This window comes from Cyrtonyx montezumae, unplaced genomic scaffold (genome assembly GCF_038088225.1).
Source record: "Cyrtonyx montezumae isolate F1298 unplaced genomic scaffold, pur_monq_1.0 scaffold_18, whole genome shotgun sequence".
Lineage (NCBI taxonomy): Eukaryota > Metazoa > Chordata > Aves > Galliformes > Odontophoridae > Cyrtonyx > Cyrtonyx montezumae.
The window spans coordinates 13,038,701-13,108,693 of record NW_027071914.1 but is presented as its reverse complement, the minus strand read 5'-3'; the positions used below and the strand labels follow the sequence as shown (position 1 = coordinate 13,108,693).

Sequence of the window (69,993 nt, the reverse complement as noted above, 5' to 3'; positions counted from 1 at the left end):
ATGCGTCTTTACTGAGTGGGATGTTGGGACCGCTGCTGGAATTCTGCAGTGGTGAATGTTAGGTTCCAGTGCATGGAAAGATGCATACTACAGACAGACCTTATGAAACAGAATTTGCTCATTCATATAAAACTCTCTGCATCCCTATTATCCTGCCACTGCTGTGTAAGGATGTGGTTTCATAATCAATTGGAGCCCATCTAAAATTGCATTGTCACTGAAAAGGGCTGTCCCACCTTCAGCCCTGGGCTGGCTGAAGGGTAAGTCAGATCAGTGGCAATCCATCTTTGGTCACCTCAACCTCAATGTGGGAACACATCTTCAGTAAAATGTTGGGGTTTATATGACCCTGCTAATTTTTATGGGTTTTATGTCACATTTGGTCATAAAATATGTGTTTGCATGGATGTGCATAAGTTTCTGAACCAGCTACAAACAGTGCGATCCATTTACAGCCACCAACTCACCGTGTAACCTGCCTTTCTCTATGGATCAGCAGCCTTGGTTTCTGCTGCTATCAGTCTGATACTGTCACAGGCAATGCTTAATAACACTAAGTAGCTTTAAATTCTTGGCTACAGAGGTGGTTTAGGAAAATGCTGCTGCTCTCTCTCTTTGAGGAAAGAAATAAGAAGAGCACCACAGAACAGCCATAAATATGCATAGACTACAGTAAGAACATCTTTTCTCTGGTTAAGTCTGCCCGACTGTATGGTTGAGATGTTCCCAAGCTGCCAGATACTGTCTGAATTTGCCCACAGTGAGTTTTGAAGAGTAATTTGCATATTGAAACCAAAAATAAAGAGTGGTTTGGGGATACAATACCTCTTATTTCTGTCAAACACGCTGCCCAGGGGTTTAGATGTAAAATTTTCAGCTGTAGTTGGATATTATAATACTTAGTTCCTTAGCCTGTATTTATTACAGCAGGAATCAGCATATAAAAGGAAGTGCTATTCTTTACCCTTTTTACTCATTTTCCTGTACAGCCTGTTTTAAAGTACAGCTGTCTACCAGATGCAAGAAAATTAAGTCATTTAATTTCCTCTCCCTGTGCATAACTCCCCTTAATGTTAATGGCATTTAGGTATGAAAGTAGGAAGAGTGCTACCACAAACAGATTGAGTATAACAGCTTACCCATACCAAGTGAATCTGATTGCCTCAAAGAAAAAGGCAAAGGAAGAGTCACATCCCATCCCATCTTTCAGAATAAAACCTACAAATTCATACTTGACTTCAGAGCCACAATAAACATTACATGCTGAATTGTTAACCATTCAGTACATACCTCCACATTCAATATGACTTCAATGTTAAGGCGTATAAAAATGGAATTGACTGTATATATTCTAAACTGCAGCTCCTAGGGTGGCATGCTGTTCCTTCCATTCCTAGATCTTATTCACCAACTATGGGCATTGTCCCATGAATGCAGCCAGTCAAGACAATCCAGAATCTTCTGGGACCAAAGTTCTGCTATGTGCAGAGTGCCATTATATTTGTACTTAAGCTGCCTTATCTGAACAACACAGCTTCATTTCAGAAATGCACAGAGAGACTTTGGAACATCTTTGTTAGCTGCTTACTTCATGCAGAATCACATTAATGCCTCTACTTCAGCGTTATCCTTTGTGTTTTACACTCAGCTTCATCCCACGTTGCATCTAGGTGTCGCTAATGAAAGCTTTGTTCTGTGCACATTCATATCAAACAAACTTTTCAGTTATGGAATAGGAACAAATGTCCCCAGTCATCATCCCAGAATTTATGTTACTATGGGGAGCAAAATAGTTACTCCCTCCTTTGGGAATCACTATTAATTTCCTGAGAAATGGCTGAAGTGGGGACAGTGCAGTATGCATAACTACTCCATAGATGGCAAATCAAGTTCCTTCTCCAGCAACAACTGAGATTCTGAAGCATGCTCTGATGGGTAAAAAATCTGGATTGCAGTGCTTTTGACAAACGTTTGTTAGCGGCTCTGTAATAACCCATTATTAGCATATTGCTTTTTGTTCCTTGTACTGAAGTGTTTCTAAATGATTTATGCTTGTAAACAAAACATTTCTGTCCAATTTATTTGATGCAAATTTTGAACGGATTAAAAATATCTTGGAGATCATTTACTGTGACCTGCAGATTCAAACTTGTGTCACATACTGGAATTACAGGATTAAAACTGCTGTTACAAATATGCTGAGAATCCAACTCGTGGCTGTGTTGAAATCTTCCACTCTGGTTCAGTGCACTGTGCTGTTCACTCCTGTTTGACTGAGACACAAAACAGATTAACTTGCAGTTCTGCAGAGGCAGATTTTAAGGGCAATTGCAGAATTTCATTGTATCCAGATCACTTAAACCTCCAGTGGCTGGTGTCCTAAATTTGAACTCGGTTTCCTTTCACAGAAAAAAGTGTATGTGGTCCTCAGAAGCTGCGGTTCAAGGTATAAACCACACAAAGGTTTTAGCACAGATTAATTTTCTGTCTTTTAAGTGGTGCATTATAGAAGACTTTCAAATTCAGAAATGTAAAAGCCGAACTCATACTGCCTAAATAATCCTGTGTCACTGCTTGGTGTCTTCAGGTGTTGTATAACTCAATGGCTACAAATACACTTTTCAAGTCGCCTTTCTTAGTGAGTTTTAAAGCTTTAGAAGGTACCTTCTGTGAAAATTCAAGTCCTGCGTTATAAAGCCTTTACAGGAGACCATCATCTATCACAAAATCAAGGACACCTGTTGGAGTTCTTCTAGTATTAACAGAACTAATGCAGACTTGGTTTCCTCTGCTACGTTTCTTTACAGCAAAGTTTTTTAAAAAACAAGGCTCGCCAGGGCTCTGATTTCCACAAAAGACAAACTTAAAAGCTTCGTTCAAAGGATTCTTCTGGAAATACTGGTCTCAAAATCCTGGCACAGAACGTGGAAAAAGCAGCTGGATCATACGTGGCTCAGTGAGCGTTGTAAGAAGGAAAGCAATTTTCAGTCACACTGAAATAAACACAGGATCCCACAAGGAACAGCTGTGTGTACGGAGGTCTGTCCAGCAAGCAGAGTGAAGGGGAGATGCAGCGGGCACCTATGGGCCAAACCATCCTACAAGGCTATTTGGAAGAGCAGCCTTGACACAACCTGAGAAGAAATTGTATACTGTTTTGTACAGCTCATTATGTAGCAGTTCCTTATCTGTCACTACTGCTTAAGATTATATAATCTGAAGAGGAACCAGAGTAGGGTCCCCAGAAGGGAATGGAAGAAGCCCATGGGTACTTTACAAATCTTCAATTCATTATGAAGTTGAAAACACACTAGCAACCTCTTATTTCAGATTGTTCATTCATTGCTGTTTCATAACAAAGGTGAAATATATTATTGTTTATTATTATGTTTCAATAGAATGCAATAATTTCTAATTTGCAGAGATGTGAGTACACAAATCTGTAATATATGCTTGCGACATCTGAAAAAAAAAATACCAAAACTTTACACTGTTTATTAAACTCAGAATTATTCTCAATATCTCCCTGTGTGTAGACCAGGAGTCGGGGAATATTAAATACAAAATGACCAAAAAAATCACGGAAGAAATACACATAATATTTTCAAATATAATTATTCCCCCTTCTACATTTTACATATATCTAATACATAAATATACTTTACTGAAAGATGGAAAGCTGCAGGCAAAAAACATCCAGCAGGAAATTACTAGGAACTGTATTGTAACAGCTGAGCAATAGCAAATATTTCTGCCTTCATTTACTGTTTGTATAAGAGCACTCAATGTAATTGCTCACATTAAAGCAGAAACTCCACTTCACTGTCTGACAACCAAACACTGACATTTTTTTACATTTTTTATAAACCAGTAATTGGATTTGTTAATGTTTGGGATCTGACACAAAGTGTTTATTTGTTAAAATTTAAATTAAGCCCTCCAGTAACTTTCAGGAAGAAAACGGATGTGTGAGACTTAATTATTATATCCAACAACTTTAGTTCTATCCCAAATTGATCCACTTAACGTAGATCAGGAGCCTCAGAGATGATCACTCTCATTTGATATGCTTGCACCAAGACAAATGAAGATGCTACAACCCTCCTTGTGGTTCCTTAACTCAGCTTAGTTTATAATGGTATCCTGATGTGGGATGAAGTGTGACTGCAGTGATGACAAAAAGAAATCCTCCAGTTATCAGTTACAAAAAATTCCTCCTGTAATCTCTATCCATCCCTATGATTTTGTTCATCTCTTGTGGTCTGCTGCCCAATGCTCAGTACAGTTCAAATCTATTCTGTAATACCATAATATCTTCAAATATTTTACCTTTTGCCTTCACAAAGAAGTGTATTTCAGAACCAATAAATCAATTATGAATCAATTATTTAAGGATAGACTTGAGATTTTAGGATTGACTTTGGAAAATCTCACGATATTAAATGTCAGCAATTGGTTGCAATTGCATTCCCTGTATTAAATACAAGCAAAACAAATGTTAATACTATGAAAACACAATTACAATAATAAAGTAATACCTAAGTGTGAAAAAAGCTAATTCCTGAATGCCCACTTGCCTTCAGAATCTCTGTCCCATGTCTATGGAATACTTAAAACCTGCACCAGTTGTAAGAATAATCAAGATGTGAATTGTAGCAAATTATAATAAAAAAGAAGAAATTCCTGAAAGACACTGCATGTTTCAGAGAAGAAACTAAAGAGCAGTACTGTTTAGGCTGTTCTGGGAAATTTCCTGGTGAAACAGTTTCCTTCTCAGATAAAAGTGAAAAATGGTGTTGCTCAGAAAGCTAAGGATACACTGGGGAAGTAATGTACTAGTTTACTTTGATCTGATTTCACCTTATCACGTTATGTTTCTGCTCTTGACCTGACGACGATGCCCCAGCAAGCCCAAATCAGACACTGCACTAGCACTGGCACCACTGAATACTCCACAGCAGATTGCAATTGGTGCTGAAAAATGCACACATAGTATCTCTGCACGTGATCTGCCTTAACAACATCACCTCCTTTCACATAGCAATAGATATCTTGTTTAGTATTACCCTGTACTATGAAGACTACAGGGAAATACTACATAGAAAGTTCCAAGCTGTCTCTGTGCATAAGATTCAGAGCTGAATTTGTGTAAACAAAGGTATTTACCTAGAAGATGGTGAACACATTGCTCTTATGGCTTCAGTGTCCATAATACTTGCTGCCCTCCCCACGGGCAGCAGCACGAGCAGGCTTGGCAGTGCCCTGTAGGGGCCCCTCACTGTCCTGCTCTCTGAGGGGACGACTGCTCAGCCCATGCCTAGTGTGGGCCCTGAAGAAAGGTACTGCAAATGCAGCTTTGTTACAGTTGTAATGAGAAAAGTCACGGCAATTCATCATGTGAGTTGCTTGTTTACCATTAGAGGTCACTGTCCTGCTTATGACATAACCATTAGTTACATTCCACTTTATGAAGATGTATGTAATTAAGGTAGGCACTGTAAAGGCTAACAAACAGTAAGGACAGAGGCCATTATGTAAAGTAACCTTAATTTTTTTTTTATGTATGTCCTGTAGAAAATGAAATAATAATTAAGAAAAATAAAGAAAACATCTTTTAGGAAAATATATTAGAATTGTCTGTTTTTCAGGGTTCAATAAGGTATTGAGTAAACAGCCTTACAATTAATGAAACTACTTAACCAAGCCAAAGAAATACCATTTTAAAAGTGCTTCCCTGTTTTAAAAACACTGCATTTTTTTTTCTTGACTTATGATCATTTTTCTTCAATGCATTCATGCTTCTCCAAATGACTTCATCATCCCACAACATGGTTCTCCTGAAACAGGAAGGTAAGCTTGTATGCACTGCCTGGTGGAGAACTAAAGACAGTTAAGAAGCCCATCAGTCCGATAGCAATGCCTTAAACAAACAAATAAAGGGGAGGTAATGACAATGACTTTTGGTATTTTACGTTTTGACTCCACCCAATTAAATTCAATGGGAAAATGGAAATGTGGAAGAATTTTGAACCAAACAGAAGAGCATTTGTTACTGAGTTTGGTCATCTGCACCAGAGACGGGGGATAAAGAAATTACATTTCTGGTAAGGCCTCGCTATGGAATTTCCTGTAACTCATTCTTCCAAGTCAAACTGAGCTGGTTTGCTCAGTTCCACCACACTTCACTCCAAAAGATGCCATTTCCTGAGAAATGTTGGGTGAGCATCCTTTTTCTAGACTCAGAGTCAAATGATGTAGCCCCTCAATCAGTCTCTGTCCTTTTACATCTGTTTGGAAAACCATGCCACCATGCTGCTCCTGCAGTTAGAACTAAATCTAAGTGACGTTTCTTTGAGGTCATAAGAAGCTGGAAAGACACCAGAGTTGAAACTTTTGGATCTCTGAATTGATTTCTCTTACGAACAAAGAGCAGTCAGGTCAGGAAAAACAAATGGATGAAGACGTGTGAACACTAACTCCTTCTGTTCACTAAAGCCCTGATAAAAGGATTCTGTAGTTACTGTGGCTTGTATGCAATTTCTCACAAGTAAAACAATATGGAAGAGACTCAGTATTTGTTAACATGAAGAACCATTTAATGTTTTAAAATACACTTTGGATTAAAGCCAATGTTACTGAAAGGAATTGTCTGCAATTCATCATAACTACAGTGAAACAGTGTCATGGGTTTATAATCCAAGGAGCACCATTTCTGCCATTCAACTTTAAGTTATATATTCCTTAATGAACTTTACTGAAGCAGAAATGCACATCATATAGGTTAAGAGAATGAGAACACGAAGACAGCAAAGACGGCGTTCACTGTGATTCCCACTTTTAATTAGGCCAACTGGGAGTATTTTAGCATAACATATTTCAGCTGTAAAAAATACCACCTTTACAGATGCACCTCCCCTGCCAGGCATTTGCAATACTTTATCATCATGCTCAGGACTGTTAATCAGTGCTGAATACTTCATCACTGGAAGAAACTCAAAGCATTTCTTAAAGCACAGGTCATGGGCCCTGCACACTAAGTCCTTATTACAGACTGATGATCTTTGTAAAACAATAGTCACTCACTCTAGCAGGGATTAAAATCTAGGGAGGAAGAGCCATTTCCCAGCCATAGAGCAGCACGCTCTTCTGCTCATATTCTGATGCCTTACCTGATTCACTATCTGCAGTACACTTTCATCACAGATGCTGGTGTGGTTATGATAAAGGAAATTCATGTTACACAGTAACATTCCTTTGCCCATAATTTTCAGAAAGAGACACCAACTAGGGGGTCTTTCTTTGGGAAAAGAGAATCACAGACTGCCACAATGGCCCTAAGTGCTTTTGGAATATAGAAAAGGCAGTTCTATGAAGATGATAATGTTAATGCTTTCATTATTCTTCAAGCCCTACTGATGAATTCATCCCTGCATACGTATTAAATAACACTCTTACAATAATCATAATAAGTAGTTGTAACTCCTACCACTTAATCTACTACTCTAACCCCATAATGGAGACCGAGCTATAAAAAGGTTGGCAAACTTGCTGTAGAACTTAGTTACAGATGATAGATTTTTTTTCCAGGACTTTTTGGGTGGACCTGTGTATTAACCACACATTTCCATTGAACACCGCCATTGTGACCATCTGTTCAAAAGACTATCACAAATGAACACTAAGGTGATTCTGCAGAGAATTCAAGAAGCCAAGGAATAAATATTACCATCACATTACCAAGTCCCTAAGAGTGAGGAGAGAGAATAGATTCAATTTTCTTATCCTTTGATGTTATACTTTGTGTTGAATTACAGAATCTTGCAGGAGGAGAAAAAGAAAAAAAGAAAACTTTTGGAAATTGAGCCCTTTATTTATCTTTTTTGCAGTGTAACAGACAAACACTTGCCAGACTCTACCCTTATTACTCATACTAGGAGGAATTCAAAATGTCATTCCAGTTTAAAACAACTTTGAAAAATGAGAGCCTTGCGAGGATAGGCCAAAGCATTTAGATAAGTCAACTATGTAAAGATCATACATTTTTGTAAATCACTACTGGATTTGTATGATGTTTTTCAGATGAATTTAAGAATAATAAATGACTTGGAAATCTTAGGTCCAATTCTCCTGAGGGAATTTTGCCACTGAGCTAGTGGGCAAAAGGTCATATCCTTCATATATTTCCATAATCTGTGTGTTAAAGATCATGTAAGTCTCTGTGTTAGGAACTACATCTCCCAGCTACCCCAGCAAAACCAAAGAATATGCAGCAACCAAACACACTGATTTATTCTTTGGATATCCCTCTGACTTTTGGGGAGAAGCATTAACTGCTGCATTCCTGAGGACTCCTGTCCCATATAGCTACGAGCAGTGGGTGCTGGCATGAAAGTCCGACCAGCCAGTGCTAAGCTGCTGTGAGCTGCCTCACTTAAACAACTTGCAGTACGAAGGAGTGCTGTCGCACAGGTCTACTGCTGAAGAGTTACTGACAGATGCAGACAAACACGCACACAGCCCCATGGGGTGATGGAATGGTGATGTTGCTGAGGAAGTACCACAACCAACAGATTTCAACCTGCCTCTCTGTGATCTGCTGCCATTTTTAATTAGATAAATGTCCCAAACATTCCACATTAAGACAAAACCAATGCAAGCAGTAGTTCCATATTTTGAAGCTTTTGTTATTGTTTCCTGTGCTCCCTTTTAAGTGCTATTAAACATACACTTTTATGTGTTCAAGCTGTACCTACATCTGAAGAAGGGGAGCAGGTAAAGAGTTGAAGGCAGTTGTAGCAGAGTGCTAAAGCAAATGCAGAAGAGGAGACAGAAGTGGAGGCAGAACACATTTGTCCTAACAGCTCCCCTTGTCTACAAGAGCTGTTCATCTTGTTTTAAAAAATTCCATTTTCAGTGTTAGCAGAAAGAAACTCTGCACGTGCTTCATTACTATGGGAAGAAATGTAGAAAAAAGATCTGAGTTTAATGAGATTTCAGAAAATAAATATACATCTCGAGTTGTCTGTGTGGTGGTGCCTTTTAATGACTAACTTTTGGTGTATAAATATATATTGTGTTAGATACCATCTGAATAATGCACAAATTAAAAGAGGCAGAGGGTAAGTGCTTCACTGCAAAATTTCATTCTTCCTACAGTATAATATTTGTTGTTTGTTATCTTCTGTAGGCAGCAACTGATCATTATTTCCAGGATGTGCTCTGGGAAATCACGAAGTGTTTGTTTTAGATAATGATGTTTTGCATTCATAGCTACTTGTGACTTTCAGAAACTGAAATTAAAGATTCTGAAATATCTGGTATATCATTTTACAAAAATCTTTCATCACTAAGGCTTTTGCTAGCTTCAGTTTCATGTAATTGAACAAAATGTTCTGTTGAATACCTTGCAATATGGTTTAAGTTAAGCAGAGGATCACTTAGCTGAGTGGATGCAATCTTGTTTCATAACAGTCGAAGTACACTAACGACCTGCTCTCCTGACCTACTGAAGGTTGTATACTCACATAACTGAAGCTCCAAATCCCCTTAATAACTGAGAACAACAGCCTCATTTATCAAAAAACACTTGTGCAATTCCCAGTTCACTCTTCCAGTTAATAAATTGCTAATGAACTGACCACAGTCTTCCTTTAAGACTCTGTAGGATGACATTGTCCAAATGTAAACCATGAAAAATGGCAGCTTCTGGAAGGAGTTCATGGAGATTTTGGCCACATACAAGAGGCTCAATGCTTTCAAAAGAACAATACTGAATACAGGTTGGCTTCTAAAAACCCTTCTAGAACTTAGAGATCATTGCATCCTAAGAAGATGGCCAATCTCACTTTGTAGGTCCACTGCAAGGATTTATGCTCCTATTTTTTGTAATTTCACCTTGCCCTGATTTAGAAAAGCGTGCAACTTTTATCTTTAATAGCTTACATAGAGATAAACTTAATTCATTAGGTTTTGTTTTTTTCTCCAGTCATAAATAATGTGTTTTTTTCATTTTATGTCTCCATCTGGGGTCTTCATAGTTCACATTTTAGTCTATTTCTCCTCCATAGGTGGCTATTCAGCTTAGTGGAATTAGTGTCACTCAGTTCAAAAAGTTTGGTCAGTGAGGGTCAGGAGTCCAAAGCAGATAAACTCAGCCCAGAAGTGGCAGCAGAAACTCACTGTAATGGGCACAGGTCTGAGATCATAAGGCTCCAAAATGTGACAAAGTTTAGTGGTATTCAAATGACATTATCTTTGTTATGCCACTAAGAATATGTGTGTATATATATACACACACACACACAGTACACGTAGCAGCCCAGAATCAAAAAGTGGTCTCTGCCCAGGGAGGTTACCTTCCATACAAATAGATGAGGAGACAGGTAAATGCAAGAAGACCACAGGCAGACAAAGGTGCTACCTGCTGTATCATAAACTGTGATGTATTTACACTAGTGTAACTGCAGCCAAGTTATTTTGCAAGCATCACTGGAAATTAGAATTTTAAATATAAAAGCGTATTGTGAAGGCAGCCTTCTGAGACCTGATTAATGAAAAGTGCTCTCCCAAATATACCGGAATCACAAAATTTTAATACAATGTTTTTTCCCCTTGGGGGAGTTTTCAAAGTGCTATTCAAAAGTAGGCTCATTTTCCATAAATTCATAAAGGAACACGTGGACTTAATTCTTTCATCCTTTGCGCATTATCTTAGTACTTTCCCCTGATACACTTTTTGACTTGCTGCTTGGATTTATTAGCTCCTAATTAATTACATCTTGTTTCTCTGAGGTGTAATCATTGCTTGGGTCAACATTTTCAAGGGGATCTCACAGCTTTATAAGAGCAGTAGCCAACATGTTCTGATCATTACTTGCTTTGCTCTCCCCTTCCTTGCCAAGACATTTCTAGCTTTCTGCATTTTGCAAGTTAATTCAGGCACAGTGTGTTTCACCTTTTTTTTCCCCATCATCTGGGGATTGCTATATTCTCTCCTTTTAATTTAAAGCCAATCTCTAATCTTTATATTGACTTGAGCACACAAGAAGAGAGTCAATAAGGAAGTGGTGATGAAGAATAGGTGAGATTTTTCCACTTATGCGTTCAGCTAGTGGCTACACAGTTGGTCTATACAAAGATATCTCCCCAGAACTCCCCCTTCTTTCACCATACAAGCAATGAAAAAGGCCTGTAAACCTGCCGAAGTTCACACACCAGGTTCCTGCAGCATCTTCCTTTGCAAAGCAGATATTTACAAGCGTTGCAGAAAAGCACAGAAGGCAACTGTAAAACCCTCCAGCTATCCTAGGAGATCTGTGGCCATGGTTACACAGCTGCTTTAATCCAGCATAAATCTAGTCTGCCAATGAAATGGGGTACTTCTAAATTCACCTTTCGATTAAACAACTCCTCCTCATTGCCTCTCCAATGCTGGCTGTAGCTGTCCCAGGGTTGCACAGTGAGTATGACAAGGGAACCAGTACAGCTGCAAAGTAACAGCAAATGAAGAATATTCACTTTTGGTCAAATTATATCCCTGATCTAAATCACTGCATAGCTCCAGAAGCACTACTGCTGGAGAATATTGGGTATATGCAGCTGACATTGAAGAGCAGGGGCTGAAGATACCACTGGATTTAGCAACAACAAGCTGAAAATGATCTGAAAACAGGTATGAAGCTGCCTGGTCTTCTGCTTCCAGGGAGAGACTTGATAGCTTTGACATTTGCATTAACTTCTCATGTTTTATTTGCTATTTTCCCAACAAAATGAAGACACTACTAAGTACATGACCTGAGCAAGTGCCTAACACTGATCCATAAGAAAGTTATTCAGTTCCAATGACATTATATTACTTTTGTTGCCTTTGTGGCCTAGAAAAGGAACAGAAACCACTGGCTTTAGTTGCAACAAATATACCTCTTTCCCAAATGAGAAACTGCAAGTGGTCAACTAGCAGTAACCAGTCATCAGCAAACTCATCTACTGCAAACAATAGTGGACAACAGAAATCTCTAATAGCCACAATGAACCCCTGTTGGTTTCCACAAAAATCAATAGAATCCCACTTTCAAAGGATCAGAGCACAGGATTTGACACCAAAGGATAACCCATAATCTCATATTGACTAGAAGTTACTTTAAAAATGGCATCAATCATTCACTCTACCAAAATTAGCAAGTAATACCATTAAGGTGTCTTTGACCTTGCTCCCATTACTGACAATGAAAACATTTGCTCTAAGTCTCTGTCTGCCACCGTGGTGCAACATCGAGCACACAATAACAAATACTGCAAAAATCTTAGATCCAGTTAAAAAGAGCTTAATTTGTTGCTTTCGCATATGCATCACTATCAAAAAACTCAAGTCCAAAAATGTTAAAGGTACCTCCACCATGTGAGCTCAGAACCTCAAAGCTCCAATACACCTTTACTGATTCAAGGGGCAGTAAAGTCTACTGGTGTTATGTGAGAGTCTTACACAAACTATTTAACACCTTGCTGGAATATGACCACATTATTCACAAAATTGATTTATTCAAAGAAAATATTACAAGCGAAAGCTTTTGCTGTTGTCATTAAAAATTGACACTGAAAATAAAACATTTGGGACTTACAAGGTCCCATGATCTAGGCTTAAAATTGTAACCCATGCTGAAATAATTAACTCTTAGCCCACAGGAAAATAATTCCTATATTCTCAATTTAAATATCAGGGAGAAATATTTTGTCAGCTTTCATGATCTCTAGACAGTTAGGGTACACAGTGTTAAGGAGCAGGGTGAATCTTTTTCAAGCTCCAGGATAAAGAATCAGCACTCAAACAGAATTCAGAAGGAAGCAGTGTATATGCTTCCAGTAGAAAAAATCTAATATAATTTTCTTCCATAGGCGTATGTTTTAATTTTGTTCTCTTCTTGTGCCTATGTACAAGGAGTTAATGTTACACAAGTACAGTTACATAATTAAAAATATTAACAAAGCAGAATTTTATAAAATGATATGAAAATGCCTTAAAGTGTATAGCCACAAATGTATAGCCACAAAGGCACAAACACAAGAAATAATAAATAATTTGAATTAAAACTGCATATATTTTAAAGCATTGAGATGTTACTGCTTCCCTACTGCACCAACTCACAAAGCTGGCTAAAGAAACCTGGATAATTTTAAAGAGCAAATCTGGTGTTGCCCAGCAACAGCACACCCTGTTAGAAAGGATGCAGGATGTTGGAAGATTTAATATTAGGGAATTGTGCTTGCAAGGGGAAGAAGAAGAACAAATACAATTTATTCATACAACATCCATAAAATTGGAACAGCTTAAAAAATAATAATCAGATGGAGTGATCATCCTAATATTAATCTTTGTATAGTAGAGCTAAGTAAAAAGTTATTGCCTGGAACCAATGAGTTAGCATTACAGTTCATTAAATGACACTGATGTTTGCACTGCCCCAACATGATATGATGAGAAAAGAAGGCAGTGCATTTTATGAGAATTTGAGAGCAATCTCACAGCTGAAGACTTCACTTCTGGAACTGACCTGGATCTTGCTAACGTGACAACTGCATAAGAACGAAGGCCTTCATGCTTCCCCCTGAGCTGGAGAAAACCTGACATCCTCTGAGAAAGTTCCTTAGGCAATACACGCTTCACCTCTGCTTTGGTTGCAAAGAAGCACCTCTCCTATTTCATTTATTCTCAGAGTAGCAAGTTCTTTTTTGGGTTAAAGGATAAGTCGTGTGATTTCTTTCCACTCTGGATAAGTCTTCCATAACATTCTTTTCGGGACAATACAGGACAAATTGTGCAAAGATACTTCTACTCACAACCCCCAAAAAAGAGCTGAGGACACGAGGCTGACCACAAGGCCTTTCTTCCTTCAACTGCTCTGAAATGTGCTGTCTTTAGTCACTGCCTTCTACGTAGAAACTCTTCTTGCTCCCCCTAGACATAGGATTAAGTAGATATTTGAAATGGGCTATAAAGTCATAACTGTGTGGCATTTTATCAGCTCAGTTAGAAAACAGAGGAGAGATTTTCTTAGAAATAAACTATCAGACTGTAAAAAGTACTCCTGAGGAGATGGACATGAACTTCTGCTTGTCAACGCGCTGTTGAAACTGAATCATTAGGACTTATAGAATGGTTTGGGTTGGAAGGACCTTTAAGGTCATCTAGTTCCAACTTCCATGCTATGGGCAGGGACACCTCCCTCAGTAACAGGTTACTCAAAGCTCAATGCAAAAACTGTTGCTATAATGTTTGATTCTTGGATTCCTACTCCCAAAGATAGAAAAATTTGGCAACTGCTTTGATCTTCTCTATGTTCTAAAGGAGAATGTAAAAATACTCTGTTGCTTTTGCAATATAAAACTCAACGTATTAAACAGGAGTGATATCTTCTTGCCTATTAAGCAATTGGTTGCATGAGAAACCCGTCTGACAGCACTTCTCAGAGAAGCTGTTCTCTGGGTGACTACCTTCGGTATGACCCAGCTAAACCCTCAGGTTGTCAGAAGCTATTTACATCAAAAGACATCAAACTTCAGTTGAAAATACAAAACAAAAACCCTTCAAGAGCCTGCTATCCCAAAATGACAAGGGAAAAAAATGTAGACTAGAATAAAAAAGTATAAATATTTCATAAAAATAAACATTTCATTAAAAATTCATACTCATAATTCCTCTTCCATCCTGGGAAAGGGGTTTTAATTAAAATCTATAAAGCACAAGTGTAAGGTGAAAGCCAGAACTGGTATTCCTGGGAGCAAAAATAAAACAAGGGCTATAAGGAAAAAATTCCCAGGGAAAACATACGATCAAAGTAATGCCATGGTGAGGATTTGACCTCTCTGATTCCCCCCTTTAAAAATTAAGAGAACCTACATTTTCACTCTCAAAAGTCACAAGAATTCAGCACATTCCTCTAGGTGGTGTTAGGATTTCACTGAATCCTTATTTTCCAAGTGCTGGGATGGCTGCTGGAAGGAAGGCTTCCTTACACCAGAGTAGTACCAGGCACTTGACTGCGTGCTCAGCTACATAGATCAAGGGGAAATTGTGCTTCATAGAATGCTGATCAGTGCTGATATTTACAAAAGGGATCGTGAGGACACAGAGCTATGTCATAATCCAGACTAAATCTTTTGAGAGAAAGCAGGAGAAACTAAAATACAACAATACTGGAAAATATTAGTCTTCACTGTAAGTAGAGATGTTTACTATCCATTTCTTGGCCCCAGCTTCAAAAAGTGTATTTACTTCGTAGAAATGTATTAAAAACATTTATTCTACAAGTTCTTGCAATGGTTCTCAGCTACATAGTTCTGGAAAGAAAACTGCATGGTGTCTTTATGACCATGTCTTCCTGACCTGTGTCAGAGATGGTAAGAACTGAGATGAAGGCACTGCAGAAGATGTGAGGTTTTCCACAGATGATACCATGCTAATTTCCAGCTGTTCAGAGTCTGATTCTGGCTCTTATGAAAAACAAACAATTTCTTTTTGGATGAGAAAAACTTCTCTGGAAATGTAGAATAGAGTTGCTGCAAATTATATAAACCACAAAATAAACAACTGGCTTAAGACTATTCCAAAACTACAATCTTTGCTAGAAAGCTTTTGAGCAATCATAATCTCTTTGAATATGTCACTAAACCAAAGACTTGGAAGTCTACCCATGGCAGAGTATTTTAAATAGTGCACATGGATTACAGTTTAGAAATTCATAATAATACATTAAAAGTATTTTCCAAATTTATTTTAGTTGCAAATGTGGAACATATCTCCAAAATGAAATACGTAAACGATGGGGAAAGGTTAGATGTGTTCTACAACAGGCTCCTCAGAAAAGCAGAAATAGGAAACCTAGCATCACTTCCTTCAACAGGAGTGGACTTTCGAAAGTATCTGCACATGGGAACTTCTGAGTCACTGCCTGAACACCTGGAGTAAAGACCAGGTGAGCCCTGGAAGCACAGATGAGGGTGATTTACCCATGCAACAAGGCAGGTAGTCTGAGCCCACCCCTCTTAGACCTCATTTTAAGGGCCAACTACCACAGGAGGATCTCTTACTGGAGATCCCTGCTTTGTGAAATCTTTCTACAAGCCTAGATCTTTACCCATGCAACAAGGCAGGTAGTCTGAGCCCACCCCTCTTAGACCTCATTTTAAGGGCCAACTACCACAGGAGGATCTCTTACTGGAGATCCCTGCTTTGTGAAATCTTTCTACAAGCCTAGATCTTCAGATACTGGTGAGTTGCGTTGGTTTTTTTTGTAAGACCTTCTCATTTGCACATGTCCAAGACTGGTCCTGCTGCCTTTACAATTAAATTGATGCAGAAGATACCCATAGAAAGAAACTAAAAAGAGCTGTTTCAAAGTAACTATTACATGATGTATCAAAGATATTCTATTCCTCAGCCATATAGCAGGCTGGCAAACCAGAACATGCAACTTTTGTCAGATACCTTAACTTGTGCTACCACAGGGAGTGACTGATGTCAGCTATCTGCTTCATGAGTCCACCATTATCATTAAACCAATCCAGCAAAATCTTACCAGATACTCTGAGAAACACCCTAACCCTAATCCAATTTACCTAACAGGCCAGCTCACATTCTCCTGATCATTCAGCAGAGACTAAAGGATGTTTTAGCTACAATTCTGAACACATTCTAAATTTTAATCTCCTTCAGAGAGATCTGTGTGCGATGAAAAAGGAGCTTGTTGCCCTTTTCAGTTTATAATGTCACCAGAAATTAGGTCTATTTAACAGATGTGGAATTCATCATTTCAGCCTTTAACTTGCATTAGAAAGTCACCTTTCTGATGACTGATCCCACTGCGTGTTGTATTCGCTGCAAGTACCAAGGGAAAACATAAAAACAATTTTTCTCTGAAGAAAGTCTCACCTTCTTTATAACTAGAGAAAGAAGTCTCTGAAATTATGAAGAATATATAATATTATATATAATAATCATATTAAATAGGTATAAATAAAATGTTTATAAGCAGTTTAGCAGAACTTTTCTAAGCAATATAAAGTTAAAGTGCAACTGTTTTCTAATTCAAAACCCAGACCATCAGCTGAACTGCTTTATCTGACTGATCCCTGCTCACTGGAGCCAGCAGCAACCAGCCACCTCTCATCACTGCCAGAGCCCATCTAACCATTTTAAGAGAGATGCCTCATTTGTCTGTTCCACACTATCCAAGTTCCTTTTATGCTGAGAAACATCATGCTCGATGACTGAACAGAGGACAGTTAAATCATCACTTCCTGATAAGCAGGTAAACTACAAACCAACTCCCATCACTTCTCTACCTAAGTTTCCCCATCTATGAATTAGGAAAAATAGGAAGGAAACAAATTATGCACAGTATTCTCAATTAGCCAAGAACTTGATCCACACGCATTTTTTTGTGAAAATGATATTTAATGCCCTTACTTAAACCTGTTACCAGCACCACTGAATTTGATATGATCCCAGGAAGTTTTTCCTCTCTTAGACTGCTAAGTTGAAGTGCTGCCCCATGAATTCTTGCTGTTCAGTTTCTTGCTACTTGCCCCAACACAATGGGAAAACTGTAGAAGATTCTTTAAGAAGGACATGTACTCCTCTGTAGACAAAGGCAGGTCTAGACTAGGCAATAATCCAATTTTTTGTTTCAGAGGGGAGTCTGAAAATATGCAGTCATTACTCACTGACAGCAAGAACTATTGTTTCCCTAGATTCCTCAAAAGTAAGGCAAACTCAAGCTAAACTTCTTGTAGCTGAGAGTATTTCAGTAACATGTAAGGTGACCATAATTAAACCAATTTTGATTTCCTCATATTCCCTTACACAAATGTAAAGCACAAAAATTCATTAGACATGAGGGAAACAAGTCTGATATATGAAATATTTACATGAAAGCTTTGGCCAAAATAATATATCCCCAATTTCCAAAAGCAAATTAGTTCTTCTCCATTATTGCACTGCATTTCATTTACATATATACCAGGTCTTTGCAAAATAATCACAACAATCCCCTCAGCTTTGTGAAATAAACATTAACTAAACAGAAATAACATCAACCTGCAACCTCAAACTGAACAGGAGAAAGAACAAAATTTAGTGAAAGTCAATTCTGATACACTTACAAACTTCCAGGTACCTAACAAGTTTCTACATTCATGAAGTTGTGATTAGTCATGCAAAAAACTAAAATTAAACAATTTCAAGTTTTGCAGCAAATCAGGAAGCAACTGAAATCAGTGGGCTAGATCTCTGGGTGACATGAATCAACTTGGGACTAACTTCTAACTGAAGTTAAAAAAGAGACCACCAGCTGAAATAAATTCACATACTACTATTAACAAAAACCAGTGGTGTTACTCTGATTTACACGCACTGAATAACTGTTCCCATGTTATATACCAAATAAAATAAGAACAATATTCGGATATATTTCTAGGAAACCACTAGTGATGAGCCAAAGAGCTTTATTTTTCAACACAGTCTAAAACTGCTCTAGCTGTTTGAAATGCAGCAGGGCCTTGATTTTGACATTGCCTTTTTCCCAAGCTCAAGTATCATTGACTTGATGAGGCTTTTTGCCTAGATCTGTCTCCAAAGTCAGTGTCTGCATAACATGAAGATACCAGTTGCATTCATATCACATTTGTATCAGCTCTGTACTAAGCTAGGAGGTCAGTCTCTGCTGAACACATGTAATTATTTAAGAGGGAGAGGAAGCAAAGTCCTGAGGGTAGATCAGACCAGGAGTGTGGTGCTAACTCACCATTAACCCTCTGGAGGAGGAGATGGCTCTTTCTTTCCCAGCTCCTTTTTCATTTGTAAGATTGTAAAAGCACATGAAAGCTACCCCTGAGCTTCAGGGTGCACACCTCTATGACCTTCCTAGTTGTCCAGCCTTCATGAAAGTAAAATAACTTATGTTGAATAAGAGACTTTAACTTGCAAGCCTAAAGAACATGTTAGAGAGTTCATAATGATTTTTCATAGTCCAGTAGCTTAATGGAGAAAGGAAACTGCATGATGCAGCTGTATTCATTAGAAATGAATTTGGGGTCTCCTCAGACTCTCACATTGCTTCATCCAGGCCCTTTCAGCTCAGTAAAAAAAAAAAAACAAACAACAACCATCCTTCCATCTCATTGCCCACCTGTCACATCCCTTCACTTCTGCCAAAAGGGCAAAGGGAGAAAAGCTGCTTTTAGCAGTGAAACTGCCCCCTTTTTTCATTCCAGCTAGGCCTTTTTATACCTGCTGCCAGGACTGTTACTCTGACTTTTTTTGTGCCTAGTATAGACAAAAATAAATTTATAGTCCTGTAAGATATCTTTCCTCAAGGGTTTCCTTTTTCTGATTCATAGGAGTATTTTCAGACTCCCAGAAATTGCTACAATGATTGGGACCCCAGGCAAAAACTCAGTATTTCCTTGACAATTTACCTTTCATATCTTTTGATCTTCGCTTTTTTGGAAAAAGAAGAAAGTATGATTGTGTTCATGTTACCAGTTAAAAAAAGGCACTTATTTTCCCTCTTATCCTGTCTGAGAAGATATCTCTTCTTATAAAAATCAAGCTCTACTTGAATCTCTCTTCCAGAATAGCAGTGAGGTTTGTATATACACATTACTGTAATAATGTCAAAGTTCAATCATACGCAGAGTTTATTAGATTTTCTTTTATTCATTCCCTTGAATTATTCATTGACTAGCTATAATTTCCCAAAGAATAATTTCATAAAGTGCTGCAGCAATAAAACTCTCCATATATAGCACACCAATGTGGATGGTATTTATGATGTACTCAAAGAAAGATCAGCTTGTTACATTAATCATGTAAAAGTATTGAAAAATTATATTTAATTATTTCTATTTGAAAATAAAACCTGCACAGAGCATTAAAGCTTGCATGAAATCTAGAATTAAACTTCATACAACATTTCCTGCAACAATATACATAATTATTCAGTACTTCCAGAGCTTTGTCTGGTGTACTGTAATCTCTCATCTCATTTTCTCTGAATTGTGTTTTAATCTTTTTCATTTTGTACATTTTGCATAGTACATTCCAGATTTAAGGAGGAGGAACTGGAAGACATAAAAGCCCTACTTTTTGATCAGTATGATTCAAATAGCAAGATAGCTCCTTCCTGAATCCCATTTCTGATTCTGGAAACCCTCAGAACCCCTGGAATATCAACACAGTTTCAAGTACTTCTTGTACTTATCATAGCCTCTGCAATGATAAGTTACGCATGCTGAACACTGATGTTGGCAAAACAGGGTGCAAACACAGCAAGTTCTTCAAGAGTTCCACAGATATCCTTCAGGGCTACCTGCAATGCTTCCTGTCCATTCAGGAACTGCACGAAGGCAGCAAAGATGGGATCTACTGCAGTTTGCCACTAGAACTCTATTGGCATAGAATGTAAGCAGCAGTAGAAAGATTGGTAAATCCTTTTGAGAGATACTCACTTAGAGAATGAGTGTTCTCCTATATTCGACACTGCAGAGCACCAAATTACAAATGCATTTCAATTTGACCTTCCCAACAATTACACTTTCCAGGCTATACTATCCTCTGCCTGAAAAGAAAAGGGATGATCAAGTCTGAACTTACTCTACAATCAGCCAAAATGCAGAAGCTCTGCTTAGTACTTCTGGAGGGCTCACATATACTGTGAGCCAAATCATGCTTTCGGGGGCTTGAAAAGCTAAATACAGGGTACAAACGTAACCAGCATTTCATTAATGTGAAATGGAAAATGAATGACTGTGATCCTTGATGAATCAGAGCATAGTGCCATAAAGCTTTACCTGTGCCAGGGCTGCAGGATCATTTCGTATAGTCAGTTCTTGAAAAGCTGGAACCTGCAAATAAATAAATGTTTTCAACTTAAAAATAAATCTATGAAGAGATAATGTCATTATCAACTCTAACAATCCAAGTACATGCATTTATAGAATATATAAGCCCACAGATACATAAATGAAGTTTTTTTATCATTAGTTTAGGGTCACTATGAAGGATTCAAAGAAAAAATAGTTGGTATAATACCACCATGCTCACATTTCAGCTTTGAGATTAATAACTTACTTGAAAATGCTCAGCCTACTGTATATGATCCACCCTGTAGTGTTTCAGATGATTTTGATTCTCTTCATGCAGAAACCTTTTAGCTAATCATTTTCATCTCTGTGTGTCAATAAATCTTGCATCTCTAGGGCAATGACTTTTACTCAGCAAATGTTAAGCAGAAATAAAACTGCCCAGAACACTCTAAGCATGAGAATTTCAATAAGAATTTAGCAATATATTGATCTACTTCTCCCCCTTCTGACTTTTCATTACTATGCCACTTTCACCTCCTGAATTCAATAAGATAAAAAAGCTAAAACAACATGTGACTTATAGGCTTTGGCTACTCAAATGATTTTTGAATGGCTTCTTCTCCAACAGCAAGCTAAAAAAAACCCTTCCATAACACTAGAAGTACTAGAAATGGTCAGTCTACTCTCTCATAGAAAAGTTGGCAGTCACAGTGAGCAACCTTAGATAGAGACAAAAAAAGGAAAAATTAGACTGAATAAATGAACAAAAAAAGTCATGAAAAGACATGTTCCTATGGTTTAAGTGTAACACTTTAGTGCCCTGCACTTCCTCATAGAAGAAATTCTGTTGCCTTAACTTCCTCTGACATCTGTTGCATTCTCCTGTTTACTTCCTTCTGTGGAACAGGGAACTGATGACATATCAGTAGATTAATTTCTCTAATATGCTCTTTCAGTTCTACCAAGTAACAATATTGAAGACAGCACCACCGCAGATGTATGTTCAGAAGCATTATTGTGATTCTAGCAATATTATGACAGCAAGAAGAGTACTTGAAGAAAATGAAAATACCTTAGTATTCAAAGTCAAAAGGGAATCACCTATGCTTTCACAGAAGGATTGGCATCTCGTGTAAGACTTATTTTCATGTGATGAAAAACATCCGAGGCCCATTCTTTACAGATTCCATCCAAATAACTTTATTTGCAACTGCCTGCAATTAAGAAATGCATGACTGACTGTAACAAGACCTTCTCCACATAACTCAAGGTAGACAGCAGAACAGATACACACCTTCCTTTGATAATCACTCTCAGTTATATTTCTGATTTACGCTGTTCAAAGTGCCTTTGAAAAATTTGTTATGGAATTACTGCAAAAAAATCAAGTATTATAACTAATCTAATAATATTAAATATTGTACTGGCAGTGCCTCAGGCATTTTTATAACTCCCCTGTGAGTTCATTCTGTTCAGCTAGTGACAAAAAACTAAGCCAGGTTAAAAGAAACAGTTGTGAAAGCCATCAGTAAGAGAAAGGACAAAAGCATCAAATTCCACACAATGTTAAGAGCCATGCTTTCTACTGGAGGACAACTGAATAGCTGGTGCCATTGCTTGGGGGCACTGAACATCACATACAGGGCGTTAAGAGACTTCCAGGCTAAAATTCAAGACTGTTTATTTGGCCGATGAGTTGAAAAAACATCAGAATTCCTTGTGCTGCTTGTCCTCCTGGTGCCCCCTTAGTTACCTGGTCCTGCAGTACCAACCAATGGTGTTTTGTTTTACTTTTTAATGTAAGCCACTGTAACAGAGCAAGGTTAGAAGGTTGCTATGCATTCTGTTTGAATCTGTGAATCCTTCCTCCAAGCTTTTCTCAGTGTGACTACCAGCTTCGTGTCTAAGAAGTTTTATCTTTCCATTCATTTACATACTCTTTTCTCCTCTTTCTTATTCCATACAACACTCCTCTCTTCCCAACACTCCCTTCACACTGATAACACTAATATCAATTTATTATAATGGTTTCCAGCTTTTTTTCCATGCATGGAAATATTCTACACCAGGGATGTAGACTCCAATAAAGTTTTGGCATAACTCGAAGAGGCTTTATGCTTTAGTTGGCCCTTAGAATAATTCACAGATAACAGAGCCCACACACTGCCAAGTGAAACTATTGACCTATATTACTGACACTGTACAATAAATACCTACCATGTTTTTGCAACTCAATCTCAGTTTACCATCAAGAACTAATTCACTTCCCTTGCTATCTTCCCTGCTTGCCTCTCCCCCTGCCAGAAGAGATGGCCAAGGTCTCCAAATGCTTAGAGATGACTGAATTATCTTCTTCCAGAATCTCCTGGAGTTAGTTAGCTGGAAAACAACTAATACCTACTAATGGTTTACAGAAAGCTTTATGTTAGACTTCTCCAGAGGCCTTTGGATTATCCAATGTTTGCTCACATATGAATGAAATGTACGCCTTCCATACTTATTTCTACTTACTCCTCCACCTTTCTTCAAACCACAAAAGCTGCAACAGGCATCTTAGTTACAGAATGGCTATGCAGGATAGTATATCAGAGATGCACAAGGGGGGCAAGGAGTGGTTTTCAGACAGATTTACAGATAAACAACTGAGCCCAGACAAAAGTTGATAACCTATAAATCCACCTAAGCTGTAACAGGAACAGTATGACTGATCATTCTCTGCCACAAAAAAAAAAAAAGGTTTTGGGAGAAGATCCATTTTCTGTTTCAGGGCAGACTTACCCGAGCAGGTCAAGATCCAAGATTTACACTCTTATGGTAAATATAAACTTCAGTGTGACAAAATAAAAAATGAAACCAACAGAAAAAAAAACACTCCTTAAAGATAAGTGATTCTTGGAAGAAATCAGCTTTCAGAACCCAGTGGATGTTAACCCTGTTTGTCCTAACACAACGGCAGGACATGTACCAACAGGGTCACCACGTAAAGATTCACAAAGGTTCCCCCAAGCACTCTTCCAGCAGTGCTTCATGCAAACCTGTACACTAGTTCATAAACTTTGTAAGTTACCTGCTTAGGAAAGACCAGCAATGCTCTTTCTTTGTTCTAGTTAGAAATGAGAAAATGAGCTTAGAGTTGTTTTAACTGCATTTAAAGAAAAACTTGAGTATGTTTTCTAGCTTATCTGATAAGAGATTTCAGCTGTCATTTTCATAATAATGAAGATGTCCAAATAAAAGAAACAGATTTTGGTACACCAATATTTTTTTATAAGAGGTGATACAGTGTGAATAAATCCAAGTGATAATACTTAACATGTCTATCTCAAATAGAAGGTAAACTCTTCAGAGTTCCAGGTGCACTGAGGATTTTTCAAGGTTACACTGTAAATTCTGAAACTTCACCAGAATAAAAATGCAAATAATTTAAAATTCGATGCAGAGTCATTCACAGATTACTCTCATAATATCTAACAAATGGAAATCATGTAAATGGCCGTGACAGTGGACTTCTTAAAAATGTAAATTTAGGTACAGTTTTAGCAAGATTGATTGTGCTTTACTTAGCTACAAAGTCTAGTTGTTCCCCATGTGCATCCCTTCTACAATTAGGGAGAGGAACATCCTAATTAGAAATAACCCTGCCAAGGGCAAGTGTCAAAGAAAAGCAGGAAGAAAAAGCTCCACCCCTCATCCCCCAGTTGCCATGAGTCAGTTAGCAATGACATAGACCATTTTCTTATGTCAAGACAGAATGCTAATCTTCTCCACACCTGTTTGTTTATCATCAGTTACAAGTGACACAATTCCCTAAGCACACTGTCACTGCACAAAACCTGCTGGCTGTTAAACCAGGATACTGCTTCAGCTCACAGGATACACTTCACACTGACTGAGCTGCAAAGAAACAAGCTTTGGATCATGTAATGTTGCCTAACCTCACACTCTCTTAGTGGAAAATCATAGAATCATATAGGGGTTGGAAGGGACCTCAAGAGATCAGAGTCCAACCCCAATGGAGTTCTTTGGTAATAAAGGCCTACAGGCAAATACCTGGAGCCAAACAGAGAAAGCCAGGATTGTGCTCTTAGCACATAGAAGCTTCTGTGCTTTATTTGGTCTCCTTGATAATTATAATGCAATGTATCAGTTAGGTGTGATCCCTGGTGTCTTCTGCACCTGAAGAATATTTTCTGACATTTAAGTCAAGCTAAATATGAGTGTGTTAGTGACAGTAATGAACTCTATGCTCAGAACTATATTAAAAGCAGGTTTCCTAGGTTGGGTTTTATAAATTCCATTGCAAATGTGGACCTAGCAACAGAATTGGATCTTTTTAAGTTAACACCATACCTGGTGACAACATTTCAAGACCAGAATAAAAAAACTCAAAGGCATCAGGGTAAAAAAAAAGTAAAAACTTGCACTTTACATGCTACTTCACAACACAGCGTTTTGTGAGAAGTACAAAATAAGTTCTGCCATCTACAAGACAAAGCTTTGGGAATTTCAAGTTCTTATTTCCTAATATTTCTTAGTACTTTTTTTCCCCCTCCTTGTTGTGATAGTTTCTCTTGTCCTCTACAAAAGAAAAGACACCAGAAACCAAGCAGTTCACCGCTCTACTTTGGATCTAAAACTGAATCTGAATGGAGGTTGGTGGTCCAGGAAGCTCTTCACAGCATCACAGTCAAATGGAGATGTTTGAGAAACTATTTTTAAAGATAGTTCTTCCCACCTAGATCCCACAGTCACAATATTTTGGATGTGTATTAACCAGGGACTGGTTTGAAAATAAAGTGGTCTAATTCTAAATGATGTATATTGGGAATTAAACTGTTTTTTGTTGGATTTTTTTATAACTTGGATTTTATAAAACACGAGCACAATGGTGAGAAACAATTAAATCAATCACACATAAAAAAAGATTAAAACTTCTCTCTATTGTACAGTGCTCTACTGCAGTCCTCTATTGTTCTATGACTGCTCTGTCACAAGTCTGGAATATGTTCAGCATCCCACCAGAGCCAGTCTGATCAGGTCAGATTCTTGCTGTCCTTCTCCTTGTTCTTCCCTACCTTGGGACTGACCACACCTATGCTATTCCCCAGACTCTCGTGATTTTGCTGCTCAAGCTGGATGAATAACTAGGATCCTTGTTAGAAGCCTGGGGAAAATTAATTTGCTTTTGTTAACAGAACAAAACATTTTCAGTATGATCATGTTCAGATAACCTTAGCTAGAAGCACTCCAATTTATCAGCAGCATTTTACAATCTATATTTTTTCCACAACAGTAGCATTAAATATACGTGTACTCATCCAAACCACATTAGCCCAGGCTGTGCCAGGCATAATATATCCATTCAGTAACAAAATAAAGTCCCTGTTCCAAAGAGCCTACAGTCTAAGCAGACATGAGAGAAGATAATGACACTTCTGCAGAAAGAAAATGAAGCTGAAATTCATAACTGTACACAACTGGTGTTAAGATATAAATAAGCTATCACAGGTATGGAAATAGACAAAGATCTTCAAAGCCCCCCTCCAGCCTCGGCCACAAGGCTTTTCCTTGTGAGTAAACTGCACTATGGTTTACTAAATTGCACTGTGACATTTTTAAATCAAGTTATATTTCAATCACACACAAGCATAACATTTTCTCCAAAAGCAAAACCAACTGTTCTTCTGACAACACACTATTCTTTAATGACAATTTAAAGCTGAACTGCAACAATCCAGGGCTGCCTTGATATCCCATTTACTCATCTTTTCCAAAAGCAATCCAGACTTCCTCCTTCAGCTGAAACTGCTGGTGGATTTCTCAGAAACAAAATAAAATGTTGACATTCAAACTGAGATCTGCTCATCCTGAAAGTAGGCATGAACTAACAGCTCCAGAATATTTGGAGATGTGCCTGAAAACTTTGCTCAGGAGCTCCAAGACAGCAATGCTAACATGCCAATATGATACCGTGAGGGGAAACAGTTTTTATTTCATCGTTATTTACAAATTGACTGTGCCAACTCCAAGTCTGTTGAAGAAGTAAAGGAAGGTCTCAGCATTATGTGAAACACGGTGCCTGGAGTGGCCTTACACCCAACTGCTATAAGGCATTAACTCAAGGGAGATCAGTAACAACATACCCTGACAGCACTGGAGTCTGGAGCTTATAAAACCCACCAAAATGACAGCCTGAAACCATAACTGGCAGAGAATAACAAAGGTTATGTTACTCTTATTACAATTTAAAAATAAACTTGTTTGGTTTACGTTTATTGGAAAAACAATGATACTTTATTTATTACTATTTTAAGGACTTGCATCTCTCTTTGCTTCAGTCAATAGGGCTACATTCAGATGAGAATTTGTGGGTTTCTTTTGGTTTTTAAAAGGGGGAAATTATTCACGTGCCGGATGAGAAAGCGTACAGCAGCCACTGCAACATGTAAAGCCTTCGGAAATTAACAGAAGACAAAAGGGAAAGACAGCACAACGCTGTATTTTAACAGTGGGAGGTCAATTACTGCTTCCTGTTAACAAAACATCTTCTGGAGGTGTCTTTGTCTCCTCACGCGCACACGGTAGCTGCCCAGTTTCAGGTCTCTTTCCCTTTCATGCAGCTCAGAATTTCAAACAAAGCTCACCTGGAAAGATGAATGATCTCTATTTCATAGAATTAAAGGCATTAATACATTTTTTCACTACCATCTTTGTTATTATTAATTAGGGTTCCTTCACTATTCAGCAAATTCTGCAGCTTTCATCTGTGCATGTTTTAAAGTTCATCTCTGAGAAAGAAGGCTTCTTTATGTAAAGGAACTCCCTTTTAAAGTGGTTTGAAGAAATACATATTACATGTGGCACAGCATCAACAAATTTGCTGAGGTATACACTGCTAGCTCATGCCATCTGTAAAACACCAAGTACATTTGGCATTATTAGACTCAAAGATTGCTTTCCCCTAGCTGAAAAACTTGAAGTTCTCCCCTGGTTGCTCTGTTTGTCAGAACCCCTGAAGGTTGCATATGGCCATACAACAGTACCACCAGCATTCAACATTAAAACTGTGAGCCAGAAATTGTGAAAACAGAGGCTCTGAGTAAGTGCTAAAGAACACTCAATTGAAAACTTCAGGGAAGTCTTGTTTTTGGGTACATGTAATGAAACAGAAACCACAACAATGACAGCAGAGTACCAAGGTCTCAGGCTACAGCAAGTGCAGATTTGCCAAAGCACAACATCCATATGCACAGAAAAAAGGAAAGAATCTGCTTACCTTCAGAAGGCCTTAGGTACATTGGGATCTCCACCAAGATCCCCTTGTCTCCACTGCCAACCCTTAAATGAGGCCTGGGAAGGGGTGGATCCTAGTTCCACCCCTTCCAGTCACTCAGGTGCATTGCATGTGCCTGAGCTCCCCTGGGTTGGCCCTGCCTTCCCACCAGGTGCTCCATCATTGCTTCAGGCTGTGACTTAGCATTTCCACTATAGCATGCAAGGATTCAGTTTGCACACAGATCGTATTTTCCTTTTCTTCTCTTTTACTAAGAGGCTACTTTGGATGCAATGCATAATCACAAAATCCCTACTCTGTTTGCTACTAGAAACCCTTAGGATTTATTAAGACAATGTCTCTACTTTCTACTTATGGTTCTTTTTTTCTCCTTACACATTTACATCTGGTATGATGCCAGGAGCCTCTGTGATTGCCAAAAGATGGGAGGAAGGATGTTTAAGGTAAAGCACTCCATTAGTAAGTCTGTCATCTGCTTTGCTAATCTGCCATGTGGAGTCTCCACAGAGAGCTCAGGTCAGGCAGAAAACTTGGGGTTGAACAGGACATGCATATCGTGAGTAACTCTTCCGACATACCATCTGGAAAATATGAGATGTTTCAGTACATTAAATCAGTGGGGAAACTATTTACTTCTGTTTTATTAGATTTCTGCCAACTCAGGGCACTGTAGTAGTTCAGCAATCCAATGGCCAAGGGGCTCGGGGAAAGGGTTTGGTCAGAGGCAAAAGACAGCAGCAAGGCAGCCAGCAGCTGGATTGCCTTTGGCTGCTAGAAAGCTACAGTTCCAAATTCCTGCCATTTTTTACCTTTGATTGGCTTATCAAGAGGTCAGACAAGGAGCAGTGCTGTTGTAAGGAACAAGAAGTAACTGAAGTTCCCATCTTAATCTTGAAGCAGGGAAAGGCCTTCAGTGAAATTAGCCCAACTTGTAAATTGAGGAGAAACAGTGAAGGTAACAGCATCACATACTTTTGTTACCCAAAAGCTTATGTTTCTCCTTGATTCTTGCAGTAAATAAGGTGCTTTTGCACATCTGTTAAGCACTTCATTTTTTCATCTCCCACCAGAAAAAAAAAATCCCTACTGAATCAAAGGGATTGGGAGTTAGCCCTAAGTGTGGCAAAGAAGCAGCTAGCTGAAACTCTGCAAGGATAAAAGAAAGGAAAGGGTAGATAAAAGAGACTGTTTTTGTTGCTTGTTTGTTTTTTAAATAAAAATCAAGCCAAAGATGTATGGAATTCCCTTTTTTTTTTAGGCTCCCCAGCATCTTACCAATCAACATGCAGTGACATTCACAAAACAAGCATAAAACTGAGGAAATCAAAGACAAAAGAAAGGCAAGAAATCACACTTCCTAAGGCCTCCTGCAACTTCTTTTAATAGTTTGTTTACTGCATCTAAGATGTGATTTAGTTACAAGATCTTTACTATTTGCAAAGATGTAACTATAAGCAGCCTGTGCCACATCCTGCCCTCGGGTGAACAAGCGCAATCACCAGGACTGTACTCGAGCATTTGAATGTACTTTGGTATACTATGTGAAAAAAAATATAATAAATAATTGTTTCTATTGAAGAAGCATCACTTCAATGTATTTTAGGTAACTTAAAATCCCTCGTCTAAATTCTCTTTCTTCTTTTTTTACTGAAGCAGCAAAGAAGTCTGATGTGCACAGTACCTTGCAAAAAGGAAAACTCCTGTACAACACCACCATTTTTGTCATACCACTATTTAGTAATATTAAAATAAGTTTCTGTACATTTATATTGCTTCCAGTGAAGTCACAAATATACACAACATTTCATAAAATGACTCTGGCCTGGAACGTTGCCTCCTAACTCCTGCAGACCTCCATGAGAGATCGGAAGGCACAGTTGAGGGTGACCTGGAGCACCTCAAGGGATGGAGCACTCACTCTGGGCAGGTGCTCCAGTGCCTCAGCTCCCCAAAGGTGAAAAATTCCCTCCAAATATCTGATCTAAATCTCCCTTCTTTCAGCTGAAAATTGCTCCACTTGTTCCATCACTATCAAACCATGTGTATACAGTAGACAAGGGCCAGCACAAAAATTCCAGTATTTATATGCCCTGATGGGAAGGTGACACCTTGAGAGCTGTCTGCATTTCCTAGGTAGCCTCACAACGTGATATTTGCTCACAGTGTGTCCTTGCTGTATGTTAGATGCTGCTCCGTGGATACAGAAGTGCCGTAGTGTCACCTAGTGGGGAGCTCTCCTTGTTGCCCATTTTCACAGTACCAATAAATAATGCGTTAAATAACAAAAAGCTAAATTTGTGTGTTCTTCTTAACTGCTTCCTGACATCCCAGATTGCAGTCCACTGCATTCCTGCTACAGGTCTTTTATTTTCTTCACTTCACTAAAAAGCAGGTAATAGTTTAAAGTAGAACAAGGGCTGGACTAGTGATCTGTAAAGCACAGTGGTGAAATATCAGTATCTGCAGAAGTGAAAAATAGAAATGAACCCACTTTCAGAGCTAAAATTGTGCAGTGTTAGTCAAGCATAGTGCCTGACTTTCATTCAAGACAAAAATAATGAACTTCCTTTTTATCACTGTGCTTAAAGCTCTATTCTATGTAGACTAAATCCTCCGTGGATATTTCTTTACCACATATATTGAACTTTTTTAATAGTAACATGCAGAAAGATGATCTTTCATGTATTGTTTTTTCCGAAGAAGTTAATTGTAAGGCAGTACAGGGAAATCTGATGCATCATTACATTATTGGAGCAACATAATGAGAGGTGAACAGTGGTCTTGAGTTGCTTTTATTTCCAGTCACAAAACTTTTATGTCCTAAGTCCTATTTTTCAGCTGTACTGAATAATAAAATTTCAAAGCTCACAATTCTGTTCTGCTCCTCTGGCTATACTATCCTCAGTCTTAATACTGCATAAACAGTGAAGGCAGAAAATCAATATCAGGTCTTGCTCAAGTCAAGCAGAATACTCATGTAAGCAACAGCAAGGTAAGGACCGGTAGAGCTACTGGGACACAGTGGTCACATGAACCCACGGTTAAATACCGCGGGAGTCCACGAGATGGAGTCAAATTTAGCCCTGCAGCCTTCCGGCAGAACAGCTCAGTGCTCACACTCGGCTCGCGTGGGTCACGGCTGAGTAAGAGGCTGCTGAGCTTCGAAATCTCAGCAAGAGTACACCAGCTTCTTTGTGCGTTGTGGAGCAGGAGCTGTTAAACTTTAAGTACCTGAGAAGCCAAGAGGACAGAATTAAACTGGCTTAAAGTGGGAGGATAAATAAGATACAGATATAAAGATCTGCAACAATCTCCAGCTTTCCTATTCCCTCTCCCCTTCTCTTTTTTCTTAGGTAGGGAAGAAAACAAAGAAATTGGTGTAGCAGAAAAGCTAACACACATCATCTGACTGAGTAAGCAATTTCTCTATCTGCCTCACATCACAAAATGAGCGATAAAAGTTGGGTACATTTCTGGAAGGAAAAAAATGGATGATAAACCACCAATATTCAGGACACCCCCTAAGGCTGAACGTTCATATCGGGGTTATTTCAGTCCCCCTTTGCTATAAATCTCTTCTAGCAAGCGCAGTCCAAGCACATTAATGAATAGCTTGATTGTGCACAGCTGCTTTGTAACAGCAGTGACGGGGGCACGCACTTGTCACAAGAGCAAGCTGCCATTCCTATCCATTGCTTGAATCAAGCTAGGATAGCTTCACTTATAGTGTGCATCACTACACAGTAATAAAAGTAATTAATATCTCTCCTGCTCCTGGGCGGGACGGGGCGGGCCGAGCGCTGCCGGCCGGGGTGAGCGGAGTCACGTGACACGCCGAAGATGGCTGACGGGGAGCGGTGCTCCGCCGGCGCTGCGGGGCTGAAGGAGGACTTTGAGATCATTGACAGAAGGCATGTGCCCCCCGCGGCCGAGCTGAAAGGCGTGGACAAAGAGAAGGCGGCGGAGGAAGCGAAGTGGTCCGCTCCCATCTTGTCGCTGGCAAAGAAAGCCTCCGAAAACCTGGCGCTGAGCTATGGCAGCGCTCTGAAGTCTGCGGCTTCGGTAGGACTCATATCCAAAGCAGTCAGCAATGACAGCACAGCAAAGACAAGTATGGCTATGTCTATTCAGTAAACTTGCTTTTATGCGGCACAAATAAGTTTAGCTCCCGTAAGTGGCGTTAATTAGCGCGATGCTTTAGTATTACTTTAATTTTAGAGGGTGTTTTTTTAATCTCATGCTGCGCTTGTTTATTTCAGCAAGAGCACAGACGGGGAGTTAACAAAGTGTAACCGGAGGAGTCCTGAGCTCTTGTCAGCATCCTCCGGTGCTTTTCTTTGTGGTGCAGGTGGCTTCTCGTGGTTCCCGTGCTGCCTGGAAGCTGTGCTGAGCAGCCCGGGTCCGCAGCGTGCCGTCCTGCACTGCTCCCCACAGCTGCCACGCAGATAGCAGGCGGATGGACTGAGAAACAGATTTGCTACAAACTAATCCTTAACTGCGCTAAAAAACGTTTTAATCACAGCTTGCTTAATGAAACATTGCATTCGTGGGTGTAGGAGCCAGGGGGCTGTGGAAGAGCCCTCTTAAGACTGAATTAAGAGGGATCCTTCTGGAAGTTAAACCTCGGAGTATGGAAACGAACCCATCTGAATGCAGGAGCAGTGAGAGCGCGGTGGATGTGTGCTGCAGGCTCCCACACTACTGCCTGATGGCTTTGGAGCAGCAGAGCTCAGTTATGCTGCCCCGTTCTGATCTGATTGTTTCAAATATTACATATTCAAGCTGCATTTCTCTGGGGATGAATCATAGCTGCATAGTGAAATAAGTTTCTGTTGCTAGAATATTGTTTTGCATGAAAATTCCTCAGTGTTGCACAGTCAGAGCTCAAGATTAACCCTGTCCTGAAAACAACCTAGATTCTTACCTTTGTCTGCACCTGGAGGCTCACACCAAACTTAACGTGGTGATTCAGTGTCTGCTCACATCTCGTAGCTATTCTGCCCTCCCACATAAAGCACTTTCCTGTTAACTGTGACCAAGCGCTGTGTGCTCCATTCAAACGAGGTCTATCTTAAGAAATAACCTGTGGCCTGCAAGGCTGCTTGTGGAAAAGTGACAGCTTGATCCCTGCTGCCATCTATTTGTGTGGATTTCATAACCTCCCCCTCCTTCAGATCTGATGATCACACAAAAATTCTGCTGCACGCTCTGCTGTCAGCTGCACAGAGGTTCCCACTGCATAGACCCACTTTCTGCCATTGAAGGAACTGTTCTGGCTGGCTGGGAAGGCAGGAGATGCAAACTGAAAGAATGCAAATCAAGAAAGGTTGCCTTAAAGACCAAAAGATGCAGAACTGTCACCTTTTCTTCATGGGCCACAACAGTGTATGGGAAACAAAGCACAGAGCTGCAAAATGATATTTACACAAAAACAGAACCGAGTAAGACAGTGTGAGAACAGGTTTTAAAGATTGCAGCGTAATACCTGGGATCTTTAGTAATTCAGTTTCTGATCTTTGAGGGCTGACTTGGATAATTTGCCTAACACCTGACTTACTTTGCATGTAGCAACTTGTACGTGGTTCTGCCAGAGGTGTATGGGACTGTGTTCAACAGACTGAACAATGCTTGAGTTATTACTTAAACTGAATGCAAACCCTCAGGACAGTGCTGCTTAGTTGACACTTATGTTCATAAAGAGCATTTCACTCATAGTATTCAGTTTTATAAAGTCTTGTGAATAATGTGTATCTCTTCAGAAAGGCTTACAAGCAAAATATCCCTGATAAGTAGAAGTTCAAGTTTAGGAAACAGCATAACAATATGAGTTGCTACTGAACAGCTCAGTATCTAAACAGAGCCACAGATTTCCTATTTCTAGTCAGGCATTTTTTTTCTGTTCTTGATATCTCACCTGACATCAAATCCAAAATGCTCCAGCCCTTGTAATCCTCAGTCTCAGGCGTTACGAGGTTTGGTACTGATGTGACAGAGCTAAGCTGCTGTGGGGCCGGGACGTGGTGTGCTGCGATTGGCTTAGGGTAACCTTCTTTACACTCTTCTCATAGGGAAAAGTTACGCTCAGTTTTAATCCTACACTGCCGGTTCTGTGTGCAAGATGAAAGTTACTCCGCAGACAGCCTGCGCGGAGCTGCTGACAGTCCTGGCCCTGTCCCGCGTGGCTGACACGGGTTATGTACCTCGTACTGCTGTAACCGCCGTTCCTTGAGGAGCGCGGCCGCTTCCAAAGCAGGGCTGGCAGCCACACTGCCTGCCGCCGTCTGGGCTTTCTGTTTTCGGTTGGTTGTGGTGGGTTTTGTTTCTTTTTTGCCTCCGCCCCGCGTTCAGGTGAGGAGCACCGTTTCCCGCCCCTTTCAGAGAGCTATTTCTAAAATGGCGCCCGGCCCGCGCGAGCCACGCTCGATCTCGCGAGAGTTCGGGAATGTTGGGGGCTGCTGTTGCCATGGTAACGCGGGAGCGGAGGGGCCTGGCCTCAGACGGCCCCAGGTGGGGCCGGGCCGCGGGAGGTGCTGCGCTGCGCTGCTCTGGGGGGGGGGCGACAGAAGCGCCCTTCTAAAACCTTCTGAAAAGTGCCGTTCTGTTTTTGCCGTCCCCGCCGCACAGCCGCGCGCTGCCACGCCATGGAGGAGCGCGCCAACCTCATGAACATGATGAAGCTGAGCATCAAAACCCTGATCCAGTCGGCGCTGAGCCTGGGCCGCACCCTGGACTCCGACTTCCCTCCTCTGCAGCAGTTCTTCGTGGTGCTGGAGCACTGCCTCAAGCACGGCCTCAAAGGTGAGCTCTGCTCCGGCTGCGTGCCGAGGGGATGCGGGCAGCCATGTCCGCGTTGTGCTTGGCCGTGACACGGTGAGCTGTGTGTGGTGCTGGTGTCGGCTGTGCCATGCCAATGGGGCTGCTCTGAATGACATCTGCATCCTTAGCTGTCCGTGCTGGTGTGCTGGGGGCTGGCACGGTGGGGGCAAGGATTGCTGGTTGTGGAGTGGGAGATGGGAGCCTGTCCCTTGTCATCACAAGCTTCTCTGTGTGCTCCCTGCAGTGAAGAAGACCTTTATTGGACAGAACAAGTCGTTCTTTGGTCCTCTGGAGCTGGTGGAAAAGCTTTGTCCTGAAGCATCAGATATAGCAATGAGTGTTAAAAATCTGCCAGAGCTGAAGTAAGTTCCTTGTTGGGCATTACACGTTTCACTTACGCTGCTGGGAAATACCGTCAGAGATTTCTTCAGGTGGTTTCTTGGCTTCGTGAATGAGATCTCCTTCCAGAAGGAAAAAAGAGTACACAGGAGTCACTGACTGCTCCCAGAGATAAGGAGTCTCAAAATACTCCATGCTTCTGTTTCAAACAGTGCGGTCACATTTAAAAACAGCATTGCAAAACTTCTGTAAGCTTGCTGAAAGGGACTGCAGCATCTTCACGGGTGTGTCCTTTCCCCTTGCTTCCTCCCCTTTTTCTAACTGTGTATATGTGTGTACTTCATTTGAGACCTCCAGATAACGAAGAGACTGCTTTTACCCCTAGAATGCACGAATGGTTGGGTTCTGGTGTTAGCTGGAAGTACGTAGGGCTTTCTGACTTAAGAAGATTTTACAGCATACTTTCCTGATACTGAAGCAACAGAATGTAGTTAAATGCTTCTCTTGCTCTGGCCACAAAACTGTGTTCCTTTGGGATTTAATTAATTTAGTAAATAATTGCCTTCATTTCCCTTTGTGGAGAGAGAATTTTCAATTCCACAGATCTACCTAAATGTTTTGGCTTTACCGAAACCTTAATGTTTCATTTTAGGACTGCTGTAGGAAGAGGAAGGGCTTGGCTTTATCTGGCACTCATGCAAAAGAAACTGGCAGATTATCTTAAAGTGCTTTTGGACCATAAACATCTATTAAGGTAACAATGCCAATACCTTGCATTCACTGAATCCTTCCATTGCTCAAATAAAAGGTCATTCATTGACCCGGTTAACTTCGTGCTTGTTCTTGCAGTTTGCAAGGGAGCAAGTTGTTCATTGTTCTTGCAGTGAACTTAGGGTCAGGAGAATTTTCTGTGAGTGTTTTGCCTCTTCTGCCTCGTGCAGTAGGTTAGGGAGGGGGGACTGATCAGCAGAGCTTCATAAGCACGTTACTATTTAAATTAGTTCAGTGATAGAGGTAATTATAATTATGATGTTCAGTGATGCCATATCTTATTTCTTCTAGTGAATTTTACGAGCCTGATGCACTGATGATGGAGGAGGAGGGAGCAGTCATTGTGGGTCTCTTAGTTGGACTGAATGTTATTGATGCCAACCTTTGCTTGAAAGGAGAAGACCTGGATTCTCAGGTGAAGATTATGTTTAAATATGATCAGTCCTTAAAATACTTGAGATAAATTAAGCATTTCCATAAATACTTTGCACAGATGGGCCTAGAATTCCTAAATCTGTTATGTAGATAGGGATTGTCATTGCTTTTGTAAGTGCACATTTGAATTCCTTGTGTAAGAAACCAAACCTTAGATGAACTGAGCTAAATACAGGAGATATGTCACTATCAGTCTATTGAGGACCTATGGGGTCTCTTGTTTTGAGGGTGAGTGGTGGTTTTCCTTAGGTTAGGGGGAAGGAGAGTGGAGGAATGTCCCATATAGAAGCTTGTCATGTTTCCTCACTGACAAGTATGAAAGTATCCATCTCCTTCAGGAGCAGTTTATGGAAATGCTGTCAAAAATAATAACTTTGGGGAAACTGAGTGCACTGAATATGGTTGTTTTAATGTTGACAGATACTGGCTTGCAAGTTTGCTTTCTTTGTGGAGGATATAGGTGTTACCTGTCTTTCTGAATCTTGGCTTTTAGATTTTTACTTTCTTTCCAGATAAAAAGAAATGTCTGCTGCTGCTCAGAGGTGCACTGTGAAAGCATGTTAATTTCTTAATTATGTTTTTCAGGTTGGAGTGATTGATTTTTCTTTGTACCTCAAGGAAACACAAGACAGTGATGGCAAACAGTATGTATGGTGAATTCGTGAACTAAATTCTTTGTTTTGTTTTTTTTTTGTTTTGTTTTTGGTGGTTTTTTTTTAAGAACAAACCCATCATATGATCTGTAGGAGCACATCAGTGCTACAGATATCAAACTCTCTTATTAACTGAAAAAAGAGAATCCTAAATACAGTTACTAGCTAAACAAAAGTGCAACAAAAGTTGACCCCGTGGCAGTTCTAACAGTGGAGAGTCTGTCCCGAGCCAGCACAGAGTTAATAACACTCAAAATGTGGACATTTTCAGGAGACAGGATCTGCCAGGGCACCTGTGTTAAGTCACTGCTTGGTTTCTAAGCACTGTTTCAGAAATAGGCTCAGTTAAGGAGCTGTTTCTGTGGGAGAGATCAGTTATGGAGAACAGAAGTTTTTGCACTGGAAGTGTTAAGTGATGGTGTTACTGCTTCCTGGCCTTGCTCAAACACGTGTAGTTCTATGACAGAAAAAGATTTGCAAGTCCATGCTGAAAACCCTCAGACAGATTAATGCTTTCAAATGAGGAGAAGTTTCATCTCAATCAATGAATTCTTGCTTTACAATTAGAGATGGAGGGATTACTGCTGTCCTTGACCAGAAGCATTATGTAGAAGAGCTGAACCGGCATCTCAGGTAAAACTTTCCCTGTTCTGATGTTCACTCACAGTGACAGTGACAGTAAAGTCACTTTTCCCTTATAGCTTTAAATGTCTTTGCTATCATTCTCACAGACTTTTGTCTATTGATGAAATTTCATTTCTGATTCTTCGCCAAAAACTTAGTTTTGTTTTGTAATCTCACTCTTCTCAAGGCAGATGCTAGCAGAAAACAAGCTCTGTATTAATAGCTGACTGTTTTGAGACTTACTGATGGTCAGCAGAAGATTTTGGAGATGGATTTGTGATAGTTTTCTCTTGAAAAAGCATCTCAAAGCTCATCCTTTAGGTGGAGATGTGTCCTTATAAACTATTTCATTGTTAGCCAACACCAGGTGGTAAAAGCATGGTTGTAGACAGGAATAAATGTTGAACATTGACACTTGTGCTGTTTCCATGCATTTATGTTTTTTTCTCATTGCAGCTGCACGGTCACAGATCTTCAGAACAAAATAGACTGCTTAGAGAAGACCAACTCAAAGCTGCAGGAGGAGGTTTGTGTCAGGCTGCTAAGTGTTTCTTAGCTTTCTTCTGTCAGAGACAAAACACCTAAAGAATTCACCACAGACTTGCACTGAGTTGATAATAGTGAAGAATGGAGTTTGTGTTTGGCCTTTTACACTGTGACACATTGCTTTGAGCAGCAATTACTCAGAAATAGGTGATGAGGGCATGAAGCAGGGGCACATTAATAAATGTTGCTAATAAAAAGCAAATAAGTAAGGCTGTGTAGTGAGTATGGCTGCAAAATGGCCTGGCAGCTTCTGGGAAGAATGAAAGAGCCAAGAGTGAAATGAGCTACAGACTTGAGAATTTCTTCTGTTTCATGTTTTGCAGTGATAAAGTATAGATATGTTCTTTCCATAGCTTGCAGCAGCAACTGACCGAATTGGATCACTTCAGGAAGAGCAGCAGCAGTTAAAACAACAAAATGAATTAATTCGTGAACGGAGTGAGAAAAGTGTTGAGGTAGGACAGTGATTTGAAGGTGGGGATCCTTGAAATAAGCAAGCGCTCCTGTTCAGCTCGAGTTAGCACTCTTGAGACAGCTTTGAACTGGAATGCTCTGGAGCACAGTTTAACACAGCCCTGTAGATCACTATTAATGTCTACTACTTTTTTAATTGCAAACTGATAGGATTTTGCTTGAAGTTGCAGGAAACCCTTCTGTGAAACAGTATTTCTCAGTTCCTGCTAAATTGTAGCGTCGTGGTCTCATGAGGCCTCTGCAATTGTTTCCTCTAGGTAACAAAAGAGGATACAAAAGTGGAATTGGATACTTACCGGCAGTCCCGGCAGGGTCTGGATGAGATGTACAGCGATGTCTGGAAGCAGTTGAAAGAAGAAAAAAAAATTAGGCTGGTAAGGAAACTCACCTTTTGTTTTACACTCTGTAGGTACGGGACTGCCTGCTCCAGGCTGCAATTACAGGCATGTGTTGTATGCCTGTTGTATGCTCAGAACCATGCAGAATTCATGGTGGATTTGAAGGAAGATGCTGCTCAAGGTTGTGTACAGTGTCAGTAAAGAAGTGGAATTCTGGGCCTTTCCCTGGCTCACAGTGTACCAGGATTACCAGAAACTTAAGCTAAGAACACAGGAAAGGCAGCTGTCCTTATGGAGTGCCAGCAGTCACTGCCATGGTTACCTGCAAAGCAGTGACTGGTAAATGAGTGCCAGGGCTTGCTGAAGCTTGTCTTGCCATGTCAAACCATCTCCAGCTTGCAGGAGATTGGGCAGCTGTCATGCACACCAAGCTCTACATTTTAGAGGGAGAGCTCAGATCTGCTGGCATGATCCAGAGAGCTGAAATAGTCTTTTGCTGTCGTTAACTTACTGTGTTATTTGAGATCTAACCTCTGTAAAACTGTAGGTCTGTACCTGAAGGAGTAGTGCACAGTTTCTGTCTGCCTTTATGTGAGTCTGGGAAATACTTATCCCTGGTGTGATTACCCAGCAGTAACTGGAAATCTCTTTGTAAGGAACTAGAGAAGGAGTTGGAGCTACAGATTGGAATGAAAACAGAAATGGAAATAGCCATGAAACTCCTGGAAAAAGATACTCATGAAAAACAAGATACGCTGGTTGCACTTCGCCAGCAGTTGGAAGAAGTGAAAGCCATTAACCTGCAGATGTTTCACAAATCTCAGGTACGTGTGGCAGAGAATACACAGAGCTGCAGTGGTGGCCCTGACGTGATGGTAACGCACACTGTGTGTCTGCAGTCATCAGAAAACTACAGCATATCCTGCTGCAGTGTTTGCTTTATTCCTGCAGAATGCAGAGTGTTCCTTGCAGCAGAAAACAGAAGTGATATCTTCGTTTGAAGGAAAAACGAACGAGATGATGTCTTCTATGAAACACATGGAGGAGAGGTAATCACTGGAAGCTCAGCACCACTGGTCAGTAGAAGGGTTCTGACTGAGGCTATCATAGAGTGGCTTTCTGTTCCTCAGTACAACACTCTGAAATGTCTCCTACAGATACTCAGGCATGCCTGCCAGCCTGATGCTCTTGTTCCCTCTCTCCCTCTTACCACGCCCTGTGCTTGTCTGTTCCCTTTTCCCAAGCAAACTCACACACTGTTGACTTGTGTGAAAAGTGCAGCTCTTACTGTGGGCAGACTGTTCAAACAATGTGTTGATGTTAATTCAAGAGCAAGGGTGACTTCTGAGTTTTACACAAACAGTTTCTAGAACTTCTCTCTTCTCCACCAGAATCTTCAGGTCTTAGCTTTCTGTAAAGAGCTATGTGGAAAATGTGAAAGAACAAAATGACAGTGAGTAGATGAGGGAAAATGTGATTGCCAGCAAATCTGTATGTTCCTTACTTTGCAGATTGCAGCATGCAGAAAAGGCAAGGCAAGCTGCAGAGGAAAGATGCAACAAGATGAAGCAAGAGCTCGCCTGCAGACTTGACACTTATCGGCAGCAGATGTCCCAACTGGACAGCAAATGGTATTTCATCTCATGGCTTTTCCTTTATTTTCTCTTCATTTAAACAAATGGCAGAAGAAATGCTTTCAGTGCTCAGTCTGGCATTTCTGGAAGGGGGCCTGGGGATTGGTGTTCTTATCCTCTTAGGCTTATAATACATCAAGTGTTTCTTCCATTGTTTGCACTTTAGGGGAGCGTGTCACTTCAGAAATGGCTGCTGGCACTCATGCAGTCCAATACATATTTGTGGAGACAGTGTTTTGTTGCTTTTTTCCCTTCCAGCAATTCACGTTTACTGCTTGTTTTCTGTAACCTCTAAATACTGGCATGGCTTTTTGTCTGCTGCTGTAACATCTCTGTTCTTTCCTTTGGCAGAGTACTCATGTAGGTTTTGTCCTCTTTAGGACAAGTTTTCTTCTCACGTTGTTGGTATCCATAAATGCCATAGGATGTTTTTCTGCTGTAGAATCTGACTCAATTATTTTAAATAGCTCAACGCTGGAAAAGGAATTAAAATCTGAAAAGGAGCAGAGACAAACTTTGCAAAGAGAACTTCACCAGGAGAAGGATGCTGCCTCTCTGCTGAAAACAGAATTGGAACAAATGGAAGGACTGAAGAAGGTACACATGGAGCAGACATGCATGGTGTTGAGAATTAAAGCTGACTCGAAACATGTTCAAGCACTGAGAACAAATGAGTTCAGATGAGCTTTTCTTAGCGTGCCTGTGGGCATAGGACTGCCACATTTCTCAAAGATGGTGAAAGACTGAAAATCTTTGTTTTCTGGTAAATATGGTTATAGGACATTTTTGTTTGGGCACTGTAAGAATCCCTGGATAGCTCCCCCAGCTAACACTAAAAATGAGCCCTTGGAGATAGGTGGCTTTGTGAGGAAGCTTATGCTTGTGAAATGCCCACATATTTTAGATGGACTGCATCTCAGATCACACTTAGCACACAAACCTGATTTTTATGTTTCATTTTACAGGAACTGAGAAAATTGCAAGAGGAGAAGCAGCAGCTGGAGAAGGTCTGCGAGGAGCAGGAGCAAGCTCTTCAAGAAATGGGGCTTCATCTCAGCCAGTGAGTTCCAGGAGCTGAACTGGGGGTGGCGTGACTCGGGGAACAGAGCATCCAACTAATTACAGAGAAGTTTAAAATGCATCTACTCGTGCAATAAGCAGTGTGAGAATTTTAGGAGGCAGTTACTGCACATGGCAAAGCCAACAGCCATCCTTGCGTGGGTAAAGGGGCAGGGATGAGAAACAATCCAGTAAATGCTTAGTTCATAAAAGGGAACTCTGCTTTGCCACATCACTTCTGAATATATGGAAAGGAGGGCAGCCCCTGAGGTGGCAGTGTTTCCTGGTGATACTGTGTTCAGAATGGGAGCTGAGTGAACAGGTTCAGTGCCTGGACAGGTAGAACTGGACACGACAACATGCACAGCTGTGCACAGGGAGTCACTCCTCTTTTTTTTTCCTCCAGATCTAAACTGAAGATGGAAGACATTAAAGAAGTAAATAAAGCACTAAAGGTACTGTATTACTTCATGGATGTTTTAGCTTAGACGTGCATTTCACCTGACACCTGCGAAGTTCCCCGTGGTCAACCCCTCATTTATTTTACCCTACTTTAAGACGTCTTCTGGAAAAACAATTACACACAACGTGGATTAATTGCTTCTGAGCCTCATGAATTTACTTCTCCCTAACGTGAGCACTCTGTTCTGGTTTGTTAGGGTCACACCTGGCTGAAAGATGACGAAGCCACGCACTGCAAACAGTGTGAGAAGGAGTTCTCTATCTCAAGAAGAAAGGTACCGTCGCTCACCGGATTCCTTCTTTTTCTCTCAGGAAAGCAAAGTTGTGCTGTTTTATCATTTGCTGACACTGCCTCAGTTTTAAGAACTTGTGGCTGCGATAAGTAAATAGAGAAACAGTTCACTATTTCCCATTCTCAGAACGGTGTATTATAGTTTTAAGAGCTGTGTTCTGCTGGGGCAGTCCCTGGTGTGCTGGCAGGCTGTGCAGGGCCTTGCAGTCCCGGGATGGGGGCAGCTCCGTGTGCCCGCAGGGATCGGGGCGGGGTCAGCTGCTGGGCGGCCCCACACGGCCGCGGCTGGGCCGGCTCGGGGGGAGGGCAGCTCGAGGCAGCTGGGGAAGCTGTGCTGCTTTGTGCTGAGCGCTCTGCGCAGAGGAAATGGTGCTGTAAGGGGTGTGGGTGTATGGAACTTGAGGATGAGATAGGAGGGCTTTTGTCGTAGCACCTCAGTACGCTTCATTTGGGGGCAGTTGTTCTTACTTCAGCTCTGTTTGTAGCATCACTGCAGGAACTGTGGGGACATCTTCTGCAACACTTGCTCCAGCAATGAGCTTGCACTGCCGTCGTACCCTAAGCCTGTCCGTGTCTGCGACACCTGTCACACTTTGTTACTTCAGCGGTGCTCATCTAATTCCTCCTGAGCCTTTGGGGACCTCCAGGGGACCAACTCAGCACTGGAAAAGCAGCCATGGTTAGCTCTCAGATCCAGGCACCTTCACAGCAGTGTCTGCTGTCCATCTCTATTTTCTGTACGGATCAGTATGAAAGAATGGTGGGGGTAATGCAAGTGGGATGACTGAAACTGTATCACCTGATTTCCATTCAAGTTCTGTTTGAAACTAAAATGCAAACCCACTTTGATTTTTTTTTTATACACGAGGTATTTGTATTAATATTTGTATATGGGGTTTCTAGTTACTCAGTCCCTCTGAGTTCACTCCTGTACATTAACTCCAGTTCCTCTGTACCCTCACTGTAGGTGTTCACGTGCAGTTCTGTATTTGAGCCAAGGAATGTTCACTTACAATTGTCTGCAGGAGGAGCTTGATGAGTGTTGATGAATGTGCCTTCCATGTCATTCGGAGTACAGAAGTGTAACTGAGCTCCTGCTCTGAGTGTAGCTGCACAATAAAGTCTTTTGCAATAAGAATCACTCAAGTTCTGGTTCCTTAAAGCCCAGCTGGTCCCAGGTCCTGGAAGCATGCTATGGTTAAGGCTTAAAATACAAACTGAGATGTGTCTCCAGTACTGCATGGGGAGCTTTGCATTTCCCAGAGGAAGCTCGGCTCAGAGCAGCTGGTTCCTGTGAGAGGCACAAGGTGCAGTTTGAGCACACAGTGCTGCATGAGTGTGAGCCCAAAACCAGAGCTCCTTCACTGCAGGCTGCCACCAGGCAAGGCTTCCCATAGAGCAGACACCAAACTGGCTTCAGAGCTTTTAAACTCTACTGCTGCGTTTCTACCCCTGTAAGATAGCCCAGCCATTCTCCCTTCCACCACAGGTTGGACCAATTTCATTAGAAAGGGACAAGCTGAGCACGGTGACTGCAGGAAACCGCTGCCCTCCCCCTGCAGAGGAAGCTTCAGCCACCACTTGGCTCCAACTGTTCATAAAACCACCTCTGTAAGCACGACCTTCAGCAGATGGAATTTACTGACACGCAGCTGCACTAAGCTGCCAAGACCACAGCCCCAGCGCTTGGCTCTGAAGCACAGACAGCTGCAGCTGCAGTTATCCCCAGCTCTCATCTGGGCCTTAACCACAGCAGGCCCTGCCACGCCGCAGCCGCGGTGCCTTGCATTACAGCCTCTGAGCCCCACCCCATCAGGTACAGCAGGAAGCTGTTTCCTTCCCCAGCTTTGGGCTGAAACGATCACCACTGCGACACAGCAGTTCCACAGCACACAGAGCACCACTGACTGCACAGCACCGTCACGTCTCACTTCCGAGGTACAGACACAAGTTCAAGAAGAAGTGAGTTCCAGTTTTTAAAAGGAAGATTTATTTAACAAGTTTCACTTAGCGCAATACACCTAAAAAGGAAATCACAATACAATGAAAGATTAAATCAAGGCCTCAGAATTGTATACGAACACCAAGACCGAAATCCTAACGTAGCCGTATTGCGTCAACGTTTCCCCCATTAACTTAAAAAAAAAAAACCAAAGCTTTAACGTGCCTTACAGGATATTAAAAGAAAGAAACTAGAACTAACATGCCAAATGTTCACTTGGAATTCCAGACACAGCTCCTATATTGTTTCTTTACAAAAAAGCATGTTTTCTTCAACATGTATTCAAAACAGTGTCAGATGTAATGTGGTATAAGAGCAACATTTAACGTAATTCCAACAGCTTTAACCTAAATACGCTTACTGCTTAAATACACTCCTACAACAAAACTAAGCAGAACGCCCGAGTCGTTCAACAGTTCTAGTCTCTGCTCAACTGGGTTATGACGTCCTAGATGAAAGGTCATTCTGTATGTTCAAAAATACTCAACCCGAAAGGTTTAAAATAACAATCCTGATTCCACTTACAGTAAAGCATAAATCACAAGCTCGTATTGCAAAACTGTTAAACTTCGTTTTTTGTTTTTTTGTTTTTTAAAAAAGATTTGACCAAAAGTCACCCTCCGGTTACATCCCCCAGCCACCGCTCATGTTGGACATGTTGGACATCCCTCCCATGCCGTTCACGCCCATGGATGCGCGGTTCCCACTGCTGTAGTAACTGCTGTTCATGGCGCCCTGACTCCCGGGGTCTGGGGTGGAAATCGAACAGCGTCACCACACACACACAGCACCAAAAGCTCACCCATCCCTGCTGGGAACGCCACCTCCTCTGCCCCATACTGAGCACTGCAGGTTAAGGCTCCATAACCAACATCTGTCTGCTCACCCCTTCCCATTCCCAAGGCCTCAGCGTTCTATTACCCTTCTGAGGGCAGTGCCCATCCTCCCCCCGGCAATTCACCCAGGTGAGCCTCCAAACCCACAGAGAAGGTCAGACAGGCACTCCCTTATCCACCTCAGGATAATGACTTCCCCCAGCAATAGATTCCTGCTTCCAACTTATCTCCCTCTTGTTCTCAATTCACCCTGGGGCTTGTGCCCTTCGACACCCGCGGGGCAGGGCCTCACGCTGGAGCCGGGTGCAGACCCCCAGAGGCAGCGAGCACTCGGCCTTACCGTATCCACTCATGCTGCTCTGGCCGCCATATCCGCCCCCGTAACCCCCGCTCAGCTGCTGGTTAGCTGGGCCACCGTAGCTGGATTGGCTTCCTTCCAAGGAAAGGACACAAACATTACAAACTGGTCGGTCTGCGAGTCCACCCCTCAGCAACAGCCCCCTCCAGACTCTGGAAACAGCTCACTGTTTACCCTGGGTAACCTTCCTCCCACGTAGATAACATAGCAAGCTTGAAACAAGCTGGGGAAAAAATCCCCATCATCAAGCAGCAACAGGAGCTTCTGGAAGTATGGAAAGCACTTGTTGCTTTCAGGCACAAGAGGCTTTATTTTTGCAGCTTCTACTGCCTGACAAACCTGCATGATCACATCTGAGGGGATGTACAGACCCAGCTCCTGGGCTTTAGTGTACAATGCTGACAGACCTCCCCTTGAGCTTACTAACCATGGCTCTTCACCTATTTCTTGCACGCACTCCCACTGAACCTTCCCAAGGCTAAAATATCTGCATTACTTTTAAAACATTTTGTAATTGAAATACTATAAATGCAGCAATATATCCCCACAGAAACCCTGCCGCCACCCTCACAGAAACCCCCAAACACCAGCCACCATTTTAAGGCCTAAGAAACCAGAAAAGCAAGGTAAAAAAGAAGGGTGTATCTGCTTTAAAGCAACTGAGTATTATTTAAGACTTGCCTTGCAAATGCACATTTCAGTTTTTGAAACAATGCTGGAGCTCAGAAAATCAATTCAAACGCTTCCCCCAAATATGAAGCAGATTCCCATGCCACCAAGACCACGCCCGAGTGGCAGAGCACACAAAACAGATACACCTTTCATCACCAAACTATTTTCTGGTCTCCAGAAAAGAAAGGGAGTGGAATAGAAAGGACAGGCATCTCACTATGCTTCCACACCACCACACTCCCATACACATCGACAAGCACCCATTTCTTCAGCCTCATAATCGTTGAAGTGGGAACACCCTGAAGCTTTACATACCTGCCAACGTGCTGGTGTTCCAATCCTGAACCACCCCTTCAGATTCCTTGACTGCGTGATTAAGACAAAATGCTGTATTTCAATTTATATGCCAGGTAAAGAATAAGCAGAAGCTGAGCAAAATTACCAGCTTCATTAAACATTAAGCACTTATTTAACAAGGACAGTAAGAATGCTCACACATACCCATTGCTCCCATCATCTGACTGCCATAGGCACCGCCGGTTCCTCCTGCTGTAGAGTTCAGGAAGAGTTCTACATATCTGTGCTCTGAAAGGAAAGTCGGAGAGGACTTCACACCCAATTCCCAGTCTCACTGCAAGGCAGGCTCCAACAGAACGTGTCCCACTTGCAGCAGGCATGTCCCACAGAGCAGAGCAGACACACTTACGCATGTTCGCTTTGTCTTTGGACATGGCGGCCACGGCGTCCTCGTGAGTCGCAAACTCAACATCCGCCTCCCCGGTCACTCTGCCATCTGGTCCGATTTCAATGTGTACTCTTACAGGGTTCAGAGGTGAGAAGAACTACACACGAAATACACAGAGATTAAAATGCACCAATATAGCAGTTTGGCTTCACAGCAAGTTGTTCTCTGCGCGGGAGCACTTGCTGAGCAGCAGCAGTTACCACTTCCAGCAAGCATCACAGCATGCTCAGTACTGAAGGGAGCAGACGTGGCACTCACGTTGTAGATGTCGTTCTCCGTCGCTCTGTAGGGCAGACCTCTCATGTGGACACAGTGGCCAGTGGTGCTCTGGAAGGTGGACGTCCCGTCGCCGTATCTGTGGTCCGACATTCCTGCAGAGAAGAGAGTCCATTCTAGGTCTTTCAGATGTATTTAAGTTTCTGTTCTATATGTATTGAAGGTTAGTTACAATTCCTATTAGAGATAGCTTACCTCTCCCAAATCTATCAGAACCAAAACCATAGCCATCGTTATACCCATTGTAGTCATCATAACCTCCATAACCTGTAAGCAGACAGGACAACATGATCATTTCAACTGCAGGAAGGTCCAACGTACACACGCTGCTCACAGCAGCACCACAGAGCTCTACCTCCCCCAGACGTAGGTCGGACACGTATACAAACCAGATCACGTGCTCCAAGCGATGCCGCCTCCGGCCGAGCAGCTCGCTCTCGGACCTCACATACTCACCTCCCCCGTACGCACCACGCCTCATCCTCTCCAAGCCACTTCCTCTGCCCAGACTGTTATATCCACGGGTAAGACCAGGTCTGTCGTAAGGACCTGGCCTCTGCATTGCCATCAGCTTGCGTGGAGGGTCGTAGTGAGTGCGCACCTCTGCTCGGCTGCTCTTGAAGATCTCAATGTACCTAAAAACCGTGCCCACAGGAAGCAGTCAGGCTCTAAGTGCTGCCACAGAGCACCTTAACAATTTCACAGTAAAGCAAGACATTCAGTCAGAGCCTTGAAACTGGCAGCGTACTTTAAGCCAGGTTTCTTTACGTTATGCAGGCAATGACATACTACTAAAAATAAAAAATAAAAAAATAAAACTACATTACTTTTAAATCAGTGTATTTTCAAGAAATTACGATTACTGAAGGGTTTACATGCTCCTCATACCTCTCAGTATCCCACCATTAAGGGCGGGGGAGCAAGACTGATTCCCCACCCCCCTCCCCCAAATTTCAAGTGTTAGTCAAGAAAAAACAGGAGGGACTGATGTCCACTCAACTCGGCACTGTTTTGCTCATGTGGCAATACAAGCAGAGGGTTAAAAACCTGATCTCCACCACGATTTTAACCCATCAGGACACTACAAAAAGCTCTGCATGTACTAATGAACCCAGCCTATGCTTCAGTGATTCAGCGTAGGCAAGAAGTGCATGCTTCAATAAAAAATAGTCACAAGTAATGTAGAATAAAAACCCTTTGTGACAATTTCTTGAAAGCTATGCTTATCACATGGAAGATTAATACAGCAGGAAAATTCGTTACATTTCAATTTATAAAACAAGTTTAGAAATTATCACATTTTCTTATGGTAATAAGAGTGCTGTGCATGTCTTTAGAGCTAAAGGCATAATTGGTGCTATTTGAGAAGTTAAAGCCATAGTCTCTCAACTTTGCCACTTTCAAGCTATCCATTTTGCACTCCTCCAGAATGACCACATTTTCAAAGCATACAAACTGAGCCCAATTTCATGTTTGCAGTCAATGCAGACAGCCTGTGCCATACTGCACAGAAGTTATAGTACCTTTAACTGATGACCAAGTTAGAGACCAAAATACCGTATTTATTTGGACATGAACATTTTCAGAAGAGAGAATATGGATTTAATTGGTTACCATAAGAAAAGCGACATATCCAACCAACCATCCATCCCCACCTGTGCCCTATTCTTTCCTTGTGTTTCTTTAGAGCCTTTTCAGCTATTTCCTGTGAAGCAAACTGCACGAAGGCCTCCCCCGTACTCCTCCCCTGGAAGTCCACCGGCAATGTTATCCCATTTGGCACGATTTCCAACCCTTCAACCCAAGGACAAATAACCCCAGTAGGGGGCAATATTAACATCACAAGCCCAGTCATGAGTTTTCTTATAGCTTTAAATACACCAGAAGTTTAGTATTCGTACATGAATGGTATGTTGATTCTAGAACACTAGAGGAAAAAGCACGTAAACAAATTTATCATCACATACCATTCTGTTTATGTTCTTAATCCACCCTGCAGAGCACAGACATGTTCTGAGTGTCAAAAATAACCCCTCAGAAAAGGCATCTAACACAGGGTGCATTAAGAAGGTTACATGTTAAAAATCTTTTCAATTCTGTGAAAGTATTTGATTTAAGATGAACTTTTCAACGTGACAGATTCAAACACATCAAGTTAAACAACTTCACATATAACAATTTCTACTAGCAGTCAAAACAATCACGCAAATGTTAAGTTTCAGTATTAAGTTTTTATCTATAGAAGTGCTTAATTAAGAAAAACCATGAATTTCAGAAGTATTAGCTAATGAACACACGAGGCACATCTTATATATTGAGCACATTTAACAGTCTTTAAAGATTAAACCATTTAACCATAGCAAAGTCAAGTAAAAGTGCACACTTTGGAACTGCTCGTTTGCAAAATGCATTACTAATTCAGAATACACAAAAAGCATTCTGAGCTCGTAGGATTAGAAGGACTTTGAATATTTTAAAAGAAAAACGATAGGCTGCATCATCTCAAGGCTGCTAGCAACACAACAGTCTAGCCAACTTTAACACTTAGATAGTAGATAGTTACTACTCCAAAAATCCTGACAAGTTCAATCACAATAGTGAATGGATTTCATTCTTTCCATTTACAACAGCACTCCCATCGCTAAGAAAATATGAATATATATACAACAGCTGCAAGAAAGTGAGAATTAGAGTCAGCAAGACATTAGCTCTCCATCCAAAATGACTAAGCAATTCAACACCAAGGGGAAGTGGGATGGGAATGGGAAAGGGAAACCTGTACTTCAGCAGAGTTCAGCAGGATGGTTTTCCTGGTGGCTTTTTGTTTGTTTTTACCTGGGGCATTACTCAGTAGCAAATCCATATTTTTAAGAAGTCACAAATCTGGCACAATGCAGTGCTTTCCTGCATCCTCCACAGAAGAAGGTAAGAACTAGCCACATGAACTAGCTAAGTCTGAGAGGAGATATCCTCCCACTGGAATTGTTTATTTGTGATTTAGAAAGCAAAACTTTTTTTTCTGCTATCTTCCCTTGGAACAGTGTGCACCACACCAACTATACATTAGGACAGCTTCTGGAAGATTCCGCAGTTATTTAGTAAAATAAATACCTAAGAAACTATCTAATGAGTCCAGATAATTAATTGACAACTGCTTATTTGTTTTTAATACAGATCAGCAAACTGCTGGAAGTATTACTGGGCAGCCAGGGGTGTGCTTTGCTGTGGGGGGTGCTTCTTTTATGGTTGCCACTCTCGTTAGTCGTTTTCTTTTTTCCTTTTAGCATTAACCATTACTGCTACAGCTAGTATTTTTACCCCACATACCTGAAAAAAACTGTACAATTTCTTCTTTACTACAGCCAAATGGAAGTCCTCTAAGACGTACAAAACCATCATTAGCCGTATCAGGGCTGTTGGGACCAGTATGCTTCAGAACCCAATCCATTTCAACGTTGTTTGACTTGAAAACTGTAAAAGGCACTTAGAATTAATGCACTGAGGAATGCTCAGCTCTTCTTAAAGCCCTCTGCCTTCAAACTAGTCAACTTATGATAAGACAGAAGTCCATTTGTCCTATCACATGCATTCAGGGACAAACAACAGTTACTAAAACCCACCAAATACCAAATACATCTAGTCAGTTACTAGACCAAATCAAACCTTCAACATATCTGTGTCCCATTGTTTCTCTGTCTTTTTTCAGTGCCAGTTTCACATCCTCTTCTGATTCAAGTTCAGCAAATGCTTCTCCACTTGGTCTGCCCTCCCTCGTGTAGATGAAACGGATACCCAAAGCTCCATTCAGAATTTTGCAGTCTGAAAAACAGAAACAAGCAGCTCCATTTAGTTGTTAGAGGAATGTGGCAGCTTTAGAAGCTTCAGATATCCTGTAAGGAAAAAAATAACTGAAATTGTTCAAGACAAAGATAGTGGTGCTCCTGATGAAACAGGCTTTTATTTATTTATTTAAAAGAGAGCCTAACTAAAATCAACTTATTCTTCTGTTTGAAACTAAAGATTAACAAAACATTGTGGATAAATGCAAACAAGCCTTTTTTAAAAAAAAAAAAAGTTTTGCTGCCTCAAGTCAAGTTAAATGCGCAACACAGCTGGCTGACTTTCTTGAACTAAGTCAGGATGAGATCTAATGCATCAGATTCCTGAAATAGTTACTCAGTTACAATGGTATCAAATACTATATTAATTAAGCTTTAAATAAGGAATTTTCATTCTAACAGAAGATCCTCTGCCCTGGCTGCTCAAGAAGAGATTTTATTCTTCCAGCAACTCTTTTGTTCATCCAATCCCTGCTTGAGAAGTGTGGCTAACCACACTGCATTCTGGCTGGGGCACTTGCTTTATGAACTATGCTGGCTACTGAAGAACCCTGAACTTCATTCAACCGCTTGCTGCAGCACTCCTGGAGAAAGCCTGAAGAATCCCAGCCCCCAGCCCCAATCCCCTCAGTTCTGCTTACCAGAGAAAAACCTCTGCACCTCCTCGGTGGAGCAGGACCAGGGCAGCCCCCTCACTTTCACCACATATCCCTCGCTGCTCTCCGTGTTCAGCATTACATTGGAGGTCAGATTCGGTTCGGCCTCGGTCTCAGTGGTGGCTGCAGAAGACCAAAGAAGCCCCTTTGAGCCAAGTGAAGCATGCCCACCACCCGCACCCCTCAGAGCGCCCGGCGGACCCCCGGCCCAGCCCACCCACCCGAGCCTCCTCTACCTCGGACCACTGCCCGCCTCACACACACAGAGCCGCTCCCGCCCCCCTGCCCGCGCCCAGCCCCCGTCCCCGCACGCACACATGGTGGGGCTCCGCGGTGGTTCTAGGGCTCCGAGCCTGATCCGCTGTCCAGAGAGCGCCTAGTCCCGGTCAGGCGGCAGCAAGCGGGCGAGCCTGTGGCGAGAGCGCGCTAGGAAATGGCGGCGGGTACTCCCGCTTCCGCTGGGCCGGGCCTTCCGCCGCACAAAGAACCCCGACCCCACGCACCGCCCGGGTAGGCCCGACGACCGGCAGCCCCCGCCGACGCTCACCGCACCGTTCTCCGGCCCGGAGCTCACCGCAACCTCGGCGTGGCCGGGGCGGCGCGAACCGGGGAGCCTGACCACCCCCCGCAGGCCCCGCCTGCGCATGCTCCGTAGCGCCACCGCGCTCGGCCGCCCCAGGACACGCACCCCCTAACGCAATCGCTCCCCGCGCCGCTCCCGCCAAGTTGCGCATGCGTCCTCGCTAATCTACGCTCCCCCTCCCGCCTCCCTCCCCCCACCCCATTCGCGATGGTTTGTGCGCATGCGTCGCCTGCCTACTGCGCTGAACAAAGCCGAGGCTCGCTCTCCCGCGCGGGGCGCGGGCCGGGCCTGCACGCATGCGCCTGTGAGCGCCGCTCTGCACACCGCGCATGCCCCGCGGGGCCGCACCGCCGCCATCCGCACCGACACGGCGTATGGAGAGCTCTGACTGAGCGGACGTGCGCGGGAACTGGCACTTACCAGCTTCAAATGCTGACGCTACACCACGTGAAACAATCTGCTCGCTTCGGTCACTGAAGCCTGGTGTGTTTGTAGGAGACGGGGAAAGAAGAGACACGGGTCACAATTATCATAACACAAAGGAAAACACTGATCCCTCCCATCTCCTCCAAACACACCGGCACTAAGCTACGTTTCACCCCGCATCTCACCGCTGGATACCACAGAGCTACCGGCACTCGCTACAGCACCCACACAAAACGCAACTCTGAGCGGGAAAAGCAAGGGGAGGAGGAGGAGGGGGGGGGGAGCGGCCGCGGCTGTGCGGGGAGGGGCGGGGACCAGGGTCTGGGCGCCCGCCCAGCGCTCGGCGGGAGCCTTAAAGCGGGCAGCATCCGCAGCACCACACATTCCCGCCATGTCCACCCCCGCCAAGAGGTGCTGCCGCGGCCCCGGGCTGGACTGCAGCTTCCAGAAGCGGCTCAGGAAGGTCTCCATTGAAGGCAATATCGGTGAGCGGGGGCTGCTGAGGGGACGCGTGGGTGGGAGCGCTTTTTACCCCCGTCCTTACGGCACGGAACGGAGGGGCGGACCGCGCTGCGAAGCGCGGGTCCCGGCGGGTGAGCCCTGCCGCCCTATGAGCGCTATCCGGCGGCGTGGCCGGGAGTGGAGGCACAGCGTTACACCAGCCCGTCCGGGACGGATACATCCCACCCGTGCTGCGTACCTCAGTCGCACCGCTGGGCATTAAGACACGCGCCAGATCGTTCCGCGCGGCCGCATCCGCCTGGAAGCAGCCGCGCTCCTCCCGTTACCGCGCTCAGAGTTCCCGCCCGCAGTCGGCGCTGCAGAACGCCAGCTGGACCTCGGCACCGCGCATGCGCGGCGGCCCCGCTCTCCCCGCCAGCCCGCGAACAATGCGGCACTGCTGCTCCTAAAATGGCGGCCCCGCCAACTCCTTATCGCCCGGCCGCCGCAGATAAATGCCACTTTCTGAGAGCCTCCTCGGGCACGGTGCGGGCGGCCCCCAGCCCGCGCCCCGCCCCGAGCCCCTTCCGAGATGCAGAGCCGGGGTCCGGTCCTTCAGCACCGCACAAACACACCCTGCGTCCTCATAAGAAACCTCACTGCTGCCACTACCTCGTTATCCGCCAGCCCGCACTAACACTCTGAATTCGACCAATTTTTTGCAGCAGCTGGAAAGTCCACGCTTGTCAAGCTGCTCGAGAAGCACAGCGATGAGTGGGAGGTGATCCCCGAGCCCATCGCCAAGTGGTGCAACATCCAGAGCTGCGAGGAGCACTGCGAGGTGCGTGTGCCATGCCTGGCAGCCCCGGGAAGGGGCCACAGCAGGAAAACTGCAGCGACTGGACAAGGAAATCATGCCAAATTCACCTATATAGTCTAGAGATACCATTTCCCCCCCAAGACCATTCAGTCATCCCCACTGTGCTTTTCTTCACAGGAATAAAACCCTATGAAACAGTTAAATCTCTCTTCTCCCCTAGGAGCTTTCAACATCTCAGAAGAGTGGAGGAAACCTACTTGAAATGCTGTATGATAAACCTACAAGATGGGCTTACACTTTTCAGACTTACGCCTGCTTGAGCAGAGTGAGGGCACAGCTGAAGCCCCCCTCAGCCAAGCTGTGTGAAGCAGAACACCCCGTGCAATTCTTTGAAAGATCTGTGTACAGTGACAGGTAATGATTCAATGCAACAAGAGCTCTGAGTAACAGCTCCAACACTTAAACTAACACCTGCAAGCAGCAATTTTAACCACCGGGCATGAGTTGAATGATGCAAAGGGCATACAGATGTATGACTATGTCATTACTGCTCCCAGCACTGTTTCTGATGGCTAGTATTTAAGAATTTCACTTGCATTAATCCTACCATGACACTAGCATCTTTCATTTCAGGTATGTGTTTGCTTCTAACCTGTTTGAATCTGGAAACATCAATGAAACAGAGTGGGCTATCTATCAGGACTGGCACACGTGGCTTTTAAACCAGTTTCAATCTGAAATAGAACTGGATGGCATGATCTACCTAAGAACCACACCTCAGGTATGTGGAAGTATTTATGACATACGGCAGTAACTTACACACTGAACCAGCATTTTCTTCTCCAAAGCAATGGGAAGCCTGTAGTAAACTCAGATTTGATTCAGAGACCAAATTCAACGCCTCCCTTTCTGAGCTGCTATTCTGATGCCTGCAAATGCTGCTGTTGCTGATGTATCCTAGTCACTAAGCATCAAAATGATGATTTTTGAAGTTGTACTTCAACACCAGAGTATATGGGAAAGAAAAGAATCTTTCAATAAGAACTGCTGACTTCTGACTCATCCAAGCATTCAAATTAACACTCACTGATGTCTAATACTTTTGAAACCTTCATGATTTTCACCTGCTACACATTGTTTCCTTTAATGACTACTGTGTAGCTGATTTGGCTTTTAATATATTAACATCTGTGCTTGTGCTTTTTCAGAAATGCATGGAAAGACTACAGAAGAGGGGGAGAAAAGAAGAGGAAGGAATTGACCTCGAGTATTTGGAAAACCTTCACTATAAACACGAGACCTGGCTTTATGAAAGAACTTTGAGGTATGAATCTGTTTCCCCTACACCACTGACGAGGACAAAATAGCTTAAATAACCTGTTGCCATGAGGAACCAGCCAACTACCAGCTCATTTCAACATTTAGGCAAGGCTCTTTTCTACTTCCTGATAAAGTTGGTCAGGGATAAAATAAGATCCAACTCTAGTTTCACTCAGGCATAGTTAAAACTACTTGCTTAACCATTAAAAAAAAAACCTGAAAAGCTATGCAGATTCTTCCTCCAGCAATTACTTAAATTCAGAACTGGAAAATTCAGAACTTGAAATTGCACTCAGTGAGCAGTTCTTTACTAAGCAATTTCCAGTGTAAGGGAAGGTAAGGTCCTGATTACCTTAAAACTAGGATGACTGTGTTCAGCAAGGCTTAAATATTAATCCTAGCTTCAAAATAAGCAATTACCAGGCTTCTGGCAGTCACTTACACAAAGGAAGTGTGCCAGTGACTAAGCTATCTCTGCATGCCTTTTTTTCCCTCTAGACTCTCACTGAGAGATGTTTATTAGCTTTCCTCACACAGGAATTAGCTAGATGTGAAGGCTAACTTCAAGTTTTCCCTACAAGAACCTGGACTACTCTACTGAATGCAAAGCAGGAGGTTAAATATTTATTACTAACTGCAGCAGTAATAAATGACATCACCATATTAAGTCACTGCAACAACAAAAAGCTCATAAAAGTGTTCAGGATATTCTTAGTAGGCAAGCATGCCTCTTCAGCTGAAATAAACAAAACTGCTTCCAGATGGTGTACTAACAGATTCAAAACAATTCCAGGAAAAGTATATTAGACTGAACAGTCACATCTGCTTTTACTAAGTCTAGAATTCATGTAGGATGACCCAAGAGTTCAGGAGACAAGAATATTGCAGTGTTGTGGAATTATAACATTTACATTGTGTACTCAATTCCAAACTCATGAGCAAACGTTTCCTGTATTTTTGCTGCAAGTTAGAATGCTGCTCAACACCCTTCACTGCATTTCAGAAATTGTTTTTAAACACAGACAGTTTTCTTAAATCAGACTTTTTAAGTGACACGTAGTTGCCTAGACCTGAGAAAAGTTTGTTACAGTGATGCAATGCTGATGAGTGACTAAAGACAGACTTGAACTGGGCTTTATACCAAAGTCATCAACATCCCCAGTGTACGTTGTAACCTGAGATGCCTTGGAAAGCAATTAAAACATAATGGAAGTAGAACTTCTATGAAGTAATTTGTAAAACAATGTTTATATCTCTTAACAGAGTTGATTTTGAGAACCTTAAAGAGATTCCCGTTCTAGTTTTGGATGTTAATGAAGATTTTAAAAATGATAAAATTAAACAGGAGTACCTGATTGATGAGGTAAGAAATGTTTTCCTGCAGTAAACTGCAAGTTACTGATTTTATGATTTTAATATATTACCTTAAAAACTAAGAGTATAGAATGCTGTAGTAGTAATGCTGTAATGTAATAATAAGTAATGTAGTAGTGCTGGGGCGTGTGCGATTGGCCCCTTCATCACAGGGATGCAGAAGAGGCATTTCCTTCTCCTCCACAAAACTATTTAATCCCTCACCTGAAGGGGTTCAAGAGATAAGCTACTATTTTTAAAGAGGGGCAGTTGCAGAGGAAAAAAAGAGAGCACAGCAGCTGGACTAGTCAGACTGCTCCCTGCCAAGTCTGAACTGCCATACTACTCATTAGTTTACACAGTGGTGCCATCCAATTCATGTCATCCATGATTTCTTTAGAAAACTCTAAGTCAGATCAGAGCTAGTTATGCTTCTTCAAATTCTCATGATCAAGGCTTTCTGGACAGAGAATGAATCTGACAAATGTAAAGAAAGCATATGCAGCTCTAAGTGCACGATGTGACACTTTGAGCAAAAGAGAAATACGACATCCATCAGAAGAAGCATGACACTTGTCACAAGACAAAGTGGTGTTTGCTGGTTCTGTGGGAAGATCAGGGAGTAAATGCTCCAAATAAGTCTCTCTGCTGTAGCTAACTGCTGTGTACCCACTGCACAGCAAAATAAATTCTAGAAACTTTTTTTGTCTTATTCTGGTCACCAATACTGAAAAACAGTGTTTAAATCTAGTCTCATGCTTGGGTGCCTGATATTAAGTCAACATCACATGGTGGTGGTTGCTATAGAGCTGCATCTTCCACTGTGGAAAATGAAGTAGAATTTCAGCTCAATTTTCAGACATTACATTTCTTCATAAGGAAAAGCTACTTAGTGAAGGCACATCCATCTTCCTTCCATGAAACCGTATACCGTGAAGCATTCTGAAAGCCACCCTTCCCTATCTTTCTGATAAATTATTTAAGTTACTCAAGTCTACCTAGTACTAATTATAGTAAAAGGCATTTCAGATCATGAATTATATGTAGATGTAAAACAGCACTGGAGAAAGTACTGTAACAACTCCTTTGTTCCTCCAGAAAAGCGAAAACTTTTACACATTGTCATTTCTTTTTTATATATGTTAAATAAACACTTTGTTTTCACAGATCACATCTTTCCTGACTTCCTAAAAATACAAGAATCAAGATTAACATGAAGTGCTTTGAACTCAAGAGTTAAACGTTAGACATAGCTAAACTAGACCTAGATGTATTGTCACTGTAACTTAATCTCAGACAAGTAGTTTTTTGTTTGGCTGAACTGTGGTTTTTTTATAGACTTCACTGTATATGTAAAAAAATATATTCGGAGTGCCTTGAAAATGTATTTCACTTTGTTTATGTTCTCTACTGTTTAATAAAGATTTTAAAATAACATGGGCTGGTAACTGGCTCCAACCACGGAGGAGTTAAGCAGTTATCAGCAACTGACAACCGGTAAATATAGATACGAGGCGCTGGGGCAGGGTTGTTTTGCAATAATTGGCATAGATCACCATTTTAAGAGGAGACTGTTATGGCGTCCAGAGCCCTTCCTTTCAACTTCTGCTTCATTAAATGGTTGTTTTCAAGGGATTTACACTACTTAAGGCCGGGCATTACAGGAGTCAGAAGGATTACACCTGGAACAAACTCATTTAAGGGTACCTTGTTTACGACCCTCCCCAGCCAACGGAATTCCCCTTCCCCAACTTCTCACCCCCCCCCCCGCCATTCCCACGAGGCCGACAGCGATCGGAGCCATCGGCGGGACAACAAACCCGCAGCAGCCCGCCCACAACACACTATTCTAACCCCAACCCCCCTCAATGCCGCCCAGCTCACCCCGCACCCCCCGCCCGGAGCTCAGCGGCCGCCACGACACACGCGGCGGGGGGAGGGGAGGAGGAAGCAGGAAGGGAGGGAGCGGCGCACGCGGCCGGGCCGGGCCCAAAGCAACGTACGTGCCCCGCCGCCCGCAAGGGCCAACACGGGGGGGGGAGGGGGAGCCGCAACGGCACTGGGGCCCCGGAACGCCCCTCCCCCATCCACCGCCCCACCCCCGCCGGTTTTCCCTCACGCGACATCGCTCCCGCCGCCGCGCGGCCTTACCCAAGCCAGGGATCTCGCCCTCGGTCTCCTCGGTGTGACAGGGGTCCATCTCGGCCGCGCCTTCCCCGACAGGGCCCGGGAGAACACAAAAGCACGGCGGGGGCGCTCGAGCGCTGCACAGACGGAGACAAAAGCTCAGCGAGCGCCGAAAAGAGACCTCGGCGGAGGCGGATCGCGGCTTTCCGTCCTGTTTTTCCCTACTCCCGCGGGGATGAGGCGCGATGAAAGCTGCGGCCTGCCCGGGCCCGACCCGCCTGCTCGCTCCTGCGCAGCGCCGCTCCCCTCCTATAAATAGCCGCCGGCCGCGCCGCGCTGCGCGCTGACGTCACACTCCGCCCGCTCCCACCCCCTCTCCGGCCGCCGACCAATGGCAGCGCGACAAATTAAAACCGACCAATCACGTCCCGCCGCTCGGGGAGCGAAGATGGAGGAGGGAGGGGGAGAAAAGAGCGGGGGACGATTTCTTAGCGGTCCCCGCAGCGGTTTCAACCGCCGCCGCCCGCGCGCCCCCGCTCACGCGCTTCGCCTCACGGAGCCGGGTGGGGATCACGGGGCGCTCGGCCCCGCGCACCCGTTCCTCCGCCGCCGTCCACCCGCAGACCTAAGATGGCGGCCGCTTTGTCCCCGCCGCCCGCCTCGCACCGGTAAGCCCCGCCCCGCGCCCTCACCACGTGACCGCGCAGCTCCGGGCGCACTGCGGCCGTCAGCGGCCCCGCCCCCCCCTCGGCGAGGAGAGACGGGCGGGGCTCCGCTCCGCCGCCGCACAGCGCTCCGCCGGGAACCGCGGCCCTCGTGGGAGCGGTGGCTGAGAGGCGGCAGAGGGACGGGGCAGATAAGGGCTGACCTTAGGACTGCGGAGGTGCGCCATCTCCTCGCAGCTTTCCCGGCTGAGCTGAAGCGTTTTCATTTCTCACCGCCATTTTGGCCTTCCTTTAATTAATATTAACAGACACAGACGGAGGTTCGTTTGCGAAGTGGCACTTCATTGCTCTGTCTTTTCAACCTCCGTTACGGTAATTGAACTGTGGGGTTGGTTCTCTGTTGTTGTGCTGTTGCAGTTCGCAGCTTTGCAGTGGGCTGTGCTGTCTGCTCTGTTGCCCTCTGATTCGCAGTGATAAATAAAGCTCGGAAGTCCACATTCTGACTTTTCTCTTTGGAGGTCACCTAGGAAATGGAAATCTGCTGTTTGCACAGGGAAGCAGTTCTGCTACTCGGATATTCTCCCAGTGTTACAATAGAGGTCGCATGACTTCTTTGTAAATGTGTAACTGCTATTAAGCACAGGCACAACGCTTGCTGGGCTGACGCATCCCTACACAGCCACTGCTGCGGGAGGAACGTACAGTGAACAGCAGCTACAGATCTAAGCACAGATCTAAGCAGTTATCAGAAGAGTTGCCAACATATATGTGGTGTTTGAAAGGTGAAAGCAATTGACAAACTTTAGTTGTTAACAGCGACAGCTCTTTGATGCCGTGTCTTGGAAGCGCCTTTGCTCTTGGATAGAAACCCACTGGAGAAATGAGTTGAACAATAGTCTCATGGCCCTGTGTGACATGCCCAGTGGAGATCAGGGTGAATGGGGATGGGAGCAGAGACCTGCACAGCTACACGAACTCTGTACCAACCTGCACAAGGCTGAGCAGAAATGTTAAGTATTAAGTTAGACCAGAAGACCAAAGTAAAGCTCTTCCTTGAACCTTGCTACCTGCTCTGGACATTTCTGCTTGGAACTAGCCATACACTGCAGTTCCTGAGCAGGAAAATGGTGGAGGAACTCTACAGCTCTGGTTCAAGGGTTGTATAGACATCTAAGCAAATGGAGACACATTGCATGCCTGGAAGCGATGCAGATGCTGATCCCCAACTAAACTTTGAAGATACCATTGGAGTGCAAAAAGCAATCTCCAATAATTCTATTACAGGTTGTCTGCCATTTCAGAGAAGAAAAGACAAAAAAAAAAAAAACAGTGATCAGAACCTAAATACCTGTCCTAAAGGATTATAAAATTCATACTGGTCCAACTGCTGCATGGTCTGTACCTTTCCTTCTTTCCAAGCTTTCCATTTGTTATTCTGTAAGCTTAATCCTTCACGTCTCAGCCACAGCTCAGTAGTCTAGACGTGCTGCATATTCCTTGTGTTTGCATATAAGCATGTATAATTCAGGATCTAACAGTTAATCTGCAAACCTGATTATCTCCCAACAAATGCTGCTAGCAGCTGACTTGGTGGTCTGAAAAAGGGAGATGTGTGAAAGTGCCATGCTACTAACAGTTTCTGCATGAGACTCAGAAGCCCCAGAGTTCAGTTATAACCTTCCTGCCCCCGCCCGTAGCACTAGAAGCAGCTGTGACAAATACAAGCTAAACAATACTATTCAATATGCATGCTGCGGGTTCCACCCTATAGATAACGCGACCACGTTCATGATCTGCTAATTTCTTCAGTTTGCTGCTTTGTTATTCCAGCCTCCAACTCCCTTTAGCATCTGGCAAATCCAGAAGCTTTTTGGTTAAGCTTCATCTTTCCTCCCTCCCTTTTCACCCCTTCCGTCCCTATTCATTACACTGAATACAGTGCTCTGTAGCAGAGGCTGAGCAGGAGCTTATGTTTCTGTTTTCCTTATCAGATTCACTGAAGAGTCAAGCCTGTTTGGAAGCCAATTTGAGAAACTGCTACACGTTGCTGAAGACAGAGACAGATACCAAGTCTTTCCTTCTCTCTGTGACTGCTGTCCTGTTTGAATCTATCACCCTTGCCTTTATACTACAAGGTTATCCACAGCTTATGCTCAGGGCAGCCTTCATCTCTGGTAACGTGGAAGAACTGCCTGTGTGCTCGCATCCTCTGGGAATGCAAGGAGGGTCCTCTCCCAGCACACCTCAGCTATCTGCATGCTTCTCCTGACTGATCGTGGTGGGCATGAGTCAGCTCTGAATCAGAAGCCATCTGGCCATGCTGGGTGAGCTGAAAAGGCCAGTGTCTGGGAAGGCTGCTGGGCTCAGGCAGAGCGTTTGCAGCTCTTTGGCACTTTGGCATTGCACCTGCCAGGAGGGAAGTGGGCAAGCATCCATCTGCATCCACTGCAATTAGCCTTGTCTGCATTTCTTTATTCCCTCCCAGAAGCAGAATGAGCTGGAAAGCTGTAAATACAGTGGGGTACCTGAGTGATTCCTAGCAGAGTGTGCTGCATTATCTATGTAGCAGGACAGATAACTGCAGTTCTAGCACACAGCCCATGCAGAGCTCCTTACTCCTGGGAGCATCGGGACCACCATGGAACAGCTTCCAGGGCTGCGGGCAGGGAGGGCTGCCAGGCACTGGGGCAGAGGAGCCACGAGGAGCCCAGTGCAGTCAGTGAGCTGTAGATCTGAGTACGACGTGCAGTCACGAGATGGAGCCTGTCTAAGTCCAGGAGTGGTGACCACCGGAGATCAGTGTTCTCCTGTTTGCTGGCATAGTCATCCCCACCTCCTGTCACACGCACTAACACTGCTCTGCCTGCGTAGGGTCACTGTTTTCTCCTTTTGAGTGATGCAGTGCCCACAAGACACAGCTGATGCACAGACTGGAGTGCTCGGTGCATCTTTCTGAGTGCTGGCTCTGCTTTTGCTCTTCCTACCTACCTCCTACTGTTGGTTTTAGACCTGGCAAAAAAAAAAAAAAAAAAAGCCATGATCTTCCCTAATCCACTGCAGCATGTGTCCATGCTCTCCTCCAGAGGCTGCGTTAGGTCCCACCTACCTCATGTATATTATGGCTCTGTCCTAACCAGGAAAATATGTATGACTGAGTGCTGACTGAGAAAGTTTTTTACTGGGATGTATAAAACTGGTGAAGATTAGGTAAATTTAACCTTTACACGTGGATTTTCCAGGCCTCCCTGTCTTGGCTGCTGCTAACGAAACAGCAAACAGCTTTGGTTTTGCTTGAGCTTTAGCACAGTATCTAATCTAGGAATGTTCGTTCGCTGCAGGGAGGATTCGTGTGCCCTCCCCGACCCGCAGGAACATCCACACCTCCCCGCAGCCCCGCTCTGCATCCCCACACCAACACAACATCCTCCCCTCGCTCCCCCTCCGCCAGCACTGTGCCAGCCTCTGGATTTCTGCTGGTGCATGTGCACTCCTCGATTTCCTCGGAGCGAAGCACTCCTTGCTCTGACGCACACTGCTACAGCCCCTGCAGCCTCTGCGCATAGCGTGAGCCGCTACAGTGGTTATTTCTGTTGCACAACTCCGGCGTGACTTCCTTCCCTTTTCTTTGCCCTCCAATGTCAACAAGTAAAACCGAGATGAGCCGATAACAGCGTCGGGGTGAGGGAAGGAGGGAAAGGGAAGCTTCTCCGGGCCGCTGCCGAGCTTCCCCCATTGGCCGGCCTGCCGGCCGCCGGAGCTGCGGGAATAAAGGCCCATTGAGGAGCTCAGCTCCAAATTAGCATCTGAATTCCGCCGCAGCTCGTTGTCAGATGGGCAGGAGTTGGGCGCTGGCCTTGGTCTCTCGGTACTGATACACAAAGGTGGCTTTAAGAGGTTTTCCTCTTTTTTTATTTTTTTTTTATTTTCCCCTAAGTGAAAGAAATGAGCTGTTAGAACTATGGAAGCTTTGTGTTTCCCTTTTTTCATTCTTCAGCAGTCCCCTTCCCCTCTCCTTTTCTCCTCTGCTTCATCCCCTTTCCTGCATCAGCCCAAGCCCTGTCTGGGTACTGTTGCCCACTTTGACCTTCTTCCCTCCCTCTCCTTGTCCCGTGCTATAGGATGCTGGTGCTATAGGAATGTGGGTGCCATGCCAGCACCACAATGCCAGGCCACCTGCTGCACCGCTTCCCCTCCCCAGCTCAGCAGGGCTGCAGGTGCAGCACCCCGAGGAGATACTCCTCTGGTCACAGGTTGTTCCTCCTGCTGCCAGCTGCACTGCCTCCCCTGGCCCCGGGCACAGCACTGGGGTGCTGCAGGCTGTGTGCAGTCCTGTCATGTCCCGTACACCAGAGCTCTCTGTGCATGTGTCCTGCACAGCTGTCACACGTCGGGTAGGAAACAATGTGTGCACACCCTTGACGTTTTCAAGATAACGTGCTTTGAATTTCTTCAGTGGAGCATGAAAGCCCTCCGGGGGCCTCAGTTCATGCACGTGCACATGAATCCAAGCGTGCATGCACATGGCAATCCCTGCAGCAGTGGCAGTGGCTTGGCTGGTGGGCAGAGCTCTGTGTCTCCGCTTCCTCACCGTGCAGTGAGACCTGCAGGAGGGAGGCCTGGTGTTGAGCTTTGCTCAGCATAGAGGGATTCTCACCCCCCTCCCGGTCCCGCTGTCCCGGCAGCCGCGTGCTACCGACGCCCCCTGGTGCCCCCAGCGGGGCCAACCGGGGCTCACTCGCTGCGGGTGTGGATGGGCGGTGAATCGCCTCACCCACTCGTTCCTCAGCTCTTGAACTTGATAAATCCCAAACATAGAGCGTGGAGCCAAGGTCCCAAGCGAGGTGTTTTTGTTTTGCTGTCCTGGTGCTGGAGGAGCAGAGCCTGAGCGAGGAGAGCAGCTCTCCTCTTGCTGCAGGACCCCACCTGCCCTGCCTGGGCTGGAAGGGTTGGGACTTCACATCCAGGGGGTTCCTGATACGGTGAAGCTGTGCTGGAAACTTCGCACAGATGAGTGCTGTTACTTTTGTTTGGATTTGAGCCTTTCCCTGAAGTGTTTGCACTGATCCAAGAGGCTGAAAGGGAAACAGGCCGTTGCTCTGCTGGACAAAGCAATTAAACTGCAGGGAAGGAAATGAAGCAATTTGCAAAGTTCCTAACTTCCCCAAAAAGTGCCTTGTGTTCTTCAAATGTAAGATATGCCTGTCACTGGGGAAGGAGGGAGCATGATAGGGTTTATAACCCAGTTAATCCAGCCAGCAGCATGCTGATGTAGTTCTTCTTGCTGCGTTTGGTGAGAAGCCCTGGTTCTGGGGGCTCAGAGCACCTCTGCTGCTCCCAGAGCTGTGCACTGCCAGCCCATAGGATTGGCATTTCCCAGAGCACCCAGCAGAGCTGAGCATCTGCTGCCAGGAGCTTTAGCCCCAAGCCTGAGAGCTCTGCACTGTTGAAAACTAGCACCACTGCTGTCCCCACCCCCACAGGGAAACCAAGCAGCCCCGCAGCCCAAACAGGCACGTTTTGCCCTGTGCCAAATGCGACCCACGAGAAGATGCACAGCTCAGCAAGCCCAGCACCCTTTTATTAGCAGTGGCTCCTGCTCACATTGCGTGCGGCAGCACTCACACAGCACTGCTCCTCATCGCTCCTCACCTCTGTCCTGCCCCGGCCCATGGGTGCTTCCTCAGAAATTCCCCTCCTGGGTGTGCTCCGTGGGAGGCTGTGCTGACCCCACGGTGCCTGGGCTGGATGCAGGGGCTGAGAAGAGCTTACTTCCATGTCCTGTGCTCCAAAAATTCTCACTGATTTGGAGAAGCTTCAGCCATCAGTCATACAGAGCAGATATGCATGGAGTGCTGGGCACAGGGAGTGGGGAAAACTCCTTCAGAATGGCCCCGTGGCCCTGCCAGCTTTGCAAGTGTTTGAAGCGTGGAGAGGTGGGCTTGCAGGTCGGGGCAGATACGGAGTGGTGATGCTAATGATGGCCAGGAGCATCATGCCGTGAGCAGCTGGAGGGCATTCAGCCCCAAGTAGTGAGAGAGGAAGAAATGCAGGAGGCCCAGGGCTGCTGCTGCAACGAGCACCCACAGAACACCCGTGCTGAAGTAGATGGGAGCGAGCCTGGAGGGGAAGAGAGAGAGCATTGCTGTGCTGCTGTGGGAATGCCCCAATTCCAACAAGGGCTGTGAGAGGCAGCCCTGGCTCCAGCACCACCCCACAGCTTGTGCCCATATTGTGCCTGGCACTCATTCACCCAGCAGCCCCAAAGCAGCTTGTGGAGCCAAGCACATTGTGGCCCAGTGGCCAGCACTGGCTGGAGGTGTTACCTGTCTAAGGATGATGTTCTGTATCCCATAAAGTAGCAGTAGCGGGCATAGAGATAGAGCAGGCCCAGGGCTGCAGCCAGACCTGTGGTTGAGAGATCACAGTGACAGCTCCAGAGGATTTACAAAGCTCCCAGGAATAGAGGTGGTGCCCACTGGCTCTGCACTCCTATCAGACAGGATTGCTGCCTAACTCATTGCTCAGAGAGCGAGCAGGACCCGAGGATGGAGGCAGCACTGCTGACCTGGCACCCAAGCAGGTACAGGGCTGCTCTCACCTTGGTGGAAGAAGAGTCCAGCCTGCCACAGGAGTGCCAAGAAAATGGGAAAATACTCTGAGGAGTTCACCCTAGTGGGAAAGAGGAAAGTTATAAACAAGGGAAAGGAGGAAGATCACACTGGGCACAGGACTGATGGCACAGACACTGAACTTGGGCAGTCCCCCTCCTATCCCCACTCAAAGCTCTACATTTACGAAGTGCTGACTGTTATATTTATTAACTGGACCCCAGGGAAGGTGGGCACCTGCCAAAGTGCAGAAACTGAACAGCAAAGTGAGGGAAGGGCAGTGCTACTGAACAGGAGTGCTGCAAGACAACTTGTGAGAGGAGTTTCTTACTGTGCTCGAAAGATCCGCTCAAATTCAGGTGGGCCTGAGATGCTGGGAGGAGAAATGCCAAACGTGCGCCTGGCGTGGATCACCTGGAGGAAGAAGTAAGCTGCAGCAAAGGAGAGAAAAGTGGCATGGGTCAGTCATCAGGATGGGCCTGGTGGCCAGGAAGCTGCTGGGGGAGGGGGGGGAATGTCCTGCAGCCTCCTCCTGACCTCACATCCCCACATCAGCTGGACACATTCAGACAAGGTAAAGGAATGAGTCAGTGCAATGGTGAAGCAAGCAGTAGGCAGTTGCATACAACCAGCGGATATCTGGTTTCTCTCTTCCATAATTAACAAATCATCTGTCATCAATACAAAATAATATAGAGTTCAGCTGCACTTCCTTGCTGCCATTTCTAATTTTTTTTCCCCTTCTAAATTCTGATAGCCAAGCAGAGAGGGAACTGATGCCACAGATAAGCCACCCAGATGCTGAGGTCTATAGTTATGCAGCAAGGAACCCTGGTTGAGGGAGATTCCGTGCAACCCACCTCATCCTGTATGCTTTATGCTACAGTCTACACCAATTTCAGGAGCTACTGCAAACCTGTGTTTAAAATAAGGAAATTCTACAGGTTTACAGAGATCAACCAAGAGATATCTAGGCAAAGGAGGTGTGTTAGTTCTGGGGAAGGGATTTTTGGAGGCTGGTGTGCTAGGCACTCTTTTAATCTTTGAAAACCACACAGAATATCACTCACTGAAAGCAGCAAAGTGGCAGCATGACAGCAGAAACACAGCATGGAAATGAAAGGAAACAATGGAGGCATGGTAGACCAACACAGGTGGTATCTGGGCATGGGTATAGTATATGATGGTCCCTACCTTGCTCCAGGACCCCAAGAACCGTCACGGCAGCCAGCAGATGGATGTGCTCCAACATAGCGACACTATAAAACCTGATTTCCTGAGCAGAAGCTCCTCTGGCCAGGTGCAGTCCTTGCTGACGTTTTGGTTGGTAGTGGTGTGGGCAACACGGTCTTGCTCTAAGTGAGAAGTTCTGTATGCAGTGCTACAGACCAGGACTGCAGCTTGCCTGCTACCTTGTGCACAGCGGCAGAGAAAGGTCTGATGGAGAATTCCACTCCCACCCTCCCTTTTCCAGGAATACAATATGAGGAAGTGGGAAAGCCAGCAGAACCTCACAGGAGAGATAAGAGAGGAGAATAATGGGACGGATCTCAGCAGTCTAGTCAGCTCTTCCCTGGAGTAATGGGTCTAGCTAAGGTCAATGCATGTCCCTTCCTTCAATGCAGCACAAGAAACTGCAGCCCTGCTTGGCTGCTCTGCACTGCTCACAGCACACATCACCACATTTGGGGCATGCAAAGCCTGTGCTCAAGTGCACATGTTGGCACAGAGCACAACTGCTGCACAGGTACAGCACCAAATAAAGCCCCACTTGAAAAACCTACTGCAGATGTAGGACAGGGTGTGAGCAAGTGCAAATGGTACAGATCTGCTTTGCATAGACCTGGGGTGAGTCCTGTACAATGGTCAGACACCAAGGGAGGGCTTTGAATCTCTTCCCTGAGCTGGGAAGGCTGGGAGCTGGGCACTTATGCCTCCTGCTCAGTCCTCAGCCAAGAGAGCGCCCACATGATACACATCAGTGAGGGATCTGTGGGAGTAAAATCCAGCACAATCCATCAGGATGTAGCAACAACAGACCGAGGGCATCATGTGCGTGTGTCCGCAGCAGCGCTCACCGGGCCCTGCCCCGTGTTGGCATGGCTGCCGCCGGGCCTCAGCTTTGTGTCCTTCCTTTCCATCACTCAAAGAATTTCCCTTTGGCCCAGAGAAAGGTGAATGAGGTTTAGGACAAAGCACTCATTAAACTCAGAAAACAAAATTAGACAGATGCAAGAGGAATTGCACTGTACATCCGATGTCCTCAATGGACTTTCTAAGGAACAATGAGCAGGCTCCAGCTTTGTACCTCTCTAGAGGATGAAGGCACTCAAAGAGGCGACACCAGCTTGTTTCTCAAAATACCAAACAACATTTTTCAAGCTTCAGCTGAAAGACCATTTTATATCAGAGCTGATCCCTTCCCATCCCACCAACTGCTTAGAACTATGAGGGAGGTGGTGGTTTGTTTTCTTAGCTCAGCTGTCTAAGGAATGAAGGACCTTTCCTGTGCCAACTCAGAAAGGGGAGAGGTATCAGTGCTCAGTGCAGTCTGCTCTTCCCCCAGCTCCTGGCTGATTACAGCCTGCTAGCAAAAGAATATACAAAGCACAACGACAGCACAAGATCTGCGTTCACACCTCAGCAGTGCAGCATGACCAGTGCAGTAGGAAGGCTCAGCCAGGAGCTGTTTCTAAGGACCATACAGAGCACTCCCATTCCTCAAATCATCACAGTAAAACACTTCTGATATCTGGTGTATCCAAAATATATCGAAGGTTAGCAGAAATATGAATGAATAAACAAGCACAGGCATCTCTCCCCTCCTCCCTCCCACATAACCAATATTTCTCAAGCTGACTTTACCTCCTGTGGGCCACCATGTTTTTCACACTGCTGTTTGCCACTACCACAACTCCGTATTTTCCACCCTCACTCAGTGCTGGGAGGGGGAACCAGCACTCCCTGTAGCCACTAAATGCCACCAGAGGGGACTGGCCCCGATGCCCAGCATCCCACAGACCACAGCAGCCACCAGCAGCCGCATGTGCAAGGTCCAAGCTGGGCCAGCAGGCAGAGTTCCCCTCCCTCCACCACCATCCCACTAAGTGCTCACACCCGACCCTGTGGCCCCATGGTGGCTCACCCCACGCTCTCAGTTGGACAGGAGGCTCACAAGGCTGCAAGCACAGGGCTTGGTGCTTGTGGGCGGCCGAGCCAGCCACCGCATCCCCAGGAACGAGAGGGGCAGGAGACATGGTGCGATGTCACCAGCCACATGCAATGACACTGGAAGAAGCATACTGCAAAACCTCACCCTCCAAGGCTGGCACGGCTGAGTTTCCTCCTAACTGATGATAATGCCGCTGTTGCAGGTCCAGGACGGGCATGGATTTGTCAGGTTGGGAGCTAAAGGAATGCTGCCTGCTCCTCACTTGAATGTGACACAACGCAGAATCGCTGTGCCTCCCACTGACTCATCACAGGATGAATTGCTGTTTGCCCACGCCAGGGCTTCTGCCATCTCTTCCTGCACCCATTAATCCCTTCTGCCTCCTGATTTCCACTTCAAAGCAGCACTGCAGGATGGATCGCAATGCTGATCTGAATTAAAAGTGATCTTGGAGGGAAAACAAGCCCGGGGCGGTTTGCAGCAGCTTTGCTATACCTG

General features: G+C 43.8%; 4 protein-coding genes across 13 annotated transcripts; 2 read left to right on the top strand and 2 right to left on the bottom strand.

The window, feature by feature from the left end:
* The first annotated feature begins 31,979 nt into the window (after positions 1–31,979).
* RUFY1 (RUN and FYVE domain containing 1) lies at positions 31,980–43,312 on the top strand. 2 transcript variants are annotated; one of them, XM_065734778.1, is made up of 18 exons: positions 31,980–32,264; positions 34,778–34,951; positions 35,214–35,331; positions 35,961–36,062; positions 36,371–36,494; positions 37,100–37,158; positions 37,735–37,800; positions 38,248–38,317; positions 38,691–38,792; positions 39,069–39,185; positions 39,806–39,973; positions 40,101–40,198; positions 40,661–40,780; positions 41,251–41,380; positions 41,749–41,843; positions 42,249–42,297; positions 42,502–42,579; positions 43,082–43,312. In XM_065734778.1, the coding sequence occupies exons 1-18, from the start codon at positions 31,994–31,996 to the stop codon at positions 43,223–43,225; spliced, it is 2,085 nt and encodes a 694-aa protein (XP_065590850.1). In that variant the 5' UTR covers positions 31,980–31,993; the 3' UTR covers positions 43,226–43,312. The 2 variants fall into 2 exon arrangements, with proteins under 2 accessions (XP_065590850.1, XP_065590851.1); XM_065734779.1 differs by having other exon boundaries at positions 32,138–32,215.
* Positions 43,313–45,035: 1,723 nt separating this feature from the next.
* On the bottom strand, positions 45,036–59,355 carry HNRNPH1 (heterogeneous nuclear ribonucleoprotein H1). Of its 7 annotated transcripts, none has more exons than XM_065734766.1 (14): positions 59,075–59,355; positions 52,984–53,043; positions 51,966–52,103; positions 51,149–51,304; positions 50,813–50,956; positions 49,141–49,279; positions 47,942–48,120; positions 47,681–47,752; positions 47,468–47,607; positions 47,171–47,306; positions 46,966–47,049; positions 46,780–46,830; positions 45,775–45,867; positions 45,036–45,347 (listed from the first exon to the last, which is right to left on the bottom strand). In XM_065734766.1, exons 1-14 carry the CDS (start codon positions 59,121–59,123, stop codon positions 45,223–45,225), a joined length of 1,566 nt encoding a protein of 521 aa, XP_065590838.1. In that variant the 5' UTR covers positions 59,124–59,355; the 3' UTR covers positions 45,036–45,222. The 7 variants fall into 7 exon arrangements, with proteins under 7 accessions (XP_065590838.1, XP_065590839.1, XP_065590842.1 ...); XM_065734767.1 differs by having other exon boundaries at positions 47,468–47,601; XM_065734770.1 differs by having other exon boundaries at positions 47,468–47,580; positions 59,075–59,353.
* Positions 53,381–58,247, top strand: LOC136047564 (deoxycytidine kinase 2). The gene is made up of 7 exons (XM_065734765.1): positions 53,381–53,474; positions 54,156–54,271; positions 54,471–54,664; positions 54,884–55,031; positions 55,459–55,574; positions 56,834–56,933; positions 58,091–58,247. The coding sequence occupies exons 1-7, from the start codon at positions 53,381–53,383 to the stop codon at positions 58,112–58,114; spliced, it is 792 nt and encodes a 263-aa protein (XP_065590837.1). The 3' UTR covers positions 58,115–58,247.
* Positions 59,356–65,349: 5,994 nt separating the features above from the next.
* Positions 65,350–69,715, bottom strand: LOC136047566 (leukotriene C4 synthase-like). 3 transcript variants are annotated; one of them, XM_065734777.1, is made up of 6 exons: positions 69,640–69,715; positions 67,518–67,678; positions 66,655–66,754; positions 66,314–66,384; positions 66,039–66,120; positions 65,350–65,832 (listed from the first exon to the last, which is right to left on the bottom strand). In XM_065734777.1, exons 2-6 carry the CDS (start codon positions 67,573–67,575, stop codon positions 65,706–65,708), a joined length of 438 nt encoding a protein of 145 aa, XP_065590849.1. In that variant the 5' UTR covers positions 67,576–67,678; positions 69,640–69,715; the 3' UTR covers positions 65,350–65,705. The 3 variants fall into 3 exon arrangements, with proteins under 3 accessions (XP_065590849.1, XP_065590848.1, XP_065590847.1); XM_065734776.1 differs by lacking the exon at positions 69,640–69,715 and adding an exon at positions 68,963–69,024; XM_065734775.1 differs by lacking the exon at positions 69,640–69,715 and having other exon boundaries at positions 67,518–67,932.
* Between the last annotated feature and the right edge of the window lie 278 nt (positions 69,716–69,993).

Coding starts and splice junctions, on each gene's coding strand:
- HNRNPH1 (XM_065734766.1), bottom strand. CDS start 59,123: ATGGACCCCTGTCACACCGAGGAGACCGAGGGCGAGATCCCTGGCTTG. Junction 47,753..47,941: donor GCGTGGTGCGTACGGGGGAG/GTGAGTATGTGA, acceptor GTCTGCTTACAG/GTTATGGAGGTTATGATGAC. Junction 45,868..46,779: donor GAACACCAGCACGTTGGCAG/GTATGTAAAGCT, acceptor TTTCCTTGGAAG/GAAGCCAATCCAGCTACGGT.
- RUFY1 (XM_065734778.1), top strand. CDS start 31,994: ATGGCTGACGGGGAGCGGTGCTCCGCCGGCGCTGCGGGGCTGAAGGAG. Junction 38,318..38,690: donor ACTCAAAGCTGCAGGAGGAG/GTTTGTGTCAGG, acceptor TTCTTTCCATAG/CTTGCAGCAGCAACTGACCG. Junction 39,974..40,100: donor AGATGTTTCACAAATCTCAG/GTACGTGTGGCA, acceptor TTATTCCTGCAG/AATGCAGAGTGTTCCTTGCA.
- LOC136047564 (XM_065734765.1), top strand. CDS start 53,381: ATGTCCACCCCCGCCAAGAGGTGCTGCCGCGGCCCCGGGCTGGACTGC. Junction 54,665..54,883: donor AGATCTGTGTACAGTGACAG/GTAATGATTCAA, acceptor CTTTCATTTCAG/GTATGTGTTTGCTTCTAACC. Junction 55,032..55,458: donor ACCTAAGAACCACACCTCAG/GTATGTGGAAGT, acceptor GTGCTTTTTCAG/AAATGCATGGAAAGACTACA.
- LOC136047566 (XM_065734777.1), bottom strand. CDS start 67,575: ATGTTGGAGCACATCCATCTGCTGGCTGCCGTGACGGTTCTTGGGGTC. Junction 66,755..67,517: donor TCTTGGGGTCCTGGAGCAAG/GTAGGGACCATC, acceptor CCTTTGCTGCAG/CTTACTTCTTCCTCCAGGTG. Junction 66,385..66,654: donor GAGCGGATCTTTCGAGCACA/GTAAGAAACTCC, acceptor CTTTCCCACTAG/GGTGAACTCCTCAGAGTATT.